Source organism: Odocoileus virginianus, chromosome 23 (genome assembly GCF_023699985.2).
Source record: "Odocoileus virginianus isolate 20LAN1187 ecotype Illinois chromosome 23, Ovbor_1.2, whole genome shotgun sequence".
Taxonomy (NCBI): Eukaryota; Metazoa; Chordata; class Mammalia; order Artiodactyla; family Cervidae; genus Odocoileus; species Odocoileus virginianus.
In genome coordinates this window covers 2,389,540-2,461,428 of record NC_069696.1, presented here as the reverse complement: position 1 = coordinate 2,461,428, position 71,889 = coordinate 2,389,540, and the positions used below count along the sequence as shown (strand labels likewise).

The following is a 71,889-nucleotide window of genomic DNA, read 5'->3' as shown; positions in this document are numbered from 1 at the left end:
GCCCAGGGCTTCCCAGGGTCCGACCTTCCCACTTTACCTCTGATCCCCTCCCCAACCGTATACTCTTCTGTAGAGGACACTATCAAGGTTCAAAATGCAAAAGACCACTGTCTTTTGTAGTAGCTATCCATCTCTGAGTGTTAAATTAGCTAATCAGTTAAAGCCTGGACTTACTGTTCACGGTTCACCACAGATGAGCACAATAACCAGACTTTCAGCACTTAGTTGTTTTGGGTTTCATTTCAGGTCAATGAGGCTTCTTTCTTCTCCCTCTATTGCTTATCTCTTTCCTTCCAGTAGCTCCTCTATTTCTGTCCTTGAAAGAAAACTCAAAAAAAAAAAAAAAAAAAAAACTCAGCTTTTCCATTTTTCTCAACTTGGTTGAGTAAGTTGAGTTACACTAAGTCCCAGTAAGTTCCACTAAGATCCTCTCTCTCTCTCTGATTTGGCTACTTGTCTGCCTGGAACAATCACACTCATGTCTCCAGCACACACATATTATCTCCTCATCTAAAACAATTCGTCAGAAGTCTCACTGTTAGAAGGCATAGCTAGGGACTTTGGGAAGGTCGTATACACACTGCTGTATTTAAAATGGAGAACTAACAAAGACCTATTGTAAAGCAAAGGGAACTCTGCTCAATGTTGCGTGGCAGCTTACTTGGGCGAGGAGTTTTGGGGAGAATGGATCCACGTATATGTATGGCTCCGTCCCTTCACTGTTCACCTGGAACCATCACAACATTGTTAATCGGCTGTACCCCAATTCAAAATGTTTTTGGTGTTTAAAAAAAAGTCCTACCACTAAAGAATTTCATCCACTCAATTAGTAACTTAAAAGTTAAGGGAAGATACAGCCCTGAGTCAGCGAGCCTGGATTCAGCCCTGGCTTCAGCATGCCTCAGCTGTGTGAACTTGACCTTGATTTAACCCTCGGGTGATCACAAGTTGTGGAGAAGGAAATGGCAACTCACTCCAGTATTCTTGTCTGGAGAATCCCATGAACAGAGGAGACTGGTGGGGTATTATCCATGCAGTTGCAAAGAGTTGGACATACCTTAGTGACTGAGCGCACACATATTCCTTGTTATCTATATAACGTCACTTCTGAACTTTCTTAGCTATTTTAAAGTTATTATTAAATTTATAAATAATAAATTAATAATAATAAATGATAATAAATAATATATGTTTCTCCTAAGTCTTACAACTGTCTGAATAATATATTAATGCAAAGACTTCCCATATATTTAAACAATTCTAGTAAAGTTAATAATCACATAAATATTAATTTCCAAGTCGGGTAATCATAACACTACTTACAAACTTAGCAAAATTCTATCCCTTTCAACTAAAAAATCTAAGTTTAAATTAATCAAGTACACATCTGAAACTGGAATCTTTTTTCTTTCATAAATGATGGCTTTTATTTATTCTTCCAATCAGAGTCATGTCTTTGAAAGAGAGATAAATTATGAAGTTCAGTTCAGTCACTCAGTCATGTCCAACTCAGGCCTCCCTGACCATCATCAACTCCCGGAGTCCACCCAAACCCACGTCCATTGAGTCGGTGATGCCATCCAACCATCTCATCCTCTGTCATCCTCTCCTCCTCCTGCCCTCAATCTTTCCCAGCATCAGGGTCTTTTCAAATGAGTCAGCTCTTTGCATCAGGTGACCAAAGTATTGGAGTTTTAGCTTCAACATAAGTCCTTCCAATGAACACCCAGGACTGGTTGGATCACCTTGCAGTCCAAGGGACTCTCAAGAGTCTCTCCAACACCACAGTTCAAAAGAATCAATTCTTCGGCACTCAGCTTTCTTTATAGTCCAACTCTCACATCCATATGCGACCACTGGAAAAATTATAGTCTTCACTAGATGGACCTTTGTTGGCAAAGTAATGTCTCTGCTTTTTAATATGCTGTCTAGGTTGGTCATAGCTTTTCTTCCAAGGAGCAAGCATCTTGTAATTCCCTGGCTGCAGTCACCATCTGCAGTGATTTTGGAGCCCAAGAAAATAAAGTCTGTCACTGTTTCCACTGTTTCCCCATCTATTTGCCATGAAGTGATGGGACTGGATGCCATCATCTTAGTTTTTCAACAAATCAGTTGAGTTTTAAGCCAACTTTCTCACTCTCCTCTTTCACTTTCATCAAGAGGCTCTTTAGTTCCTCTTCGCTTTCTGTCATAAGGGTGGTGTCATCTGCATATCTGAGGTTATTGATATTTCTCCCAGCAATCTTGATTCCAGCTTGTGTTTTCTCCAGTCCAGCGTTTCTCATGATGTACTCTGCATATAAGTTAAATAAGCAGGGTGACAATATACAGCCTTGACATACTCCTTTTCCTATTTGGAACCAGTCTGTTATTCCATGTCCAGTTCTAACTTTGTTTCCTGAACTGCATACAAGTTTCTCAAGATGCAGGTCAGGTGGTCTGGTATTCCCACCTCTTTCAGAATTTTCCACAGTTTATTGTGAGAACACACATTAAGGCATAAAGAAAATTATTTTTCTTCATTATAATTTATGTTGCCAGATTAACAGATGCTTTGTAAATGACAAAGTGCATTCCATAAAAACCCAAAGAAAGTGTTTAATAAAAAAATATAGCCCCAATCCTAAACTTTTAGACTAGAATTAATAGTAAAACAGTAAATATCCCAGATAAAATTAAACTTGAGCAATCTAGATGTCAAAATCACCTGAAAAGACCAAAAGTGACATTACTTAGAAAACAAGGAATGAAATTGGAATCTTAAGATGGATTTTTTAGACTCCAAAATGCTAAATTTTTTAAAGTTACAGATAGTTTCAATCCCAAATATACACAGTTTATCCCCAAATTTAACATAAACATGAATCGAGCTTTGAATTCATTCCATGTATTTAAAAGACTTTTACCAACTTAGGAAACAATTGTTCCATCCCAAGCTTTTTTTAGAAGTTTCTTTATTTTTTTTAAAAAAAATCTTTTTGGCTGTGCTGCGCTCATTGGTGCACTCAGGCTTTCTCTAGTTGTGGCAAGTGGGGGCTATTCACTAGCTGCGGTGTGAAGGCTTCTTATTGCAGTGGCTTCTCTTTGTTTCGTAGCACAGCCTCAGTAGTTGCGGTTTCCAGACTCTAGAGCACAGGCTGAATAGTTGTGGCATATGGGTTTAGCTACAGAGGGCTTAGTTGCTCCGCGGCATGTGAGATCTTTCCAGATCAGGTATCTAACCCGAGTCTCTGGTATTGGCAGGCAGATTCTTTACCACTGAGCCACCAGGGAAACCCAGGAATTCACTAAGAAGTGCATGGAGATTGCATGCAACCAGGGATGTGCCCTGGGTACAAGATCTCGACCCTCAAGTCTGGGGTGATTCTTTTCATGGCAAAGAAGAATGAGCTAAGTGTACATCCGTAGGGGCTCTTCCTAAAGGGACTTGGAATCCTGCTCTCTGAGGGGTGCTCTTGTAGCCCACATTCTCTGGTTTCAAGCTGCATGTGATTTAACCATCAAAGCTGATTTCAGCCACCCCATTTACCATTTACCTGCATGAATCATTATCTGTGTCATTTACACTTTACCTGCATGAATCATTGTACCTTTGATGCAACAAATCTACTTACCCTGTGACCTTCTTCTAAGTTCCTACACCACACTCTAAAGTCCTGTCTTCCCGGGCCTCCTGCATATCTCCTTTGGCTTTGCTTGGCTCTTCGAACTTATCCTAAGGACAGTTACCAAGTCCTAGAGTGGAAGGGACTGTGGCAAAGGTGTGAAGAGTGGGGAGAAGAGACTTGCAGACAGGGTTCGGGAACACTACCAGAAGTGGATCTGTAAAGCTGTCTCCAGGATAACTAGGGGGCAGGTACGAGCTTGTGTGAGGAGGGAGCAGCCACTGGGAGTGAAGAGAACCGTGTGAGCAATGCCCTGGGTCTCAGAGATGCCCTGGGGTGTGGGAGCATAGGTGGTTACAGTGGTGGGCAGGGTTAGGGAGCAGGGGAGGGGAGGAGGGAGGAATTTAACCCTTATCTTGGGAGTGATGCCCGGTGATTTAGTAAGCTCTGTGCAAATCTCCACTCCCTAGCTGTGAGATTTGGATAAATTCCCAACCTCTCTTTCTCAACCTCAATATCCTTGTCTGTAAAGTGAAAATAATGATACTAATAGCTACAGACACTACATCAGAGGATTGTGGTGAGGAATTAAATGAGATAATAGGTCTAAAATGCTGAGCCTGGCCCACAGTAAACTCTAAGTGAGTGCGAGCTCTAATCCTTTCAGTAGCAATGCCGTGACTGAATTCACACATTCATTTCCTGAACAGCGTCCTTTCTTGTGGGAGGGAGTGTCCCTATTTTTGAAATGATGGAAAGAGCAGCTTAATGACAGTACCTTATACAATTAGCAAGTAGTTGAGCTGGTTCTGACCTTCCAGGAAAATCTTAGGGATTCTCGGGAGAAACACAGGCCCAGATTTACATTCTAGAAGGCTGTGGGGGTGAGTGGGAGGTGGAGGGGACAGAAGGGAAAGTTGAAGACAGGTCAAGGCACCTACTTGAGCATGCTCATATGTTCTCAGTTGCTCAGTTGTGTCTGACTCTTTGCGACTGCAGGGACTGTAGCCCACTAGGCTCCTCTCCAGGCAAGAATACTGGAGTGGGTTGCCATTTCCTTCTCCAGGGGATCTTCCAGACCCAGGGATCAAACCCAAGTCTCCTGCATGGCAGGCAGATTCTTTAGCGTCTGAGCCACCAGGAAAGTCAGAAGATAAGTATCATATTAATGAAACGTCACCCATTAATGCCTTAGCACTAATGAAGGCAGCTCCTGCTCACTGATAAGAAAGTGAATAAGGATGAGTAATTTATGCAGGTAATGTGTGTTGGAGGGTGTTGGGTGGAAGCTGCGCTAAGAAATTTGAATTAAAGAGTTGTAAAATAATTTAGAGATTATCTAGTCCAATCTTTTCATTCTATCACTGAAGAAATTGAGTAAAAACAAGAGAAATGACAGCTCTAGAGGATCTGGGTGGACAAACACTTCTGGGACCGGGCAGGCCAAACAGGACCAGGGGAGGCAGAAGGGTGTGGGGAATTCTGTGCTTCTGTGGAAAGCTGCATTTTCTGGACTTTAGACTGGATGAGCACACACAGGTCCAGTTTAGCTGATTCTAACTCCAGGCAGCTGCTTTGCAACTCTGTAAGCTGTAGATAACCAACAGCAATGCTGTCGATGAAAAACACACACATGCGTGCTCAGTCACGTCCGACTCTTTGTGACTCTATGGGCTGTAGCCGCCAGGCTCCTCGGTCCATGGAATTTTCCAGGCAAGGATACTGGAGTGGGTTGCCATTTCCTCCTCCATAAAAACATATATTCACAACCTAAAGTTGAGAGTGATGTTTTATTCGGCCAGAATATTTAGGACTTCAAGTCTGGGAAACAGCATCTCGAGTGACCTTGAGAGAACCGCTCCAAGGAGGCAAGGGGAGAGCTAGGATATACAGGAGTTTTGCAGCAAAGGGCAGGCAGTCGGAAGGATTACTGTTAATAAGAGAAAACTAGATATCTCAAGGAATTTCGTGCTTTTCTCTGTATGGGAAAATGCAAGAGTCTGGGGTCTCTGAAATCATTCCTTTTGCATGCACCTCAACTAGCCTGGGTCAGTCTCCTGTGTTTTCACATCCGGCTCTCCTCAGGGTTCACTGTGGGGAGTGGAAGCAATCTGATGGCTGCCGTTGTTCAGTCACTCAATCTTGTCAGACTCTTAGTGGCCCCATGGACGGCAGCACGCCAGGCTTCCCTGTCCTTCACTATGTCCTGGAGTTTGCTCAAACTCATGTCCGTTGACTCGATGATGCCATCCAACCCTCTACTACTTCGCAGCTATTCTTTTCTTCTTTAGTTTCCTCAGAGCTCACCAGTTTACCATCTGCTATGACTGCAATCATGAAAAGTGATATCCCTTTTTTTCACTGACATGGCAGGCAATATTCCATTTATTAATGCAAAATAATGTAACCGAGCATGACCCTGTGGGTACTTCTGTCAAATTTATAATTAACCTCATTATCTGAATTCCTTTCCTTGTTCAAAACTTGTTCTTCTCAAAATTGAGGTCTTTGGGATCCCATGGCAGAACCTGCCAGAAACCTCTGTCTATGGAATTCGTCAGGCCAGAATACTGGAGTGGGTAGCCCTTCCCTTCTCCAGGGGATCTTCCCAACCCAGGGATTGAACCCAGGTCTCCCTAATTGCAGGGGTATTTACCATTTGAGCCACCAGGGAAGCCCCAAGAATGAGGAGTATCAGAGAAAAGGGGGGAACTGTAGCTGAGCAGGACCCATGGGGCTTTGAGGGGGGCAAAGGCCTCCCTACATCCTCTGCTCTAGCTCCTCTCTGAAGTACCTCAGTTCAGTTCAGTTCAGTCGCTCAGTCATATCCAACTCTTTGTGACCCCATGGACTGCAGCACGCCAGGCTTCCCTGTCCATCACCAACTCCTGAAGTCTGTTCAAACTCACGTCCAGTGAGTTGGTGATGCCATCCAACCATCTCATCCTCTGTTGTCCCCTTCTCTCCGGCCTTCAGTCCTTCCCAGCATCAGGGTCTTTTCAAATGAGTCAGCTCTTCTCATCAGCTGGCCAAAGTATTGGAGCTTCAGCTTCAGCATCAGTCCTTGTGAGTCCATCAGTCCAGTGAGTGAGTATTCAGGACTGATTTCCTTTAGGATTGACTGGTTGATCTCCTTGCTGTCCAAGGGACTCACAAGAGTCTTCTCTAACACCACAGTTCAAAAGCATCCATTCTTCAGCACTCAGCTTTCTTTAAGGTCCAACCCTCACATCCATATATGACTACTAGAAAAATCATAGCTTTGACTAGTCAGACCTTTGTTGGCAAAGTAATGGGCAATGGTGAGTCAGCAGGTGGTGTCACAGGGGTAAGCATTATTAGTCCTTAGGCTCCAGGAGGCCTGGGGCTGTGTGCTGGTGGTCATCAGGTAGTTAATACCAAACCTCCCCAGCTCCAACACGTAGAAGGTGTTAACACACACATGTGCACACACACACATTCATTTGACTTCTTAGTCTATGAAAAAGGGCAATATAATTAGTAAACAAAGAAGTACAAGTGTAAATGACAATAATATATTTCCTGCATATCATGTCAGTAAATAATAATAAGCATTATTATGATTATACAAATTTTCACAGAGCAGTGATATGGGTACTTCTCTATACTGCTGGAAGAGTGGGGTGATGGTACACAAAATGAAATGAAGAGTGGTTTGGGAATATGTACAAAAATCACACTGCAAAGAATTTACGTTGGGGAAATAATCTTGGATGTAGGCAAAAAATTAAATTGTGCTTCAAAGACATTTATTGTTGCATTGTTCATAGTTGTAGAAAATTGGAAATAACTGCCAACTATCAAGGCTTGAATGAATGGCTACGGTAAAATCGCATTCTGCTATTCAAAATAAGGTTTCTGAAGAGTACTAAATCGAAAGATACGCAAATATATCATTAAATTGAAAAAGAAAAGCAAGTTAAAACTTCACACGATCCCATTTTTATTGTTAAATGACTGCAAGGGTGTAATCAAAATGTCCTCACTGGTTCTCACCAGGTGTTGGGATTATAGGTGTCTTGAATTCTTTCTTTTTGATTTAGCTTCTCTCTATTTTATAAGATTTCTTCAATGAGCATATCTGATTTTTATAATAACAAAACTAATAAATAATAGCAAATAAATTAATTATAAAAAGCAGTCTTAGTTATTTTTAAAGAGCATTGCCAGGGCATGATGATATTTAAATACTGTTGCCAGTGTGGGTCGGGTAAACTGGAAATGGAAGGACCAGCCTGAAGCACGAGGACAAGGTTTGTCATTTGACTGATACTGGTTTGCTCTGGTTTTGACCACTCTGTGGGACTTTCAGGATTTTAGTTCCCCTACCAGGGATTGAGACAAAGCCCCAGCAGTGAAAACTGGGGTTAGGAGTCCTAACCACTGGACCACCAGGGAAATCCCTTGATTGAAATGATAAACAATTTTTTGCTTTTATATATATATACGTTTGTGTATTTTCTACAAGGAAGCTTTAATCAAAAGTTCTTCCTCAGATAAGGATCAAATATTTATGCCCAAGAGTTAGTGCATGCTAAGTCAGTTCGATCATGTCTGACTCTGCAACTCTTGGTCTGTAGCTCATCAGGCTCCTCTGTCCATGGGATTTCCCAAGTAAGAATACTGGAGTGGGTTGCCATTTTCTCCTCCAGAGGATCTTCCTAAGTAAGAATAAATAAGTAAATATTCTTTAAACAAGTAGAGAAACAATATGGTTGGAGAAATAAGCAGAGGTTTCTGGAAATATGATTTTCATCACGATTATTCTAGGAAGTGGAGAAGGCAATGGCACCCCACTCCAGTACTCTTGCCTGGAAAATCCCATGAACGGAGGAGCCTGGTAGGCTGCAGTCCATGGGGTCGCGAAGAGTCGGACATGACTGAGCGACTTCACTTTCACTTTTCACTTTTATGCATTGGAGAAGGAAATGGCAACCCACTCCAGTGTTCTTGCCTGGAGAATCCTAGGGATGGAGTCACACAGAGTTGGACATGACTGAAGTGACTTAGCAGCAGCAGCAGCATCCTAGGAAGACCATCTTCCAACATTAGAATGTTATTGGTTTCAATATCTCCTTTTGGAGAACTGTAACACTTTCTTCAATAGAAATCTTCCTTCTCTGGCTGCTAATATATGAAACGGGTAAAAGCAAGATGCTTCCTTGGTGGCTAAGCAGTAAAGAAACTGCCTGCCAATGCAGGAGATGGTTCAATCCCTGGGTCAGGAAGATCCCCTGGAGAAAGAAATGGCAACCCTCTCCAGTATTCTTATTGGGAAAAATCCCATGGACAGAGGAGCCTGGCGGGCTGCAGCACATGGGGTCACAAAAGAGTGGGACTCGACTTAGTGACTAAACAACAACTAAAAGCAGAACATACTTTATGAAGGCAGGAAGCGTTGAAGGGGACAGGGCCTCTGCTAACCTGCTGTCCCGCTTCTGGTCTTACAATCAGCCCTGAATGCATCTATATGGGGTCTTCTCAGAGGATAGTGGGAAAAACCCTTTAGAGCTATAGGGTTAAAAAATCCATGCTCCCGGAAAGGTAGAACTAGACTGAGTAGCTGGGAGGAGAGTGCGCTGATGGCAAACTGCCCAGACCAGGCAGAGCAGGCCGGGAGGACATCACAGCAGAGGGGAGAGAGAACAGACACATAGGGAGGGGAATCAAGTGGTTTCCTAGGGCCCACCTCTGCCCTGAAGCTCGGAGCCTCTCAAAGAGCCACTCGACCAGTTTGAAATGCATGCCATTACTTGCAGAAGATATCAGCCAGATTTAGAATCTGCACTAGATCAGCCGAGATGACAGTCATTGGCACACAGACAACTGAGATACATGCACCCTGTCTTCTATTTTGGGTCACGCTGCCTTCCTCAAAAGGCGTGAGAAAGAAACAAAAAAAGGTTTTTAAAGGAGAGTTGCTGCTTTTAAAAAAGTATTTCTTTATTTATTTTTGGCTGTGTTGGATCTTCACTGCCACGGACTTTCTCTAGTAGTCGCGAGTGGGGAGCTACTCTCTATTGTGGTGCTCCGGCTTCTCAATGCGGTGGCTTCGCTTGCTGCAGAGCGTGGACTCTAGGGCTCGTCTGTAGTCATGTAGTCATGGCTTGTGGGCTCAAAAGCACAGGCTCAGTAGTTGTGGTGCATGGGCTTAGTTGCCCCGAACCATGTGGAATCTCCCCAGACCAGGAATAGAACCTGTGTCCCCTGCATTGGCAGACTGATTCTTAACCACTGGACCACCAGAGAAATCTAGGTATGAGAAAATTTCTATTTTGTAACTCCTGAGAGATGGAGGGAGAGTCTATTCCTAAAGAACTAGAAATAGGACAAAATCCCTAATAAAATTTTTTCAAACATTGCCGTTCTCCCCCACCCCCGCCCCCTCCTACCAAGAATAATCCCATTGTGGTAACATTAAAGATGGCTTAGAGAAATCACAGCAATAGTTAATGATCCTTAGCAATAGCTGTCCCAGAAGCACTCTACAGCCAGGCTGCCTCCCACCAGTGGTGGAAACAGTGTTACCAAACCTGGTTTGGGGTCTCCTCCCTCGCAAAGCAGTAAAGCAATCTATTGACACCGGGTTGGGGTGAAAGAAAAAACAGTGTTTACTGTAGGGCACCAAGCAAGCAGAATGGGCAACTCATGCTCAAAAGACCCAAAGTCCCTGATGGCTTTCAGATGGGTTTCTTTTAATCAATTAATTTGTTGGTCACACCGAGAGGCATGTGGGATCTTAGTTCCCCGACCAGGGATCAAACTTGTGCCCCCTGCCTTGGGAGCTCACAGTCTTAACCACTGGACCACCAGGGAAGTCCTCAGTGGAGGGTTTTAAAGGCAATATTTTGGGTGAGCCTTGCAGCTTGCAGTCTTTCTTCTGATTGGTTGCTGGAGAGTTGACAAGGTGACGTTTGGAGAATCTTAATCATCAGACGTCTGGTCCCAACCCATCTGGGGTCACTGTGCTGGTGGTCCGCATGTAGTTAGCATCTTCCACCTGGGTGGGGGGCAGCAGTCTCAGGTTTGGTAAGACAACTCAAAGATAGGTGTCAAGTGGCTATGTACATCCCTTGGGAAGGCATAGGGCTCTCTTTTATCCTTGAACTATTGTTTAGGCTCTCATTACTTTTCTTGCTTAACTGCTTTCTCTTTGTTTCTGTGTCCCCTCACTTCCCTAATCTGTAACTGCTTGAGACTGCTCTCTGGAACTCAGAGAAGGCTTAGGAGACTAAAGCCTTTTCCCACAAACAAGAAATGGGACCCAGAGGGGCTATGGTCCTGCGGAAGGCACCGGCGGGTCCTGCCTGGTTTCAATAACAATGTCCCCTCATTCCGTCACACAGGAGGTCACGCACACCACCACCACCACAAACCTATGGAATCCTTCTGAAGGAGGAAACAGACAGAACAGGTTCCATCTTGAAAGCAGGACTCCATCCTTGGCTGGACTGTGGACTTTGAGCTACGTGCTCAGTATTTATGAAAACAACATACCAACTGGAAAACCAGACCCCCCGCCACCAACTATGGAAGAGTCCCAGGGCTTGTACCTAGACTGTCCGTCACCTAAAAAAACACCCTAATTATCTGTGTGACTGCATAGAATCATAAATTCTATTATGCTTATTGGGGTATGACCATAGGCCTATTGATAATCGTCCACTGTTAACTATCTAGGCTTAAGGCATACAAATCACAGCTTAACTTTGTATCTTTCTTTTCCTTTGTCCAGACTAGTTTCAGAGAATTTGGGGAGATGGGTTTGAGCATGTACACTTAGGGTATATAAGGTTTTCACAAAAACCGGTCGGGGCCCTTGGCTAAGAGGAGACTCTGCCTTGGGCCCGCCGGTGTAATAAACTGCACTCCACTATCTGCATTGTCCTTCTAAGTGAGTTTGTTTCCCGGAATGCTTGACTACAACATTTGGTGCTTGGGCCAGGAAACTCCTCACTTTGAGGAGACGAGTCCCATTTGGGACTCTGAGGCCTTGCAGCTTGAATCTTCTAGAGGTGGGGAGGCTGCCCGCCCTTCTGGAAGGATTCTGCTTCTCAACGGCCAGACCTTTCACCTTAGCAGGTAGTGGACGGCAGCAGGGGAACTGAGTGCTCAGGCGAGGAGGAACCCACCCACCCGGCAGTGTGGAAGAGGGGCCCTGATCAGCCCCCTGGGAGGGACTAGAAGGGGCTCGGACCCACAGGAACCTGGAATAAGCAGGTGGCAGCGATTGCTTGGTACACAGGTTGACGAACTTGTTAGGGCTTAGGAAGGGGATTTGTGAATGTCATTCAGGAAATGGTGTCCACGCCGTCTTGGGGAAAATTATTACCAAGTAATCGCCAGGGGTTTTTTAGGAGAAGAAACTTGGTCCTTATGTCCTTGCAGTCTTCCCTTGTCAAGGAAGTGTCCCATCTGCTGTGAAATTCTTGACCCCCTCGGAATTGTCAGGCTGGAAGGAGGAGGATATGTAAGTGAGTACGAATTGGCTTTTCCGGAGACGGCCTGGGACAGGGGATAGTTAACCCATCTGTGTTTTCATCTGTACCTGATCAACCCCACCAAGGCAGAACGGGCTTTATAAGTTAAGGGAGAAACCGTCTTGGACCACGTGGTGTTCTGGTTTGGCTGTGCTGACCGGCAGGTGAAGACATGCCGATCCCCCTTCTCCCTCTGGGATCTGGCAGGTAAGGCTCTTCTCACCCCGGCTAGGAAGGAGGCGGAATGGCAATTTAAGTGTTTCATTGAGTGGGAATATCAGAAGTACATAGGGTACTGAGAACTTCGTAGACAGAACGAAAAGGAAAAGTAGAAGAAGGTCTGAGAAGGTAAACAAGATACGGGGAAGTGAGTCTAAGGCAACTGTATTGGAGTGCATGATTAAAAATTTAAAGATGGGATTTGGAGGAGACTATGGGGTGAAGGTGATGCCTAACTGCTTCCACCTACACTGTGAGGTCGAATGGCCCCCTATGGGAGTAGGATGGCCACCAGAGAACACCATGAACTTAAAAATAGTGAAAGCAGTCTATACAGTAGTCACAGGAGAGCCGGGACACCCGGATCAATATCCATATATTGACTTATAGCTCAAGACCCTCCTACTTGGATAAGGTTCTATATCCAGAAGGGAAAGGGAAAAATATTAATGGCACAAAAATTGACTGATGATAAAAAAGGAAATTCTACAGGATTTGGATGGGGATGACCCGGCCCCTCCCCCATACGGGGTAATGACGCGCCTGCCTCCCAGGGCTCCACCAGGCCCGGAGGCCACTTTAATGCCCGATCCAGGGCTGGGTGAAGTTCCTGCGGCAGCCGCTGCTCCTCCACCCGCTCTCCTGGAGGTTGTAGAGCCACGGTTTCTGCAGGCTCCGATCCCGGCGATGGAGACTTCTGATCAGTGCCCCCAGGATTCCACCTCAGCCGGACCTCCTAGATTGTATCCTCCTCTCCTGGTGAGTACTGATGGGAAGAGGGAAGAAAACACAGGAATTAGACAGAGGCTGTGCTCTGCCAAGGAACAGGGGCAAGAACCCCACTACAGATGCCCCTCAGAGAGCTACAACAGCCTCCGGTTCAGGACGTGTGTGGGCACTACCATCAGCCCCCCTGTAGCCTATTATTACCAGCCATTTTCCTCTACGGATGTATTAAACAGGCCGAGACACACTCCACCATACTCGGGGGAGCCACAAGCCATGATTAGCCTAAGGGAGACTACTTTTCGAACCCACTGCCCTACATGGGATGACGTAATCCAACTACTAGTTTCCCTTTTCAGCCCTGAGGAAAGACAGAGGATCCTAATTGAGGCCAGAAAATGGTTAAGAGAAATGGCACCTGAGGGTACTGCAAACCTGAGCGGTGGGCAGAACTAGCCATCCCCGATGAGAGGCCCAACTGGGACTGTAACACAGAGGAAGGGAGGGGCCCCCTGGAGAGACATCAGGAGGCTGTTTTACAAGGGCTCAAGAGCGGGGCCTGAAAAACCTATAAGTGGGGCAAAGCCCTCCAAAGTGATTCAAAGGGAAAGCGAATCACCCTCTGAGTTCCACGAAAGACTGTGTGAGGCCTGTAGGCTTTATACACCAATAGAGCCAGAGGCTGCTGGGTTATAAATGCAGCCTTTGTGCCTCAAGCCTACCCCAAAAATGTCAGATGAGGGGACACCAAGTGACTCATGAATTTTTATACATCCCTGAATGCCCAGTACCTTTGTTGGGAAGAGACTTGCTGTCTAAATTGGGGGCACAAGTGACCTTTCCCCCAACGAAAGACCCTCTTTTCGAATGGGCTCAACCACCTATTTACTCTTACTCTTGGTAACCCCTCAAGATGAATGGAGGTTGCCCGATCTCCCAGAAGGGAAACCGGACAGGCTAAACAGTCGAGAGAGTTAACTCAACAATTCCCTGAGGTCTGGGTGAAAGACAACACCCCCAGGCTTGCAAAACAAGTCTCAATGCTAATAGAACTCAAACCCAGTACAATGACGTCAGCACTCGCCTTGGGCCTGCCAGACCTTGCTAAGCTGTTTATTCTTTAAACAGAAAAGGACTGTTTAAAAAGTGTTTAAGTCACTGTTTAAAAAGTGACTGAAAAGGACATGGTGGCTATGGGAGTGCTGTCCCAGACTATGGGGACATGGGACAGACCCATGGCCTATCTCCCGGAATGGCTGGGCAGTGTTGCCCCTGGGTATCCGGGATGCTTACAGGTAGTTGCTGCAGTTGCCTTACTGGTCCAGGAGGCAACCAAGCTGACTTTGGGCCAAGATTTGATCGTAAAAGTCCCGCATGAGGTCAACACTCTCCTGCGAGGGCACCCCCATAAATGGCTGTCAACATCCCGGATTACTCAATACCAGGGACTATTATGTGAAAACCCCTATGTTACTAATGAACCTTGTCAGGCCCTGAATCCGGCCACTCTCCTACCTGTGGGAGAAGGTGGGCCCTTACATGCTTGCAAGGAAATATGCCAGCAGGCCAGACTTGAGAGACCAGACAATCCCAGACCCAGATTTGGTCCTGTACACCAATGGCACCAGCCTGGTGAAACGAGGACAAGGACTGTGGGGATATGCAGTAGGCATGGAAGAAACCATCGTTGAGGCTAGCTCTCTGCCATCACACTGGTCCGCTCAACAGGCTGAACTATATGCTCTAATCCAGGCCCTCCAACTGCCAGAAGGTAAGAAGACAAACATTTACACAGACTGCCACACTACACATACATGGGGCTCCGTACAAGGAGAGAGGGCTTTTGACAGCTAGTGAAAAATAAGGAAGAAATTAAGACCTCATTAGATGCTGCCTGGGAACCAGAAAGGGTTGCAGTCATACACTGCCAAGGACATCAAAAAGAGGATATCCCCCGGGCTCGGGGAAACAGACTGGCAGATAAGACCACTAAACAAGTAGCTGAGGGCTTGGGGGTGACAAGTGAAGCCCCTATTAAAGCTCTCATATTGGTGGAGCTGCCTGAGCTAACACTAGACTCTCAAAAATACACTGAAGCCCAAAACCAACTAGCCAAAGTCAAGACTAAAAAGGGATGGCGAGAATTGCCAAGTGGCAAATTATTGGTACCGGAGGAGCTGGCACCCAGTCTGGTAAGCCAAACACACCAAGCGACCCACCTAGGCCATGATAAACTGGAGGAGCTAATTGGAAAATATTTCTTGGTTCCCCACCTCTCTTCCCTATGCAGGACAGAATCTCAGAACTGCACTGCCTGCTCACAGGTCAATGCTGCCTCTGGCATAGACAGAAACCTCCGGGGATTCAGCGAAAAGGCATGCTGCCCTTTGAACACCTGGAAGTGGACTTCACTGAAATGAAACCTCACCGACACTACCATTACCTGCTGGTCATGGTATTTACATTCTCAGGATGGGTAGAAGCCTTTCCTACCCAGACTGAAAAAGCGTCAGAAGTAGCTAGGTGCCTGCTTAGGGAGATAGTTCCATTTGGATCTCCTACCAGCATTGGATTGGACAATGGCCTGGCTTTCATAGCTGATTTAGTACAACAAGTAAGCAAAGCTTTAAACATCAAGTGGAAATTACATACAGCATATAGGCCCAGAGTTCTGGGATGGTGGAAGGAACCAACCGGACACTTAAATAGACACCCTCCAAGTGGATCACAGAGACTGACTGTGGGGGGGACTTGTTTCCGACGGCTCTGCTCAGACTCAGGATGACCCCACGGTCCCATGGCTATTCTCTGTATGAAACTGTGTATGGGAGGCCCCCTCCCATAATAAAACAGGTGTCAACAAATTTGCCTCAGGTAAGGGGAGATGAGATTTCGCAGCAGATGGAACAACTGGGTAAGGTAATAAATCAAGTAATTAACTTTGTACAAGAAAGGGTGCCGTTCCCACTTGGGGAACAGATCCATGAATTTGTGCCGGGGATCAGGTGTGGGTTGAGGAGTGGAAACATGACTCCTTGGCCCCACATCGGAAGGGTCCATATACTGTTGTTCTAACCAGCCCTATGGCAGTTAAAGTTGCACGTGTCACTCCCTGGATCCACATGAGGATGAAGAGAGCATACCACGCAGACCCAGGAAACACTGAGTGGACTAAACAAAGGACCCCACTGACCCTCGAGAGACTAAGATCATCCTTAAGAAGAAGAAGGAAAAGAAGATCCTGGACGAGCCCCTTCAGGATGAAGCCACATAATCCACCCCTGCTGCTTGGCCTCATCAATGTGGTTTTGAATTTAACTTCCGTTTCAACTGAGGACAGTGTTTTCATCTCATGGGCATATTCCTATGCGGACTTCCACAACACCTCCAACTACTGGGAATGTGGGGCTATGCCTCTGTCTGTGATGGATGGACTTCCTTGGTGGGTGTCACTGCTCCGCCAAGGAGATTTTAAACCACTCTGCTCTTTTCTGGAATGACAAAAAGAGACTTTCCTTTCTCTCATCAGTCATAATCTCTCCCTGCTCTCTTGGTGTAAGACAGACCTACAGTCAACAGACTAGAGTCACGGGGTTACATTTGATGTAAACACCAGTTTCATAGAAGTAACAAAAGCCTATCAGTTCAGTTCAGTCGCTCAGTCGTGTCCGACTCCCTGCGATCCCATGAATCGCAGCACGCCAGGCCTCCCTGTCCATCACCAATTCCCGGAGTTTATTCATTGAGTTGGTGATGCCATCCAACCATCTCATTCTCTGGCGTCCCCTTCTCCTCCTGCCCCCAATTCCTCCCAGCATCAGGGTCTTTTCCAATGAGTAGCATATTGGGCACCTACCTCATATTTAAAGAACAAAAAGGAAAAGAACACCCTGACTGGCAAGGGAGGATAGGTTTCTAGGTATGTTGAACAATTATACCAAGTCTGGGATGAATATTTCTGGATGACCCCAGAGAAGGGTCAAGTAATTACTCCCACCGCTATATGCTGGGAACAAAAAGAACAAACGGTGGGGTTTGGTGACTGTCCATTAGACCCAAAAGAGCTAAAATATATGGGGTACCTATCTCCCAAACAATGTAAATGAACATTTGAGGTCACATACCACCCCAACCAGTCCATCCATTGGCCAGGCTCTGATTGGAAATATAACCCTGGAATCCGCTGGGTGGCACCCAATGGAACCCAATGGCTTTGTGGGCCTAACCTTTGGCCTTGGTTACCAATCGGCGGGGTAGGCCGTGGCACACTGGGATTCACTTTTGCCCATGGCACCATAAAACCTAACCCACAACAAGTCCTGGTAAATCTACCTTATTTACATGCTAGGTGGATAAGGTCTGTGTTTTAACGGTATGAGTATATTGCTGCCTTATTCATACCTTCTTTAGTTGGCACATTGAGTCGGTGATGCCATCCAACCATCTCATCCTCTGTCATCCTCTCCTCCTCTTGCCCTCAATCTTTCCCAGCATCAGGGTCTTTTCAAATGAGTCAGCTCTTTGCATCGGGTGGCCAAATTATTGGAGTTTTAGCTTCAACATTAGTCCTTCCAATGAACACCCAGGGCTAATCTCCTTTAGGACGGACTGGTTGGAAGAGTCTTCTCCAACACCACAGTTTAAAAGCATCAATTCTTCGGCACTCAGCTTTCTTTATAGTCCAACTCTCACATCCATACATGGCTACTGGAAAAACCATAGCCTTGACTAGACAAATCTTTGTTGACAAAGTAATGTCTCTGCTTTTTAATATGCTGTCTAGGTTGGTCGTAACTTGCCTTCCAAGGAGCAAGTGTCTTTTAATTTCATGGCTGCAATCACCATCTGCAATGCTTTTGGAGCCCAGAAAAAGAAAGTCAGCCACTGTTTTCACTGTTTTCCCCTCTATTTGCCATGAAGTGATGGGATTAGAGTGTCCTTTATCCTTGGGCATGGTTCTTACATGTAAGCAGTGGTTTTCCTACTGTCTTAGCAGAATACTTAGGGTGTTTTTACTAAGATGTCTTCTTTGTGATTCAGCCAGAATTCCTGTATCTACCAAGACTGTGTGATCTCTAGTATCTTTGTTATGCCTCAGGCCTGTAGCAGTTTGCTAACTAGACCTTGTGGAGTTTCTCCCTGGCTCATTCCCTTGTCTGGGAATCTGGAGGGACTCCTCAGAAATCTTCCTCTTTCTATGTAGCTCCTTTAACTTTTTGGTTCCCTGCCCTGAAATTTACAGATGCTTTAGCAACTGCCAAACTCTGCTCTCTGATTCTGCTTGGGGCTTACTATCTTATGCCATGGTTGCAAAATGGTCTCCAGATTGAGAGATGGGGGTAAATGTAGGGTTCATCTCATGTTTCCGTTCTCTTAAGGATCACAGTTAATTGTTGCCTACTGCCTGAAAACCAGTGTCTCATATATTTTGTTCAGTTTTATAGTCTTATCAAGAGGGACAATCTGATTCCAAATACTCTGTCATAGCTGGAAACAGACATTGATTCCAGAATTTTTTTTTTAAAGCATTGTGGTGTTTTCTTATATGTTTTCAACTGCATGTGTGTGCTCAGTTGGGTCTGACTCTTTGCGACCTTATGGACTGCAGCCCATCAAACGCCTCTATCCATGGAATTTTCCAGGCAAGAATACTGGAGTGGGTTGTCATTTCCTATTCCAGGGGATCTTCCTGACCCAGGGATCAAACCCACATGTCTTTGTCTCCCGCATTGGCAGGTGGATGCATTACCACTGAACCACCTGGGAAGCCCTTGTTTTCAGCTGAATCTTCAGTAAATTCAACGTAAGGTAGAGATACCACTTTCTCAAACCCAACAAACTAACCAGCACTTGTCTGAAATTCCTGAATATCTTTTCCTAAGTGCTTCTTCATATATTTTTTTTTTCAAAGGGATAGTTTCACCTTGAATTATTTAAAGTCTCACTGGAATGCCTAAATGAAACAGAAGCTGAGCTGTTGCTGGCAGGTGGCAGCTGGTAACTATGATCATGCTTCAAATATCATCCATCAGATAACATTTGAAGAACTGAGTTTAAAGGTTTATGTAAGTGAATTACATGGACAAGTCTGGGCATGGACAATTACATAAAACTTACATCTACTCTAGTTCTGATGATAATGGCCAAGACTTTCTGGCTAGGTCTCTGATGAAACTCACAACCAGATGTGATAAAAAAAAACAAAGAAAAAAGCCAGACATGCTTTGGTTTTGAGTCCAGATCCTCTCTTCTTATGTTGCTTTGTTCTGCCATCTATATTGGTCCATTTTTCAGGCTATTTTTTTCCTTGGCCCAACTCTATTCTTTGATAAGTACTCAGAACGGATGAACTAATTGCAAGGAATCCTGTTGCTCTACTATTTCTCAAAGTTAAATGTTTATCAGTTGTATTGATTACACCATTGGCTCTTCCTAATTATGTACAAATGTGTTAGATTTTACAGTGCTAATTTTGCAGTGTGATTCTCTTTCCTCTGTTGTTCTGGTGGAAAAACTTGTCTAAGCCTCTTGATTATCAATGGGAAAGGCCATCTTTAAAGTGAATTTCTTACTCAACAATTTTGCTCACCTTATGATTTTGGGGGTGGTAAGGGGAGGCATCTTACGATCTTATAGTCCCACTCCTGGCTAAGCAGTTGAAGTGAAAAACTGTTGCCTTGGAACTCTTGTTTCTGCATCATACATACACTTTACCATAATGACAAATATATAGGCAACCAGTCCAGGAGGTCAGGAAGGACATTAGAACATGGATATCTGTGCCAAAGAAAAACTCTGCAGTTTATCTGTACTAATCCCCTGAACTACAGCATAAAAAAGTGAAAGACGCTCAGTCACGTCTGACTCTTTGCAACCCCATGGACTGTAACAGTCCATGGAATTCTCCAGGCCAGAATACTGGAGTGGGTAGCCTTTCCCTTCTCCAGGGGATCTTCCCAACCCAGGGATCGAACCCAGGTCTCCCACATTGCAGGTGGATTCTTTACCAGCTGAGCCACCAGGGAAGCCCCATAGCATAAAAAAGTATGATTAAAAAGCTGAAACAAGTACAACCTAATCCAGAGTGCTTAACCTTCTGATTCTGCTTCCTTATCTGTGATATGGAGTAATAGTCCTCCCATCACAGGGTGGTTATGAAGGCCAGATGAGATCACATGCACCCAGTGCCTACCGCTGGCTGGTCCTACCACTTACAAGAGATTTATTTTCTCTTTCTTTCCAACACGTGCTCACAATCCACAAATAAGCTTTTTCTTAGCCACTGTCATCAACCCTATTCCTTGTCAAATGAATGAATCCTCTGAAATTATGCAGATATTTGTAACTGGTTAAGAAAGGGTACAGTTTAACCTATTGAGGACACACTATCCTTTAGTGATCATAGAATAAGCAGAAATTTTGGTGGTGAAGTATGGAAAGGGGCTGGAATTTCCTTCTAAGAAGTCAGCATGATCGACAAAAGCAACCCGCTCTGAAATGTTTACTGTCTGGCTGGAGGTTGTATGCAAGGGAAAGAAAAGACAGACATTATTAATGATTGAATCACCATTTTTTTCCCCAGGAGGACTTAAGACACTGTAATTGAAGGGAATGACAATCCACTCCAGTATTCTTGCCTGGAGAATTCCATGGACAGAGAAGCCTGGCGGGCTACAGTTCGTGGGGTTGCAAAGAGTTGGACACGACTGAGCGACTAACAGACAGACAGACAGAAACCATTTAAAATTTTTATTTATTTTACTTTCCAGTTAAAAAATTTCCATCTGGTTCTCCTTTATGTCTTCTATTTCTTTCCTGAGATTTTCTACTTCTTTGCTGAGACTATTTTTTTCATTTCTTTCAAGCACGTTTGTTAACTGCTTGTCAAAGTACTTTTCTAATAGCTGCTTTAAAACTCTTATAAAACAGTTTCAACATCTGTGTCCTACTGCTTTTAGTGTCTGTTGATTGCCTTTTCTCATTCAAGTTGAGATTTTCCTGGTTCTTGGTATGGCACATAATTTTTTTTTTTTTATTGTTGCATCCTGGACATTTTGGTATTATATCATGAGATTCTGTGTCTTGTTTAAATTTTCTGTTTTAGCAGGACTTTCTGACACTGCTCTGGTGGGGAAAGGGAGATGCCACTTCGTTACGACAGGGAGGGGTGAAAGTCTAGGCTTCCCACTTGGCCTCCATTGCCACCTGGGGGAGGGAGGCCTCACTATTGTTGTGGACGGAGAGGAAGTTCAGTCTCCCCTTGAGCTCTCTGCTGAGACCACACTGGCCGAGAGAGAGGGACACTTCAGTGCTGTTCTTACTGACATCACAGGGAACAGGGACAAAAGTTACGGCTCTCTGACTCCATCTTGAAGGGGGATGGTGGAAGGCGCCCCTCGTCACAGCTGGAGAAGGGGGGTAGGAGTGCAGGCTTCCCGTGTGGTCTTTGTTAATGACTGGTCCTGACGCAATGGGTTTTCGGGGCTGTTTGGCTGGAGAAGGGCAGTTTTTTTGATTGTTGTTTTTGTTTTTTAAAAAATCTTTGCTTACTTGGCTGCACTGGGTCTTAGTTGCAGCATGTGGGATCTTTAGTTGCACTTCATGTGGGGTCTAGTTCCCTGACCAGGGATTGAACCCGGGCGCCCTGTCCTGGGAGTGCAGTCTTAGCCACTGGACCATCAGAGAAATCCCTGGAGTAGGGCAGTTATTATTTGAAGGTTTTCTGTCTTGCTAGACTGCTCCTTTGTATATAGACAGCAGGCATTTCTCGGTGCTTTTATAGCCTTTGCCTGTTGACATGGACAGGTTGGCAACTTCTCAGTGTTCAATCTAGGACCTCTCAGCTGAAAAGCGAAACCGGAGAACTCACTACTGAGTTTTTCCTCAGGTCTCAAGACCTCTAGCTAGTCTGCTCTATTCTCTCCACCTTTTAGAGTCTGATGTACAGTGGCCAGAGCTTTTGGTTATTCTTAGTGGAGAGGAATAGAGACAAGTGGGTCCATTCTACTTTGCATCAGAAACGGAAGCAATCAGCCATTTAAAATTTCTTTTGACTCTAATTTGCATGTGAATGCAAGGGAAAAACTGATGAAAACAAAAGAACTGATTACTTTTCATTTGGTTCTTTTCCTTTCCACCTGCTTTTCCTAAAATCCTATGTCTTTGCTTTAATCCACACTCGTCTGCATGTGCTGTGTTTGGGGACCTGGGACAGAGTGGATGATATTATGAAGCGATTCAACCCTTAATTAAGAGCTTTGAACTTTGGGGCTCTGGGTAACTATTTTACTATTATTATTTTTAAAATATTTATTTATTTTATTTTTTTCTCTGCTGGGTCTTCACTGTTGCATGCGGGCTTTCTCTAATTATGGCGAGCTGGGGCTTCTCATTCCAGTGGCTTCTCTTGTTGAGGAGCACAGGCTCTAGGGCACTCAGACTCCAGTAGTTGAGGCTCGTGGGCTCTAGAGAGCAGCCTCAGTAGTAGTTGTGGCACACGCACTTAGTTGCTCTGAAGCATGTGGGATCTCCCCTGACTGGGGATTGAATCTTTGTCCCCTGCATTGACAGGTGGATTCTTTTTTTTTTTTCCATTTATTTTTATTAGTTGGAGGCTAATTACTTTACAATATTGTAGTGGGTTTTGTCATACATTGACATGAATCAGCCATGGAGTTACATGTATTCCCCATCCCGATCCCCCTCCCACCTCCCTCTCCACCTGATCCCTCTGGGTCTTCCCAGTGCACCAGGCCCGAGCACTTGTCTCATGCATCCCACCTGGGCTGGTGATCTGTTTCACCATAGATAATATACATGTTTCGATGCTGTTCTCTCAAAACATCCCATGACAGGTGGATTCTTAACCACTGGACCACCAGGGAAGCCCTGGGGAACTATTTTAAATGTTAATCTGTGATGATGATAATCAGGTGATTTGTCCAAAGCATGCAGTGGGTGCAAGGTGTGGGGCAGAAGAGTTACTGGAAGCTGAGGGTGAGGGGAGGCTAGCACCCCAGTGTGCAGAGCTGGGCAGTGACTAGTGAAGCAAGGCTGAGCCCTGGGGCTTACCCCAGTGGGCCCCCTCCAGCTCACTCATCTGCTTCTAGGTAGAACTCGCAGGAAGTTTTCCTGAACTGACTACTGTTGCAGACCTATAATTTTCAAGACCCTATATGCAAGCATGCTCAGGCACTTAGTCGTGTCCAAAGAGTTGTGTCCAAAGAGTTGTGACCCCACAGATATATCCCTCTAGGCTCCTCTGTCCATGTGATTCTCCAGGCAAGAATACTGGAGTGGGTTGCCATTTCCTCCTCCAGGGGATCTTCCTGACCCAGAGATCGAACCTGCATGTCCTGTGTCTCTGGCATTGGCAGAAGGGTTCTTTACCACTGAGCCACCAGCTCATCTCAGACACCATCCTTGCTCTCAAGAAGCACGTGGTCCAGAAACTTTTCACTCAGTGGGCTCTTCCCTTCTACTGTTTCCTCTCTGCTACACTCACAGGTCCAGACCTCACAGGCCCTTTCGGTGAGTCTCCTACCAGAGAGAAGAAACATTCAGAACCAAAAGGAAATCAAACAGAACCGAGAGATGAGCCTCCGCTGGCTCCAGGAGCAAGCAGCAACTTGACTTCCGCACAAGGTGTGCCCAGGTGACTTGCCCATCCTTGGGCGGCTGCCATGACACATTCCGCACGCCTGACGCCGCCCGGGGAGAACCAGGCAGCCCGGTGCAGCTTTCCTACGCAGAGCATCTGGCTCAGCGGGCAGGGTATCCTCTATGCAGCCAGCACAGTCAGGGCCCAGCTCATTGTGATCCTCAGCCTGCCCGGGCAGTGACACTCCCCTCGGCCCCCAGGAAGCAGCAGAACCAGGGACAGAATAACATGCTCAGGAGAAATGTCCTCAGAGTCCTCAGCATCGGGCTGCCGCTGGTCTTCGCTCTCAACCTCCTCCTGATATTTTACACCAAGAGGATTGTACAGGAGTTGATCCTGGGGGATCATCAGAAGAAGCTGCATTTCGCTCCGTCTGAACAGAATGGGACAGTGATGGACAGACTCTCTCGACTGGAGGAGGATTTGCAGCATCTGAGTAAGTCGGCAGCACTGACTCAAAGGGGACGGTGTGTGTGCCTGTCTGTGCCTGTGAGTGTGTGTTTAGGGGCACAGAATAAAGGGGTGTGGAGGGAAAAGGAGGGAGAATTAGTGGGACTCAGAGCCAGCAGCTGATGGAGGGGAACAGGCTGTGTGTGTGTGTGTGTGCGTGTGTGTGTGTGCACCTCAGGGGGGGGGGGCACACACACCCTGGTGAAGTCTGTGCAGAAAGAGCCCCCTGGCTGATGTGTCCTACATGTCAACCTCTTTTAAAAATTGAGTTATAGTTGGCATATGCTGCAGCTGCTTAGTTGCTCAGTTGTGTCTGACTCTTTGCCACCCCCATGGACTGTGTCCCTCCAGGCTCCCCTGTCCATGGAATTCTCCAGGAGTGGGGTGCCATGCCCTCCTCCAGGGGATCTTCCTGACCCAGGGATAGCACCTGTTTCTTCTGAGTCTCCTGCATTGGCAGGCAGATTCTTTACCACTAGTGCCACCTGGGAAGCCCAACTGACATATAGTTCAGTTCAGTCCAGTCACTCAGTCGTGTCCGACTCTTTGCGACCCCATGGACTGCAGCACACCAGGCCTCCCTGTCCATCACCAGCTCCCAGAGTTTACTCAAACTCATGTCCATTGAGTCAGTGATGCCATTCAACCATCTCATTCTTGGTCGTCCCCTTCTCCTCCCGCCTTCAATCTTTCCCAACATCAGGGTCTTTTCAAATAAGTCATAGGATTACATTAATTTCATGTGTAGGACATAAGGATTCAATATTTGTATATTTCACGAAATGGTCACAATAAATCTGATTAACATTTGCTGTCTCACATAGTTCTACATTTTTTCCTGGGGATGAGGACTTTGAGATTTACTCTGTCCCCAGCTTTTAAACATACAATACAGCATTATTGACTATAGTTGCCACACTGTACATTATATCTCCAGGACTTATTTATTTTATAACTGGGAGTGTGTAGCTTTTGACCTTCTTTACACACTTTGCTCACCTCCACCCTGCCTCTAGCAACCACTAATCTGTTCCCTGTATCTTTAAAATATATATATATATTTGACTGTGCCACATATGAGATCTTTGAGAATCTTTCTTTAGTTGCAGCATGCAGATCTCTCAGTTGCAGCATGTGAGATCTAGTTCCCTGACTAAGGATCAAACCAGGGCCCCGTGCCTGTGAGTGCGGAGTCTTCGCCACCAGACTGCCAGGGCAGTCCCTGTTCTTTGCATTTATGAACTCATTTCCCCCCATTCTTTTTAGATTCCACACATCAATGAGACCCAATAATATTTGTCTTTGGCTTTTTTCACTTAAGATGATGCCCTCAGGGTCTAGCACATTTTAACCTCTTCCCAGGAATTCTGGGGTTTGTTTTTAAAACTCACCATGAAACTCTACCCCCTGTGAATTTCATGTATCTTGGCATCTGCTTCCAGTGAAGGCAGGAGTCATGGGCTTCCCGCATGATAAGAATCTCATGCTCATGCCCTGGAGGAGAGGGGCCTGGAATGTGAGAGGAGAGAATCGAGTGCGCAGATGTGTGGCTGTGTGCCCGTGGAGCCTGGGTGGTGGGGAGTGTCTTTTTTTTTCTGTTTAATTAAAAGAAAAATGATTATTTAATTATTTGGCTGCACTACGTCCCAGTTGCGGTGTGTAGAATCTCTGATCTACATCGCAGCATGCAGGACCTTTAGTTATGCCATGTGATACCTTTTAGTCATGGCATGTGGAATCTAGTTTCCAGACCAGGGATCAAACCCAGGCCTCCTGTATTGGGAGTGCAGAGTCTTAGCCACTGGACCACCAGGAAATTTCCTCTTTTTGTTTAATTTTTTCAATTTTAAAAATTTTTATAGAATTTCAAAGGTTATTTTAAATTTACATTTATTATAAAATATTGGCTATATTCCCCATGTTGTACAGTACATGCATGAGCCTATGTTACATCCAGTAACAATCTGCGCCTCCCCTTGCCCTACTCCTGTGTTGCCTGCAAACATTGATAACCACTAGTGTGTTCTCTATATCTGAGTCTATTTCTCTTTTCTCTTTTGTTATATTCACTAGCCTGTTGTATTTTTTTTTAGATTCCACATATAAGTGATATCATATAATTCTTGTCTTTTTCTGTCTGACTTATTTCACTTAGCATAATAGCCTTGGGGAGTGTCTTTAAAAAAATAATTATGTTTATTTATTTATTTTAGTTATTTTGGCTGTGGTGGGTGTTTGTTGTCGCAGTCAGTCTTTCTCTAGTTGCGGAGGGTAGGGGCTACACTCTAGTTGCAGTGAACAGGCTTTTCATTGCAGTGGCTTCTCTTCTTGCCGAGCACGGGGTCTAGGACACCCAGGCTCAGTAGTTTCAGCCCATGGGCTCTGTAGCTGCAGTTCCTGGGCTCTAGCGCACAGGCTCAGCAGTTGTGTGCATGCATCGGCTTAGTTGCTCCACTGCATGTGGAATCTTCCTGGACCAGGGATCGAACCTATGTCCCCCTGCATTGGCAGGCAGATTCTTAGCCACTGGACCACCAGGGAAGCCTAGGGAGTGTCTTTCAAAAAAAACAAGAACTGAGCCTTGTCAGGGTTCAGGGTGAGGCAGAGGGATAGATGGAAGGTCAGACAGGAAGAGGAAAGAAAGGGAAGAAATTAGAGAAGGGGAGATATGGAGAGGGGACAAGAGAGGAGCACAGAAATGGAGCCCAGAGTGAAAATGTCCAGGGTGGAGGGTGGAAGAATTGATAGGGAGGAAAAAAGGGAAAATAGATGAGGGGAGAGAGAAGGAGGCATGAAGCATGGTTTCCATCCCCCATCACAAGACTCTTATGTTATTGTGGTTCAGATTTCTGGAAGGCAGTTTTCACAAAGTGAAAGTGTTAGTCACTCAGTCATGTCAGACCCCATAGACTGTGTAGCCCACCAGGCTCCTCTGTCCATGGAATTCTCCAGGCAAGAATACTGGAGTGGATTGCTATTTCCTTCTCCAAGGGATCTTCCCAACTCAGGGATCGAACCTGGGTCTCCTGCATTGCAGGCAGATTCTTTACCGTCTGAGCCACCAGGGAAGGTTTCTTAGGGGACGGTTCAGTTGATGAGTGTCTTGTGATGTGCTTTACCACTCTATGCCCTGGGCCTGGCACAGAGAAATTAAATAGATGAGTGAGTGACTGAATGTAGGAAGGAGAGAACAGAGGACAGGCAGCCAGGGATGAAGAGAAGGGTGATCCAGGGGAAAGAATTAGGGAAAACAGAGAAGATTGTCAGCTCCCGAGGCCCTGGCTTTGACAGCCCTTGGCTGGTTTGCACGTTGACTATGCAAACATTCCCCGTGCAGTTTCACCAGAGGATGTCTGTGTACCTTGGCCATCACTGTCACTCCTTGGCTGAGCACGCAGACCACACCAGCTCTCTGGCTCACCCACCCTGTGTCAGCCTCCTCAGGTCTTAAAATAGCAGGATTTCTGCCAAGAGCCTGGCTAGTCTTTCCTCTGGCTGGGACATGATGTGCCCTGAGAAGCCATCCAGAGCTGTTTATTTCCATCTCTTTCTTTGCACAACCAGTTCCTCCTTTGCTTGTGGTTCTCTATGCTCCACACATTCTATTCACTTAGAAATGACGTGGTGTCAGGGACTACCTATCTGCTGAGATGAATTTCAAAATGTTTTCTGGACCCCATTTCCAGATCACAAATGCTTTTCTTTCCAGAAGGGCTTGCTGAAATGGAAAGCTGGTTCAATGACCCCTCCTTCTGGTTGCTCCTTATCTCCAAGAAGACTGAAGAAAATCATGACAGTAAGGACACCTGAGCAAATTATGAAGTCTGTGAAGAGCCAAAGCAAACACATAATGATAATCATATCCCTATTGTGGAAGGGCTTGATAACTCTAAACCAGTTTTCTGGAACTTTCCTGGGGGTTCTTAAAAGGCCCCATCAGAGTGACGCACTTGGGTGTGTCCCCTTTGGGCCTTGGAGGTGGTCTAGTAACACAGTCTTCATCCCGCCGGGTTCTGCGCTTCCATCTTCAACAATTTCCCACTGACAGCAGTGAATGAGAGTGGTAGATCAGATAACCCCCAGAGCGGAGTGTGAAAAGTGAAACTGTTGTTCGCTCAGTCGTGTGCGACACTTTGCCACCCCATGGGCTATAGCTTGCCAAGCTCCTCTGTCCACCAGATCCTCCAGGCAAGAATATTAGAGTGGGTTGCCATTTCCCTCTCCAGGAGATCTTCTCGACCCAGGGACTGAACCCAGGTGTCCTGCATTGCAGGCAGACTCTGTACCATCTAAGCCACCAGGGAATCTCCAAAGAGGAGTATAAGGGAATTTAAAGGCCCCAAAATCCAAGGCCATTCTGTGATCCCCGTGCTTAGCACAGAAGAGTTTGAATCAAAATATGATTTGATTTGGAATAGTGTGAAAATCCCGCTCCCATTTTTATTTTCTGCCTGAGCAAATATGAGAACTAGTCCCCAGGAGCCTTCTCTGAAAGATCCTCCATTTATTTTTCTTTCCAGGTTTTCTTTGACCGTCCTCTTTCCGTCTCATAGGCACTTCTGTGGTTGACTCTTCTCGTTCACGGGCCAGATTTAGGTCACCTTCCAAAAATAACCTCCTCCCACTTGTAAGGTTTCCCTGCATTCCTCTTAGGGGCTAGGCATGTAGCTGAAATTCTGCCCACGTTTTGCACACCAAATCGCGTGCTGTGGTGTGGAGCTGCCTCTGTCCAGAGGGGTTCACACAGTGGGACCGTCCTCTCCTGAAGCTGGTACCCCAGGGCTGCAGTCATCCGAAAAAGGAATTCTCTTCTAACTTGCAGGTTGGTACTACATGAGCTAGAGGTGATCCCATCAATTTGGTTGGAGTTTATTGTGTGTCTAAGGAAGGACTGGGACTCCCCTGGTGACTCAGTGATAAAGAATTGCCAGTCAGTGCATGAGATGCAGGTTCAATCCCTGGCCGGAGAAGATCCCCTGGAGGAGGAAATGGCAATGCACTCCAGTACTTTTGCCTGGGAAATCTCATGGACAGAGGAGACTGGTGGGCTACCGTCCATGGGGCTGAAAAGAGTCAGACACAACTGAAGTGACTGAAAAACAGCATAGCGGGGATTGGTGGGACCTTAAGCGAGTCCCTCTGGTGGAGTGCCTTTGAACCGAAACCACTAGGCGGGTATTTTGGGGGCCTTTGAAGAGCTCTGGTGCTTTACGTCTTAAAGCAGAAAAAATTCCATGTGAGAGGCAAAGTGATAGGTAAGGAATTTATTAGAATAGGAATTGAGAGTCCCTTAATAGAATAGAATTGAAAGTCACTGCAAGGAGATTAAGCCAGTCATTCCTAAAGGAAATCAACCCTGAATATTCATTGGAAGGACTGATGCTGATGAAGCTCCAATACTTTGACCACCTGATGTGAAGAACTGACTCATTGGAAAAGACTCTGATGCTGGGAAAGATTGAGGGCAGGAGGAGAAGAGGGTGACAGAGGATGAGATGGTTGGATAGCATCATTGACTTAATCTACACGACTTTGAGGAAGCTCCGGGAAGCCTGGCGTGCTACAGTCCATGGGGTCACAAAGAGTTGGACACGACAGAGGGAATGAAATGAACTGAGCTGAACTGATTAGAATAGGATGCTTGAGAGGCTTAAAGTGGGTAGGCCAGAGGGTGCTTCCGGAAGAACTTAGCAGGCTACAGTTTTATAATCAAAGGAAAAGTGGGGAGGGGGAGAAAACCTTCTTCCTCATTCTTGGGTAGATGTCATGCTTCCATCATCAGCCCCTTCTCCAGGTTGGGTGGTGGTGGGGGGGTTTCTTGTCCCTACATGGTCAAGCCAGGACTATCATGGCACTATGGGAAAATTATTCCAGGTCTCGGTACAATGAGTGCCTTTCACTTTGAAATGTCATCTTTCCATAACTATTGTTTTGATGCGTAGAGAGAGTGCACCCTAAGGATCATTAAATTGTTGAACTCACTGGGCAGGATGTGGGGCTCATGCCACCATTGTTTTATTGTTTGGGGGCATGTCTCTGTGTTTCTGTTGCATGGTTTTGTGGCTAAGGAAGCCTGCTTGCTTCTGTGGTTAAGCAAACCTGCTTTCTTAAAGTGACGGTTAACTTACAGAGGTCTCCCATATTTTTTTCTACTTACACCTTGCTAGTGGGATTAACTATTTAATCACCTACTTGGTCCCTTTACTCTGTTGCTATCACCATGGTTACCATTTTGGGGTTGAATGCTGAGGAGTGTCATAGTCAATGTTGGACTTGGAAAATACTAATCAGTCAACTCCAGCTTTCGTTCAATTGAAAGTTCCCAAGTATGGTTCCTGCCAGTGTCTCTGTCCCCAGAGTGACAGCATCCCAACCCCCACCCCCAGGAAACTCTCTAAGACCGACAGGTAGGTAGGTCTGCCCAGGCTTCTATTAAATGACTGCTTTTGTTCTGGGTCCTGGTGTGCCTGAGATTTTGTGTGTGTGCCCTTTAAAAGTGAAATCTCTATTTCTCCCAGCCCCTTGGGACTTCAAAATTAAGCCTTTCTGGTCTTCAAAGTCGAGTGTTGTGGGGGCTCATTTTCCTGGTGCAGGATCCCCAGGCTGGGGACTCCTACATGCAGCTCAGAACACTCACTCCTGGAGGAGAACCTCTGCAATATAATCATTCTCCAGTTTAGGGGTCTCCAATTTTTCTTTGGCTGTATTGGGTCTTAGTTGCAGCACATGGGATCTAGTTTCCTGACCACAGATCAAACCCAGGCCCCCTGGCCCACCAGGGAGGTCCCTCCAGTTTCTTGATGCCTTTAGATGTGGAAGATCTTTTCTGGCCTTTGTCACCCATGGTTGCTCTGTGGATGGTATTGATGTTGGTGTGCTTGAGAGAGAGAGGGTGATCTCGGGCTCTTTGAATTCCACCATCTCGGGTGATCCCAAATATCCTTTTGCTTCCACTGAAGGAAGGAGTCAGAAGACTATTGTAACAGCCCATTACTTATCACGAAAGCCTGACTGTCCTCTTTCCTCAGCCGACACTTTCCTGCCAATCTCGACACACTCTCTCCCTCCTTACAGGCCACACCACGGCCATCCATTCACAGTCTTCATCTCTGCCCCGAGTCCTGCTGTCACCCGGGTCCCTGTAGCGTCCTGTGATTAACTGATCCAATCGCTCGGCTACCCCTCTGTAAAGGCTCCTGCCTCACTCTTTCACAGTGTACTCTGGGCTTTGTCATCCCCCCGAACTGCTCCCCTCGAAAATGACAAACACATACTATCTAGCCCTGACCACAACCTCAGGACCCTGGAGCAAGCTCATTCAACCTCTCCATAGCAATACCATCTCTCCAGGTCTTTTTTTCCAATATCTACAACTCCTTGCACACTTGTTCTGTTGCACCCTGCTAAAAGTCTGGGGAGAAAAACATTTCAAGGAAATGTGGATGAGAAAGTAATGCCCCGGTAGCTAACAACTGGCTGAGATGTTTTCTCCCCTGCCCTTCGTTTGCAGAACAAACTATGAAGCTGGCTACGAAACAATCAGAAGATGGGGTTGGCAGGCTGGCAACGGTGAAAGATGAAAGGCATCCTTTTCCAGATACAGCTCATGCCAAGGAGGGTGGCTTCTTCAAGGAAAATCCCCACAAGGTTCTCTTCCCAGACTCAAAACTTTTCAGGAAGTGGGGTAGGGACCTTTCTGAGGCTCAGCAGAAAGAGGCTGAGGACCTCTTCCAGAAGTTTGGCTATAACGTGTACCTCAGTGACCGGTTGCCCCTGGATCGTACCCTCCCAGACACTCGAGATGCCAGGTAAGACAGACCAAGGCAGGCTTTCTAGGGACCTCAGTGTCATCTGAAGACAAGCTTTGGGAGGTGGCTTAGATGGTAAAGAATCTGCCTGCGATGCAGGAGACCCAGGTTCGATCCATGGGTTGGGAAGATCCCCTGGTAAAGGGGATGGCTATCCACTCCAGTATTCTTGTCTGGAGAATTCCATGGACAGAGGAGCCTGGCGGGTTACTGTCCATGGGGTTGCAAAGAGTTGGATACAACTGAATGGCTAACATTTTGAGAGTAGCAGAAATCAAGGGTTGAAAAGAAGTGTGGGAGAGTGAGAAATTCGTGAGGAAGTGGGTCAGGGTGTAGAAAGTTCCGGAAGACTGACAGAGCAGAATTCTCGACTTTAGTCCATTTTATAATGGCAGCTCTGAGAAGATAACTGATGGATTTAAGTGTTTACAGCCCCTCAGACCTGAGCAGAGGTATCAGAGAAACACAGATCCTTGAGAATTCTGATAGGATGGGTCAAACTCATAATTTTACAGATGAGGAAACTGAGGCTGAGAGAGAGAAACAACTTGGGCAAGTTGAAGGAAGTTAACAGTGCTACTGTTCGCCTTGATGTTTCTCTCAAATTCTCTGCTTGGACCCTTCTTTATTTTAAAAAATATTTATTTATTTGGCTCAGGTGAGTTTCTTTGTGGCATTCAGGATCTTTAGTTGCAACATGTGGGAACTAGTTCCCTGACCAGGGATTGAACCCAGGGCCCCTGCATTAGATGCAGAGTCTTAGCCACTGGACCACCAGGGTCTTATTAATTTTAACTTAAAGAAACTTTCCTTTCTCCTTCTGTTTTCCCTTTCTATTTTTTTTCTCATTCTGTCTCTCCTTAGTAAGTTTTTTCTGCCTCCTTAATAAATTTTAAAAATAACAGTTTTTGGAGATAAATTCATATACCATACAATTTACTAAAGTGTATGATTTAATGATTTTTAGTTCACCATTATCAATTATAAAACATTTTCACCTCTTTCAAAAGAAAACCTACACCTCCTCACGGGCTGTTCCTGTCTGCCTACAGCTTCCCCATCCTTAGGCAACCACTGATCCACTTTTTGTCCCCATGGACTTGCCTCTTCTGGACATTTTGTATAAATGGAATCGTATAACATGGAGTCTTCTGTATGTAGCATAATATTTTCAAGTGTCATTCATGTTATAGCTTATAGCATTCATCACTACTTCGTTTGTCACTATCATTCCTTTTATGGTAAAATAAGATTTCGTTGTCCAGTTGTATACCACCTCTTTGTTATCTGTTTACCAGTTGATGGACATTTAGATTATTTCCGCTTTTTGACTACTATGAATAATGCTGGTTTGAACATTTATGTACAAGTTCTTGTGTGGACATGTCTTCATTTTTCTTGGTTATACCCTAGTAGAATTGCTGGACCATATGATGACTCTATATTTAAACTTCCAAGGAACTGCCAGACTGTTTTCCAAAGTGGCTGCATCATTTTATATTCCCTCTAGAGGCATATGAGAGTTTTGATTTTTTTTTTAACATACTTATCAAGATTCGTGTTTGTTTTTTGATCATAGCCATCCTAGTGAGTGTGAAAGTGCAAAGTGCAAGTCGCTCAGTCGTGTCTGACTCTTTGCGACCCCGTGGACTTTATAGTCCATGGAATTCTCTAGGCCAGAATACTGGAGTGGGTAGCCTTGCCCTTTTTCAGGGGATTTTCCCAATCCAGGGATCAAACCCAGGTCTCCTGCATTACAGGCGGATTCTTTACCACCTGAGTCACTGGGGAAGCCCAACTGGTATAAAACTGTGGTTTTGATTTAAATTTCCCTGTTGTCTAATTATGCTGAACATTTTTCATGTGTTTGTGGGCCATTTGTTTATTTTCTATGGAGAAATGTCCATTTAGACTTACTTTTAAGAAGGTATTTTTCTTTTCATTATTGAGTTGCAAGTGTTTTTTAATAGGAATTTATCCTGTTTTTAAGTTTGTTGGTGGATAGTTGTTTATAGTATTCCCTATTTTCTAATTTTCCTTGTAATCTTTTTCTTTGGCCCAACGGTAATTTAAGAATGTGTTTTTTGATTTCCACCTATTTGTGAATTTCTAATATCTTTCTGTTTTCATCTCTCATGCCACTTCACTGTGATCAGAGAATCATACTTCATATGAATTTAGTCTTTTAAAATTTATTGAGGCTTATTATATGCTCTAGCACATAGCCTCTCGTGAAGAATATTGCATGTACAGTTAAAAGCAATCTGCTTTTGTTGTGTAGCCTGTTCTTATGGATGCCACTAGATCTCATCAGTCTGAAGTGTTGTTTCAGTTCAGTTCAGTCGCTCAGTCATGTCCGACTCTGCGATCCCATGAATCGCAGCATGCCAGGCCTCCCTGTCCATTACCCACTCCCGGAGTTTACTCAAACTCATGCCCATCGAGTCGGTGATGCCATCCAGCCATCTCATCCTCTGTCGTTCCCTTCTCCTCCTGCCCCCAATCCCTCCCAGCATCAGGGTCTTTTCCAATAAGTCAATTCTTCTCGTGAGGTGGCCAAAGTACTGGAGTTTCAGCTTCAGCATCAGTCCTTCCAATGAACACCCAGGACTGATCTCCTTTAGGATGGACTGGTTGGATCTCCTTGCAGTCCAAGGGACTCTCAAGAGTCTTCTCCAGCTCCACACTTCAAAAGCATCAATTTTTCAGCGCTCAGCTTTCTTTGCAGTCCAACTCTCACATCCATACATGACCACTGGAAAAACTATAGCCTTGACCAGATGGACCTTTGTTGGCAAAGTAATGTCTCTGCTTTTTAACATGCTATCTAAGTTGGTCATAACTTTCCTTCCAAGGAGTAAGCGTCTTTTGATTTCATGGCTGCAGTCACCATCTGCAGTGATTTTGGAGCCCAAACAAATAAAGTCGGACACTGTTTCTACTGTCTCTCCATCTATTTCCCATGAGGTGATGGGACCAGATGCCATGATCTTAGTTTTCTGAATGTTAAGCTTTAAGCCAACTTTTTCGTTCTCCTCTTTCACTTTCATCAAGAAGCTTTTTAGTTCCTCTTCACTCTCCGCCATAAGGGTGGTGTCATCTGCATATCTGAGGTTATTGATATTTCTCCCGGCCAGCTTGATTTCAGCTTGTGCTTCTTCCAGCCCAGCATTTCTCATGATGTATTCTGCATATAAGTTAAATAAGCAGGGTGACAATATACAGCCTTGACGTACTCCTTTTCTTATTTGGAACCAGTCTGTTGTTTCATGTCCAGTTCTAACTGTTGCTTCCTGACCTGCATACAGGTTTCTCAAGAGGCAGGTCAGGTGGTCTGGTATTCCCATCTCTTTCAGAATTTTCCATAGTTTATTGTGATCCACACAGTCAAAGGCTTTAGCGTAGTCAATAAAGCAGAAGTAGATGTTTTTCTGGAACTCTCTTGCTTTTTCTATGATCAAATGGATATTGGCAATTTGATCTCTGGTTCCTCTGCCTTTTCTAAAACCAGCTTGAACATCTGGAAGTTCATGGTCTATGTGTTGCTGAAGCCAGGCTTGGAGAATTTTGAGCATTACTTTACTAGCGTGTGAGATGAGTGCAGTTGTGCAGTAGTTTGAGCATTCTTTCGGATTGCCTTTCTTAGGGATTGGAATGAAAACTGACCTTTTCCAGTCCTGTGGCCACTGCTGACTTTTCCAAATTTGCTGGCATATTGAGTGCAGCACTTTCACAGCATCATCTTTCAGGATTTGAAATAGCTCAACTGGAATTCCATCACATCCACTAGCTTTGTTCGTAGTGATGCTTTCTAAGGCCCACTTGACTTCACAGTCCAGGTCTGGCTCTAGGTGAGTGATCACACTGTTGTGATTATCTGGGTCGTGAAGATCTTTTTTGTACAGTTCTGTGTATTCTTGCCACCTCTTCTTAATATCTTCTGCTTCTGTTAGGTCCATACCATTTCTGTCCTTTATTGAACCCATCTTTGCCTGAAATGTTCCCTTGGTATCTCTAATTTTCTTGAAGAGATCTCTAGTCTTTCCCATTCTCTCTATTTCTTTGTATTGATCACTGAGGAAGGCTTTCTTATCTTTCCTGGCTATTCTTTGGAACTCTGCATTCAAATGGGAATATCTTTCCTTTTCTCCTTCTCCAGGCCAGAATACTGGAGTGGGTAGCCTTTCCCTTCTCCAGGGGATCTTCCCAACCCGGGGTTTGAACACAGGTCCCCGCATTGCAGGCCAATTCTTTACCAGCTGAGCCACAAGGGAAGCCCGCAGTGTTGTTTAAGTCTTGCCTAGTTGTGGCACATAAGCAAAGGCTCCGAGGCATGTGAGCTTGTTCAATCCGGAACAGGGATTGAATTGGTGACCCTTGCACTGCAAGGTATATTCTTAACCACTGGACTGCCAGGAAAGCCTTCCTTGTTTATCTCGTGTTTAGTTGTTGTACGGGGCTTCTCTTGTGGCTCAGACAGTAAAGATTCTGCCTGCAAAGGGGGAGACCTGGGTTCGATCACTGGGTAGGGAAGATCCCCTGGGGAAGCAAGTGGCAACCCACTACAGTATTCTTGCCTGGAGAATCTCACGGACAGAGGAGCCTGGCAGGCTACAGTTAATGGACTTGAAAAAAGTTGGGCAGGACTGAGCGACTAACACTTTCCTTCCCACTTTCTTTGAAAGTAGGGTATTGAAAGAGCCGGAGATTATTGTCGAATTGTCTGTTATTCCCTTCAGTCTGTCAGGGTTTGCTTCATGTATTTTGGTACTCTGATGCTAGGAATAAATGTTTAAAACTGGTATATCTTCCTGATGGTTAGATCCTTTTATGGTTACAAAGTCTCTCCTTTTATAACTAGCAACATTTTAATTTTACCATCTATTTTGTCTGAATTTAGAATAACCTCTCTAACTTTTTATGGTTGCTGTCTGCCTATATATCCTTTACTTTCAACCTACTTGTATCTTTTGATCTAAAATGTTTCCTAAAGACAACATATAGTTGGACCTTTTTTAAAAAAATGCAATTGGACAATGTTTACCTTTTGATTGGATTGCTTAATTCACCCACAATCATTGTTTTTATTGACATAATTGGGTTTATCTCTGCCATTCTATTTTTGTTTTCTAATGCCTCTCATTTTTTAAGTCTGTTCCTCCATTATTGCTTGTCTTTTACATTAAGTGGCTATTTTCAAATGTAACAGTATAATTGTTTAATTTTTCAGTATATTTTTATACTTGTTTTCTTAATGGTTGTTCTAGGGCTTGTCACATGCATCTTAACTTATCAGAGTCTGTTTAGACTTATTTCAGTGAGATATAGGAAGATTATATTTATAGCTCTATTCCCTCTTCCTCCTTTTTTCTATTATTTTTATACATATTTCAAATTGTATGGTACAAACTCCAAAATATACTATTATAATTACATTGCATAATTTTACGTCTATTAAAGAAGATGAGAAAAAAGGAGAGGAAGTATAAATTTACAGTGTGTTATATTTATCTTATTTACCACGTCTGATCCTCTGCACTTATTCCTGTAGATTTAATTTACCATCTGGTGTGATTTCCTTACTTCAATTCAGTTTTGCTCCCATCCATCTCTTTTGTGCTGTTTTGTCAAGTATATCAAATTGCTGTATATTATATAGTCCCAATAATACAATTACATCCACTTTAAAAAATACAATTGCTTTTAAAATTAGTTAAGAAAAGAAATACACTGTCTTTTATAATTACACAGTTACGTTTACTGGTGCTCTTTGTTTTTGCCTGTTTGTGTATGTGTGTGTATTTGCTTTATGGCCCAAGATCACTTGCTTTTAGCCTAAAACGACTCACAGACTTAGAGAATGAACTTAGGGTTACCAGATGGGAAGGAAAGAAGAAGAGATAGTTAGGAAGTTTGGGCTAAACATGTATACGCTACTATATTTAACATAGGTAACCAGCAAGGACCTACTGTATAGCTCAGGGAATTCTGCTCAATATTATGTAACAACTTAAATGGGAAAATAATTTGAAAAATAAGAGATAACTGAATCACTTTACTGTATACCTGAAGTTATCACAACATTGTTAATCAACTATACTCCAATATAAAATAAAAAGTTAAAAATGTTAAAATAATAAAAAAACAAGTATAAAAAAAGAAATTCGTATTTCTTTTAAGGTAGTCTGCTACCAACAAATTCTCTCAATGTTTACTTGCCTTTATTTCCTCTTCACATTTGAAAGATGTAAGATGCTTTGTTGATAGTCTTTTTACTTTGGACAGTTTCAGTATGTTGTCCCTATTTGATGAGATGTCAACTCTTAATATTGTTGAGGATCTCCTTGTATGTGGTGAGTCATTTCTCTCTGACTACTTTCAATACTTTATCTTTGGCTTTTGGTATTTGGACTAAGGTGTGTCTGGGTGTGCATCTCTGCATTTCTCCTACTTTCCTTGGAACCTGCCTCAATTTCATCATTTAAGTCTTTAGGTGTGTGAATAATATGCTGAGATCAGTGGGTAACTGATGCATTTTGGATCATTAAGGTTGAATTCTATAGAGATTAAGTCATGAAACGGCTTATTAGAAAGTATTAGTGTGGATGCAAACTATGTCTGATTCAAATACCCTTCTATACTTGAGTAACATGAGTCATGTCTGCTGCTTACAAACCAAATGAGTGCTCTTCCATCCTGCTGACCATAAAAAAAAAAAAAAAATCCATGTGGCTCTGGTGGATAGATTCCAGAACTAAGGCATCCTGGAAACCACCACGCTTTGAGGACTATAGGAAGACCACTCCCTGGACCTTTTAAATTTTATTTTCTTTATTATTTATTTTGACTGTGCTGGGTGCTCACTGCTGTGTGAGGGCTTTCTCTAGTTGCGGCAAGCTGGGACTAGTCTTTGCTGCGGTGCGTGGGCTTCTTGGATGGCTTGTCGCGGAGCACAGGCTCTAGAGCACCGGCTCAGTAGCGGTGGCACATGGGCTTAGTTGCTCTGCGGCACATAGAATATTCCCACATCAGGGATCAAACCTGTGTGCCCTGCATTGGCAGATGGATTTCTATCCACTGGACCACCAGGAAAGTCCTCCTTGGACTTTCTCTGAGAAAGAAGTAATTTAGTGATTCAGAGCTGTCACATAAATTAGAAGATAACATGAGGATAGACCTTCTATGTCTGCTACTGCTGTTGCTGCTAAGTCACTTCAGTCGTGTCTGACTCTGTGTGACCCCATAGAAGGCAGCCTACCTGCAAGATGCAAAGTGGTGGTCATCACTGCTGGTTTCCCCAGTTTTCTGGATGGTTGTCTGATACTAGAAGCATGCCAGCCCTGGCAGTCTCCAAATGGTCACACCCTCCCTTTAATTTTCAGAGACCAGAGAAAGGCCATTTGGGGGAATCAATAAACTTTATTGAGTTTTAAGTAGATCCTGCATGCTCAGGTGCTTCTTTTGTGTCCAACTCTTTTCAAGTCCATGGACTGTAGCCCCCCAAGCTCCTCTGCCCATAGGATTCTCCAGGAAAGAATACTCGAGTGGGTTGCCATTTCCTCTTCTAGGGGATCTTCCTGACCTAGGATCAAACCCATATCTCCTGTGTCTCAGGCATTGGCAGGCAGATTCTATACCACTGAGCTGCCTGGGAAGCCCGAAGGAGATATTAAGTTCCAACAAACAATTAAACACATGGAAAGGAGAGTTCAGAAAAATGCCATGACCAGATTAGTTACAAAACTTGCAGGGCCCAGTGCAAAATTAAAATGTGGGGCTTGTTATTTAAAAATTACTAAAAAATATTTCAAGATGGTGATAGCAAATGATTAAATCGAGTTAATTCACAAGTATCGGAACCTGTGTGATTGCACAAGCCAGACACCCAGGAAGCTAGTCTTGCTTCCCTCCTAACTTGCCTCAGGAAACCCCAATGTATCATTAAGAAGATGTTTGGCAATTGTTGCATGTGTGCATATCAGTTTTTTTTTGCTTTTCACAACAGCAGTTTCTGGCAACATTGTCATTTGCATACAACTTATCTTTCTAGTTCTAACATCTGGGATCTGGCTGTGGTGCTAGTGGTAAAGAACCTGCCTGCCAGTGCAGGAGACATAAGAGACATGGGTTCAATCCCTGGGTCAGGAAGATCCCCTGGAGAAGGGCATGGCAACCCACTCCGGTATTCTTTCCTGGAGAATCTCATAGACAGAGGAGCCTGGCGGGCTACAGTTCATAGGGTCGCAAAGAGTCAGACATGACTTAAGTGACTTCGCACACACTTCTAGCTCTAACATCTAGAAATTACTCACCTTATATATTTCTCCCTTTGTACCCTCCTGTTGCTAAGGGTGAGTGAGTGCATGTGGGTGTGCAGAGTTGTGTCTGCCTCTCTGTGACCCCGTGGACTGCAGCCTGCCAGACTCCTCTGTCCATGGGATTCTCCAGGCAAGAATACTGGAGTAGGTTGTCATTTCCTCCTCCAGGGGATCTTTCTGACCCAGGGATTAAACCCACATCCGCTGCCTCTCCTGCTTGACTGGTGGATTCTTTACCACTGAGCCAACTGTGAAGCCCACTAAGGGTGAGGGAGCAATTGTAATTCTATACTGGATGTATTTGCTAAAGATTAATTCCTCCAGCTGTTAACCAATCAATAAATACTTTTTAGTATATTTTACTGCACTATCCAATATGGTAGCATCAGTCACATATAGCTATTTAAATTAATTAAAATTGGATTAAATTAAAAAGCAGTTTTTGTCTTTTTTAATTTTTAGTTTACATAGCCTTGTTATAATGCTTACTAGCCACATGTGGCTAGTGTACATCACAATGGACAGCATATACAGAACATCTGTATCACTGTAGGAAATTCTACTGGACAGAGCTGGTCCACACATGCCAGTCAGGTGCTGGGAAACAAGGAGAAAGGAGAGATCCTTCTTGTAGACTTCTGTATGGCTTTTCAGTGTTACTTGAAATTCCCTGCATGGCCTTTTGGAGTCCCTTGATGTGTCTCCAGAGTCAGTCTCGATTACTCTGCATTTCATCAATGTTGGAGTGGCAAGTAAAAAGAGGGACTGATTTGGGGAGAAAAGCTTAGCTGTGCAATTCCTAGTTTTAATTTTTTTTTCCAACTTGTGTTTATTTATGTTTTACTTTTATGTCCTGTTTCCTGATTTCTCAAAGCCTCATAATATTCCTTTTTGCCTTCCGAGAATTTGTTTATTTGATAGTTCTGTAATCAGAGGAAATGTGTTCTGATTCTTTAAAAATTTTTTTTTTATTGGAGTACACTTGCTTTACAATGTTGTGTTAGCTTCTGCTCTAGGCAAAGTGCATCAGTCATGAAGTGAAAACTGAAAGTGCTAGTCACTGAGTCATGTCTAAGTTCACCCCATTAGTTATGTTCACACCGTTGGTTATTAGGGAAATGGAAATCAAAGCAATGGTAAGACAATACTTCATACTCCTGGAAGGCTCTCATCCCAATGACAGATAATGCAAATATTGTCCAGAACATGGAGAAAAATTAAAGCCATCATTTATTATTGGTGGGAATGTAAAATGGTGCAGCCACTTTAGAAAACAGTATAGCAGTTCATCACATTGTTGAATATAGAGTTACCACATGACTTAACAATTTCACTCTTCAGTTTAGTTCAGTTCAGTCACTCAGTCTTGTCCGACTCTTTACGACCCCATAGACTGCAGCTCGCCAGGCTTCCCTGTCCTTCACTGACTCCTGGAGCTTGCTCAAATTTGTCCATTGAGTCAGTGATGCCATCCAACCATCTCATCCTCTGTTGTCCCCTTCTTCTTCTGCCTTCAGTCTTTCCCAGCATCATCAGGGTCTTCTCTAATGAGTCAGCTCTTCATATCAGGTGGCCAAAGTATTGGGAGCTTCAGCTTCAGCATCAGTCCTTCCAATGAACATTAAGGGTTAATTTCCTTTAGGATTGACTTATTGATCTCCTTGCAGTCCAAGGGACTCTCAAGGGGATCCTTCTCCAAGAATCTTCACCTAGGATGAGATGTGTGTATAAGTAAAATGAAAACATGCCAACATACTCATTCAATAATTTTCATAGTGGCATTTATAACAGCCAAAAAGTAGAAGCATCCTAAATGTCCAATATTGGAACAACAGATAAATATGTGACATATCCATGCAATGTAATCTTATTTGGCAATAGAAAGAAATGAAGTGCTGACATATGGTACAACATTGATGAACTTTGAAAACATCATGCTGTGTGAACACAAAAGACCACATATTGTATGTTTCCATTTATACAGAAAGTCCAGAATGGGCAATTCTATAGAGATAAAAAGTAGGTTAATAATTGCCTATAGCTGAGGGGGAATGGGATTGGGGAGAAATGAAGAAATACTGCTAATGGGTATGGGGTTTCTTTCTAGTGTGATGAAACTGTCCTAAAATTAGATGGTGGTGATGGTTGCCCAACTCTGTGAATATTATTAAAAACAATGAAATGTGCAGTTTTAAATGGGTGACTTTTATTGTGTGTAAAATATATCTTGATGAGGATGTTAAAAAAAAAAAAAAGAGTAAGCCAGTGCCTCGCATATGGTAAGCATTTACTAAATGTAAGCTGTGACATTTAAAACATGTGTCAAGCACACTTCTTTGGACAGTTTGCCACCTCTCTATAGTCGTGAAGTTGAGGGATGTGTCCAAATGATGGAAGGTCTGAGAACATGGGGGAAGGGAGGCAGAAAGAGGACTTCTGGCAAAGAAGCTACTTTGGGGCAGGGGAAGGAATGGGAATTCTTTGTGGGGCAGGTTGACTGTTCAAGGGGAAATGTCTACTGATGATTAATCAAAAAGAAATGAAGTTTATCCCTACAACAGGAGAACTTTGGACAAACAAATGAAAATCTTTCTACTGTGATAAGCAAACTGACAGTTTCCCTTCCTAATGAGTTTGAGAGTTGGTGAACTGATTGAATTATTATAACATCCTGTGTAGTGAAGGGGGACTTTAGAGAACAATGTTTAAGTAATTAAAAGAGTGATATGGTTATTATAAAAGGTCTCTTACAGGTGTCGTTGGAAGCAGTACCCTTCACAGCTCCCATCTCTCAGCGTCATCCTCATATTCATGGATGAAGCTCTGTCTGTCATCCAGCGAGCCATCACCAGCGTTATCCAGCGGACCCCCCCTCAACTGTTAAAAGAGATCATCTTAGTGGATGATTTTAGCTCAAATGGTGAGCAACTTGATCAAGGAATAGTATAAAAATGACTGTATATGGATTGTGCTAGGATAAAGGGGTTTTAGCTTAGCTTCCCAGGTGGCACTGTGGTAAAGAATCTGCCTGCCAATGCAGGAGATGCAGGTTCGATCCCTGAGTCAGGAAGTTCCCCTGGAGGAGGGCATGGTACCCACTCCAGTATTCTTGCCTGGAGAACCCCTTGGACAGAGGAGCGTGGGGGACAACAGTCCAGAGGGTTGCAAAGAGTCAGACACTGCTGAGCATGCACACACGTACACACACACACGCATGAAGACAGGAAGTTGGGTTTCTCATGGAGGGAAAAGAAAGGGACTGTTTATTGACTGTGCAGGGCACATTAATCTTCCCATAGTTGAGATAGGGGGTGAGGATGATCCTCTTGGTCCCACAGAAGAAGAAACGAAGACAGAGAGGTCACACAATGTGCTCCAATCATGTGGTCGATCTGCAGTCAGTCAGGCCCATGCACCATGAGGGAGATGGCAGGGAGAGAGGCGGGTCCAAAGGAAAACCCCAGATACCAGGGAGAGATTCAGAATCATCCCCTAGCAGGAAACCCCAATCTTCCTGGGTATTTAAGCCTGGAGAGAAGGGAGCTCTGGGTGCTGAGACTCTCCACAGTGGCTGGGTCTCTTGCTCAGGCCCTGCCCTCTCCCCCAACCTGGTCCAGTCCTCACTGAGATGACACCGGAGAAGTGGAAGGCAGTGCACTTGAGTCTTCACTTTACAGACTCTCAGTTCCACCCTTACAAGCTCTGTGCCTTGAGTGACTTACTTCTCCACTAGCTTCCTCATCTGCAAAGCACGGATGTTGAGAATAATCATGATTTCATGGACTAGAGTGAGAATTACAGAGGTAGTGATAGCAGTTAACACTATTCATTCTAAATACCTTATGTTCGTTAACTATTTGAAGCCAAAGAAAGTTCTAGGCTGTTCCAGACCCTATGTATAACACATCCTGCTCACTTGGGTCAGGAACCCGTTTGTGTCTTCCACGGAGATAGCAGTTAACACTATTCATTCTAAATACCTTATGTTCGTTAACTATTTGAAGCCAAAGAAAGTTCTAGGCTGTTCCAGACCCTATGTATAACACATCCTGCTCACTTGGGTCAGGAACCCGTTTGTGTCTTGCACGGAGATAATTTGTTTGGGAGGGCATGGCAGAGGGAACTGTTGGTCATTCTTTGACTCGTGTCATTGGGGCAGCAATCACCTTCTCTCTCAGTAACCATGAAAACAGCAGCCAGTTTGAGCCTGCACTGAATTATGTATTGTATTAAAACCTTTTTTGTGTGTGTTAAATTGAAGAAAATGATCAGATGTCTCTACCATGTCAGCCACAGGAGAAGCTTACTACTCATGTGACTTTAGGTGGTGGCGAGTCTCTCAGTTACTTCATGTCTCCAGTGTCGCCATCTGTAAAATAATAGTGCTTCCTCACAGGGCTGTTTGGGAATTAACACATGTAGAGTCCTTGTCCCTAATAAATGTTAGCTAGCGTAATTCTCCTTGTCTTCACCATCAATGGTAGTAAGATTGAAATGCTACACATTGACATGAGAGGTGTACCCACTTCCTTTGTCCCCTCTAGATATGAAGCTTCATTTGCATCAAGTCAAATATTTCAAAGGTCAACAAGGGGTCCAACAACTTGGATTTAATCCAAGTTTTTAAAAATTGATAGGAATGCATAGACATATTCTTTTAAAACAGAGGAGAGAGAGAAGAAGAAACTGTGAACAATGTGGAATAGTGAATCTTGTTTGCATTATTTTGGAGATTGTTGTTCAATCATTCAGGTGTGTTTGACTCTTTGTGATACCATGGACTCAGCACGCCAGGCTTCCCTGTCCATCACAATTTCCTGGAGCTTGCTCAACCTCAAGTCCATTGAGTTGGTGATGCCATCCAACCATCTCATCCTCTGTCATCCCCTTCTCTTCCTGTGTTCAATCTTTCCCAGCATCAGAGTCTTTTCCAATTAGTTAGTTCTTTGCATCAGGTGGCCAAAATATTGGAGCTTCAGCTTCAGCATCAGTCTTTCTAATGAATATTCAGGGTTGACCTCCCTTAGGGTTGACTGGTTTGATCTCCTTGCAGTCTAAGGGACTCTCAAGAGTCTTCTCCACCATCACAGTTCAAAAGCATTAATTCTTTGGCACTCAGCCTTCTTTATTTTGGGGATAAACTTATTAGATAGAAGCTGAAAAGCAGATTTCATCTGGGCATTCCATCCCAGTTGAGCCTGAGAATGTCAAGTAGGAATATCTAAAAGAAAATGAAACAATTTCCATTGTTTATGTGCTCTCCAGAAAATCTTGAGAGGTTAGCTGTGGAGATGATATTCCAAGCTGTATCTGCAATGTCTGTCCATCAGCAACCCTACCTTAGTTAGGTCAGGCATGTCCCACTCATTTTTTAAAAACTTTTATTGGCGTATACAATGTTGTATTGGTTCCTACTGTACAGGAAAGTAAATGAGCTATATCTCCTCTTTTTTGGATTTTTTTCCCATTTAGATCACCGCAGAGCTCTGAATTCCCTGACCCAGGGATTGAGCTCATGTCTCCTGCATTGTAGGCAAATTCCTTACTGTCTGAGCCACCAGGGAAACCCCAGGTTCTCATTAGTTATCTATTTTATACATAGTGTCATGGTGTACATATGTCAATCCCAGTCTCCCAGTTCATCTCACCCGCACTGTCTCTCCTTGGTGTCCATGTTTCTTCTCTATATCTGTGTCTCTACTTCTATTTTGTAAGTAAGATCATCTATATCATTTTTCTAGATTCCACATTATGTGTTAATATGATATTTATTTTTCTATTTCTGACTTACTTCAATCTGTGTAACAGTCTCTAGATCCTGCAAATAACACAACTTCATTCTTTTTTATGACTGAGTAATATTCCATTGTATATATGTACCACATTTCTTTATCCATTCCTGTTGATGGACGTTTAGGTCACTTCCAAGTCCTGGCTATTGTAAATAGTGCTACAATGAACATTGGAGTGCATGTGTCTTTTCAAATTATGGTTTTCTCTGGTCCCACTGATTCTTATAATAATTTCTCAATACACTTAAAGTACCTATAACAGTGCCTGACACAGCAGTTTTATTACGCTAAGATAGTTTAACCTCAAGAAAAAGATTGGGAATGGGAACATAAATTCTGAGGATGGAAGGCAGAGGAGAAGCCAGTATAGGGGAAAGACTATTTTCTCAGTCAAGGCTGTAGAATTGCCCACCCTATGCAGGAGGTAGTCCAACCATTACAATATCCCAGTATAAAAGTTCTGCACTGTGCTGATTATTGCACTCAGAATTTCTATAGGTGTGCCTTTGGTTGGCAGGAGAATTAAAGGCAGACTTGGATGAGAAGATTAAGCTTTACAACCAGAAGTCTCCAGGACTCCTGAAGATAATACGGCATACCAAGAGAAGAGGTCTGGCTGCAGCTCGCAACACCGGCAGGGAGGTGGCCACAGCCGATGTGGTTGCCATCTTGGATGCTCACATTGAAGTGAATGTTGGGTGGTAAGGCTCCAGGGGCTCATTGTGGGGAAGGGGAGAGAGGAGAAATTGTACATACAATGAGTAGAGACGGGATATTGTGGAAGTAGGGAAAGTCAATACCAGAACTTAAGAAAAGGGAAGCTCCAAAAACTGTATATTTTCATTCAAGGACTGTGGTTGGCTACAGGAAGTAGTCTAGAGAAAAAAAGATAGGCTTGGAGTATTGACAACTGGATACCAACCCTGACTATGACAGATATTTTGTGACTTTGAATGAGTCACAACTTAGGGCTTTCCTGGTGGCTCAGCAGTAAAGAATCCACCTGCCAATACTTGAGATGCTGGTTCAACCCCTGGGCTGGAGTAGGAAATGGAAACATGCTCTAGTATTCTCCCCTGAGTCCCCAAGGACAGAGAAGCCTGGAGGGTTACAGTCCATGGGGTTGAAAAAGAGTTGGACGTGACTTAGCAGCTAAACAAACAGATTACTTTATCTGTGAAATGAAGAGACTCAGTTCAGTTCACTCAGTCATGTCCAACTCTTTGTGACCCCATGGACTGCAGCATGCCAAGCTTTCTTGTCCATCACCAATGCCCAGAGCTTGCTCAAACTCATGTCCATTGAGTCGGTGATGCCATCCAACCATCTCATCCTCTGTTGTCCCCTTCTCCTCCTGCCTTCAATCTTTCCCAGCAACAGGGTCTTTTCCAATGAGTCAGTTCTTCACATCAGGTGGCCAAAGTATTGGAGCTTCAGCATCAGTCTTTCCAATGAGTATTCAGAATTGATTTCCTTTAGGATTGACTGGTTTGATCTCCTTGCAGTCCAAGGGACTCTCAAGAGTCTTCTCCAGCACCACAGTTCAAAAGCACCAATTCTTCAGCACTCAGCTTTCTTTATGGTCCAACTCTCACATCCATACATGAAGAGACTACCTTTTGGTAATTCTTAAGGTTTTCCCACGAAGTTACATGATACGAAGAGCTGTGTTATTCAAAGAATGTGGGGAATCAGATAGTAAAGAGGTGTCATTTTAGAAGCAGGGAGAACCAAGAAATAAAGCAAATTCAGGTAGATACTGATAGCACTGCTCACAGTGGCTTAGGGTTGGTACTTGGGTACCCCAGTTTCAAATGTGCTCTTGTCTGGAATCAGCTGCCAGCAGCCCCAGCTATTCCTCAAACCTGCAGATTCTCTGGACTCTGGAGAGTTCTGCCCACTAGCCAGCGTGGCCTGAGTGAAGAAGGTGCTCAGGGTCAGGACAAGGGGATGGGATGGAGCAGCTTTGTCTGCTCGCTTTGGCTGTTATCCTCAAATCCCACCTGAGTCTGTTGCACACCCTTCTTGCAGGGCAGAGCCCATCTTGGCTCGGATTCAGGAAGACCGCACTGTGATTGTGTCTCCCGTGTTTGACAACATTCTTTTTGACACCTTTGAACTGATTCAGTATGCATTGGCGGTTGACGGGTTTGACTGGGAACTCTGGTGCCGCTATGATGCACTGCCGAAAGCCTGGGTTGATCTCCATGATGTTACTGCTCCTGTGAGGTCAGTCTGCATGAGCTCGGGAAACTTGATTAGTCCGGGGGAAGTCAGGGATGGACAGTCTGGGCTTTGTTTGTCTTTGGTGGTAGTCTAAGAAGTGGGGTGAGAGGAGTAGAGGAGTTGGGGTGAAGGACAGGGGATAGAGAGAAAGAGCAGATCTCATAACCGACAAGGACCTCGTGTAGAGCACATGGAACTCTGCTCCATGTTATGTGGCAGCCTGGATGGGAGGGGAGTTTGGGGGACAATGGATACATGTCTATGTATGGCTGAGTCCCTTCACTGGTCACGGGAAGCTATCACAACGTTATTAATTGACCATACCCCAATACAAAATTAAAAGTTAAACAAAGAAAGATTGAAGGCGAGAGGAGAAGGGGACGACAGAGGATGAGATGGTTGGATGGCATCACTGACTCAATGGACATGAGTTTGAGTAAATTCCGGGAGCTGGTGATGGACAGGGAGGCCTGTTGTGCTGCAGTCCATGGGGTCGCAAAGAGTCAGACACAACTGAGTGACTGAAATGAACCGAACTGTGGTTTCATATGAATTTTAGGAGTGATCATTCTACTTCCGTTAAAACAAAACTGACATTGGCATATTGGTACGAATTGCATTATCGATGGTTTTGGTTGTATTATTAACATTTTAACATCTGAATTTATAGATGGCTTTTGGCAGTATTATTAACATTTTAATTCTTCTTTTATTCTTCCAAACCACCACCACCACAACACAATATACCATTCCACTTACTAGTGTCTTCTTTGCTTTCTTTGTAGTTTTCAGAGTAAAGATCTTTTACTTCCTTGGTTAAATTTATTCATAAATATTTAATTATTTTTAATGCTATTATAAATGGGATCAATTTCTTTTTCAGAAAATTTTCTGTTAGTATATATAAACACACTTATTACTGTATATTAATTTTGTATTCTGCAACTTTACTAAATGTATTGATTATATCTCAAAAAAAAAAAGAGCTGATCCCAGAAAGGAAATATCAGATACTTTGGCTATTTAAGGAATTTTAAGCAAAATAAAGCAAAGTGTATAATGTCTTAGAAAACACTTCAGCCCCTTTAAGCATTTATCAGGCTATGAAGTAGGGATACCAAGATGGATTTCAATGTAATCTGAGATGGGAAGGCTCCATGCTCTTAGTTCAGCCTGAAGGTTTAGGGAAAGCCTTCAGGATAAGAAGAAGCTTGGGTAGAGAGAGTTTCAAAGGCTACATCATCACTGAACTTCCTACCCATCACCTTCATCCTGACATTCCGCATCCAGGGTAAGTGACTCTCTTGCCATGTGCTCCACAGAAGTCCTTCCATCATGGGCATCCTGGCTGCCAACAGGCTCTTCTTGGAAGAAATTGGCTCTCTGGATGGTGGGATGCTGACCTATGGAGGAGAGAATGTGGAACTTAGCCTGAGGGTAGGTACGTTTCCATTCTCGTTATGGGACAGAGCAGAAGGGTAAGGTAGAGGATCTCTGGAACATTGGAACAAGGATGGATGCCACTGGCTCATGAGGTGAACAAATTCTCATGTTTCCAGGTCGCTAGGGAGAGGCTGTGGAACTTCTAGAGTGGAGCTTCTTGGTATAGGTCTGTATAGTCTGGGAGATATTGCTGGGAAGATGGTGTCCCTATTTCCCTGAGGACTTCAGGCATTTTCCAAGCATCTCCTGAGATACACCAACTTTGGGGCGGGTGGTTCTCTGCAAGACCAGTCAGACAGAAACTGCAATGGGCAGAGGGACCCGCTGATAAAGATGTGTGGGCTGCCAATCTGTCCCCCTATGGACAGCCAATCTGTCCCCCTATGGACAGCCAAAGCAGCTGAGAGGATGACATGAGTTCATGTCCATTTTCTTCCATGATCTGTTGCCCAGCTTTGTTGTTGTTTAGTTCCTAAGTTGTGTCCAACTCTTTTGCGATTCCATGGACTGTAGCAACTGAACACTCGAGTGGACTGTAGCCCTTCTGGATCTTCTGTCCATGGAATTTTCCCAGGCAAGAATCCTGGGATGTGTTGCCATTTTCTTCTTCAGGAGATCTTCCTGACCCAGGGATCGAACCCTCATCTCCTCCACTGCAGGCAATTCTTTACCCTTGAGTCACCAGGGAAGCCCCAGTTTATTTCCCTCCTAAGGATGACAGTGCAGTTCAAACGTGATAAATAACTTGAAATGATTTATAAACGTTTGAGAATTAGAATCCTTGTTTGATTTCTGTGACAGAGGCCAAAATAACAGAGGTTTAAATGAGATAGAAATTAATTCCTGTAATAGTTTGAACATGAGCAGTTCAGGACTCAGACGACAGTTCCAGTCTTCCCTGGTGACTCAGCGGTGAAGGATCTACCTACAACCCAGGAGACCGCCTGCAATGCAGGAGACGTGGGTTTGATCCCTGGGTTGGGAAGATCCCCTGGAGTAGGAAGTGGCAACCTGCTCCAGTATTCTTGCCTGGAAAATCCTATGGACAGAGGAGCCTGGCTGGCTACAGTCCATGGGGTCACATGAGTTGGACATGACTTAGTGACTAAATTACCACCAGCAGGGTGTTGGGAACCAAGCCTCTTCCATCTCATTGTTCTGATACACCCAACACCACATCTGTATTCTCATCGGTATGAAGAGAACAGCTTTTCAGGTGGCTCAGTGATAAAGAACCCGCCTGCCGAAGCAGGAGATGTAAGAGATGCGGATTTAATCCCCAGGTCAGGACGATTCCCTGGAGGAGGGCATGGCAACCCACTCCACTCATTCCAAGCTCCTTTGTCCATGGACTTCTCCAGGCAAAAATACTAGAGTGAGTTGCCGTACCCTCTGAAGGGTCATTCTTCCCTTTTCTTGATAAAACAGTTTACCGGTATCCAGCTTCTGTGGTTTGCACACGTGGCCATTTGTCCTTTCAAACCTCTAAGCATTTGCTAGGATGAACATTTCTCTAGGAACAGACCTTGGAGAACATCAGAGTTGCATGTGATGTTTTATTCTGACACCTAGAGGCCACGGCACTGATGGTGCACCTGGATGTGTATAAATACAGATGGAGTTTTGGTCTGATGGGAGAGAAAGTACTCCCACCCTGGTTCAGCACCTTGTGTATCTCTGGCGCTGTGCCAGAGCATCACAGAATCCTTCTGTCATTTCTTAGCTGGTAAGGATGGGTCTGTTACCTTAATGGGAATAATCATGATACCTACATGGTGAAGGCTAACTTCCTGAAAAAAGTCAGGATGGTTTGTGATGCAAAATAAGCCATTGCTACTATAATCAGAAACTTCCTGTTTCTTTTCGTGTGTTTCAGAGAAAGAGGGAGGGAATGGAGGATGGGTGGGTGGGGGGACATCTGGCAAGTGGGAATAAGTTGAGAGAGAAAAATCTGAAAGCTGTTGGTCTAAGATAACCCATCCCAAGGTATTTAACTGAGCCACTGGACCTGAGATGGTCAGGAATTTGCAGACATGAGTGTGGTAAGTTGCTAATCACTGTTGGAAGGGCTTCCGTGCTGGATCAGATGGTAAAGAATCCTCCTGCAATGCGGGAGACCTGTGTACAATCCTTGGATCGGGAAGATCCCCTGGAGGAGGGCATGGCAACCCACTCCAGTATTCTTGCCTGAATCCCCATGGACAGAGGTGCCTGGCAGTCTGCAGTCCATGGAGTCGCAAAGAGTTGGACATGACTGAGCATAACAGCTGGACAGGCTAGTATTTCCCAGAAAATGCAACTCGCTTGGAAGAGAACACACTGGAGCCATTCTATCAATTTAACATCACTAGATGTAGCTTCTACAGGGATGAAGTGGTAGATCTACTTGCTACTACTTCTATCATCTACTGGGACAAAGACCAAATTTTTAAATATTTTAAGCCACATGTTAGAATGACAAGTATGTGTGTATCCATCAGGATAGCAAGGAAGAATGTTTATGAATGTTTATGACTAGACCATGATCAAGTCGGGGTGTCTCTTGGCCAAGAATTACCTGTGGTAAGTAAGTAAGTAAGTAAGTAAGTAAGTGAAGTTGCTCAGTCGTGTCCGACTCTTTGCGACCCCATGGACTGTAGCCCACCAGGCTCCTCTGTCCATGGTAATCTCCAGGCAAGAATACTGGAGTGGGTTGCCATTGCCTTCTCCAGGGGATCTTCCTGACCCAGGGATTGAACCCAGGTCTCCTGCATTGCAGGCAGAGGCTTTAACCTCTGAGCCAAGTAGTAGCTATCAATTGTAGTGTAACAAAATTATCACAAACTTAGTGGCTCAAAGCAAAATCCAGTGATTATCTCACAGTTCCTGTGGGTCGGAGCCCATGCCTGGTGGGATTTCTGGAGCTCCTGAGCGACGGGAGAAGCAGTTTGTTTTCAATGAATAGGTTGGGAGGCTCATAGAGACAGGTAGAAAGACTGAATCTACACTCTATTAAAAAAAAAATTTTTTTTTAACTTGGACCAGTTTTAGTCTTTATTGAACTTTTTACAATATTGCTCTGGTTTATGGTCTGGTTTTTTGGTCACCAGGCATGTGGGATCTTAGTTCCCCGACCAGGGATCAAACCCTCACCCCCTGCAGTGGAAGCGCGGAGGCTTAACCACTGGACTGCCGGGGAGGTCCCTACACTCTTTAAAAAGTGATTCCGAAGAGTGGTGTCCCTGTCAACAGGCTGTGCTCTTCACGGCGGTGTCCAGCTTGCCCGGGTGATTCTGTTTTTCCTCCCCTTGCAGGTGTGGCAGTGTGGAGGCAGCATTGAGGTCTTGCCCTGCTCCCGAGTTGCCCACCTGGAGAGACACCACAAGCCCTACTCCTTGGATCTGAGAATCCCTTTGAAGCGGAACGCCCTGAGAGTGGCTGAAATCTGGATGGACGAGTACAAAGACATGGTCTACATGGCCTGGAACATCCCGCTGCAGGTTCGTCCTGGATGGGGCAGAAGCTGAGAAGGATGGAGGAGGAGGAAGAGGTGGTGGTCCCGGCGGGAATGGGAAGGGACAAGAGTCCAAGCTTGGTCTGCTTGCTGCACCGCGAGCCAATGAATCCAAGAGATGAGGTGTTGAGGCAAAGAATATGACTGTTCGCCAGAAGATGGCAAAGGAATGTCTCAAAATAGCCATCTTATGGGGTCTGGATGTCCTGTTCTTTTATAGATCAGAGATGGAGGGGAGAACGGTGAAGAAACAAAGTAAAAAGGCCATTAATCTTGCAAACATCTCCTAGGAGGCGAGCATTAGGCAAGGGGGTGTGTTAATTTCTTCCTTCCTGCCATCCACAGGTGGACAGGGTTCTGAACAAAGGTACTTTAAGAGTCAGGCAGAGGGGCAGGATTCTCTGAGGCAGCCCATTAGGTATGATTATAATGAAAGCAACAGAAAGCAAGTCAAAGAAGCAGTTTCAGCCTGGAGTCAGAATTGGCTTCTCTCTGCAACAGGGCCACCCCAGCCCTAAAGACCTGAAGTCATGTCCTCACAGTGTGAGGACAATGGAATTAGCATTTGTGTCCCAGGACTAAGTTTCCGGCACACAAGACTCATCACCATGTAGCTCTGGCATAAGGTTGATTTTTTATTATTCTAAGTTTACCAATTTAGAAGAAACAGACACACAGAGAAGGGAAGGGGAAAAGCTGTTTAAGGTAATAATGTCCTAAGAGCAGAGGTAGGACTCAAACCAAGGAAACTTCTAGATTCTGTGCCCTTCATCCGTCATCTATACCGGGGGATTCCTTGTGGGGCAGGAGTGGGCAAGGATTCACTGTCTTAAGAGGACTTGAATACAGGGAGTGGGGTGAGGGATGGTGGTAGCAGGCACTGTATTTCTACTGGACGCATGTGAGCAAGGATAACCTCCTTGGCTAAGGTCACATCGATGGCCTTAGTTCCTGAGGCTGATATGACATGCTGTCTTTGTCCCTGAGCTGCGGCTCTGGGTTCAAGCATCCTTCCACTTTGATTCCCCACAGATACCACTTCTAGGACGTCTCCTTTAACCTCCCAGGCTTGCTGCCAGAATGCTCCTTTTGGAAGCCTTTCCTGGCCATGATGAGAACCATTTTGTGCCTGGTTGACGTGAATATCATCTCAAACAGGAGCAGTCTGCATCAGCTTGCTACTGATGAGACATAAACCTGGATATGCAGGCCTCAAAAGTGCCTCTGAGACCAGCAGAAATTCCTAGGAGTCAAGCTTCTTCCAATTTCCCTGGAAAACTATACATGATAAAGGTTATCTTACAGGGAATCAGGAAAATATTTGCTTCCATCCTGCACTGTCTGTTTCCCTGATGCCTCAGTTGTAAAGAACTTGCCAGCCAATGCAGGAGACACAGGTTCGATTCCTGGGTCAGGAAGATCCCCTGGAGGAGGAAATGGCAACCCACTCCAGTATTCTTGCCTGGAGAATCCCACGGACAGAGGAGCCTGGCGGGCTACAGTCCATGGGGTTGCACAGAGTCAGACACATCTGAGCACGCTCCTGTGGTGGAGTCCAGGGTGTTACAGGGTACAGCCATGTTCCATGTTTTCTTTGCAGAACTCCGGAATCGATTTTGGAGACATTTCTTCCAGAATGGCACTCCGGAAGAAACTGAAATGCAAAACTTTTGACTGGTATCTGAAAAATGTTTATCCTCTTCTGAAACCAGTCCGCAGCGTTGTGGCCTATGGAAGAGTATGTTTTATGAAACTTCATTGCAGGTTTTAAACATTTGCCTGTAAAAGATGAAGAGATCTCAGTCTCAGGACTTTCCAGACAAGGGTTTTCAAAACCCACTCCCCCCGCCCCCATTCTCTTCCTTCCCCCAACTCTCTCCTCCAACCTCTTGGTTTTCTTTCCTCTCTGTCCCCAGCCTCCATCTTTTCCTTCTCTCTGCCTCTGGTTCCTTACTTTGCAAACATCAGCCCTTGCTCGGACCCTCACGGTTCTTCGGCCCACCGGGGTGTGTGGCCTCACCCCCCTGAATGTGGGTGTAGGAGTCCTTCCTTTGCCTGTGCTATAATGGTCTGAGGAGTGGGTGTTCCTGTTGTAGCCACGTGTTCTGGGAAACAAACTCACCCAGGACAATGCAGATAGTGGAGTGCAGTTTATTACACCAGCGGGCCCAAGGCAGAGTCTCCTCTTAGCCAAGGACCCCGATCAGTTTTTGTGAAAACCTTATATACCCTAAGTGTAGGTGCTCAAACCCCCCTCCCCAAATTCTCTGAAACTAGTCTGAACAAAGGGAAAAAAAGATACAATCAAATTTAACCTGTGTTCATATGCCTTAAGCCTAGGTAGTTAACAGTGGACAATTATCAATAGGCCTGTGGTCATATCCCAATAAGCATAATAGAATTTATGATTCTATTTGGTTACACAGATAATTAGGGTATTCTTTTAGGCAATGGGGAGTCTAGGTACAAGCCCTCGGGCTCCTCCATCTGGTGGGGGGGGGTCTGGTTTTCCAGTTGGTATGTTGTTTCCATAGATACTGGAAATACTGGCATATAGCTCATATATATACTGGGCATATAGCTCAAAGTCCACAGTCCAGCCCAAGATGTAGTCCTGCTTTCAGGATGGAGCCTGTTTTGTCTCTTTCCTCCTTCATTCCCAGGAAGCGCACCACAGCAGAGTTTCGCTTCGGCATTTGTCTAGTGCTTAGAAAGTGGCTGCCAGGATCTCAAACCCTTGCCCCTTTTGGGTACCCTTGGAGTACTGGCAAAGATGCAGGGACCTGGGAGAGTCGGGGAACCTCCTTCTCTGCCTCTTTCCAACTGTGTTGCCACGTGTTTTGCTCCCTCAGATGAAAAACACGTTGGATGAACGCGTCTGCCTGGACCAGGGAGCTGTTCCAGGCAACACTCCCATCATGCATCACTGCCATCAATACAGTTCCCAGGTATCGTCCTGCTCCGGCCCCCCGGTCAGTCTGTTGTGGCTCAGCCCCTGGCAGGTTTGGACTTGGTGTTAGGTGATGGGGAGACAGGAGCTGAGCAGCCTGGGTAATGGGTCAAGGAGAAGCCCAAACTTGTGCTTGTAACTCAGCCCTTCTGAGCTCACCTGAGAGGTCATTCCATGTCAGGTTCAGGAAGGGTGGGTAGAAAGGCTGCACTCTCTATGGTAATACCTTCATTGAAAACGACCCCCAATCCCTTCCTTTCCTCCTCCTCCCCCGCCCCTTCCATCCTCGCACTGCCACCTTGTATGCCTTGGAAGGTGGACAGGCGATGCTCCCTGTGGCTTCTTGCAGAGAGAAGGGAACAGGGGGCTAGGGAAGAGAGAAGCTGAATGGAAGCCCCTCCACGGGGTAGGAGCGATCAGGGACCACGTGGAGGGTGCCCCCAGGGGGCTTTTTCCAGCTGTCGTGTGACTTTGCATGTTGCCCTCATGGGGAATCTTTTGAGGTCTGCAGGGTAGACAGCATTAAAAAAAAAAAAAAAAAGCGAAGACACGAAAACAACCAATTTGTCCAAGTTCACAGAGCAAGCCAGGGAGTGAGTGAGCGTTTGAAAGGTTTTCTGACAAGTCCTTAACTGGGGTTTCTAATGACAGCTTCTGAAGTTGAGTTGTATTGTTTCTGTTTTCCAAGATAAGCTCCCTTGCCCAGTAGGAAATGATTCTATTGGAGCCCTCGTGTGGAAGGAAGCAGGCTAGTGTCTTTTTGTCATGCCTGGTCTTCTTTCTCGAATCAGCTGGGGATGGGGAAGGGAGCAGAGGAGACTCTTTGTTACCCAGGAATGCTCAAGGATTCCTCCATGGTGACTGGATGTCTAAGGGACCCAAGAGCAGTCCTTATGTCCTCTGTGAGGTCAAGGGCATCCCTGACTGAGGGTCCATGGCAGATCCCTTTGTTCTCTTGTAGAACGCCTACTATCACCTAACTGGGGAACTCTATGTAGGACCACTGATTGCACAGAGAGACGCTGATGATCGCTGCCTGACAGACCCCGGCAAAGGGGAGAAGCCGACGTTAGAGCCATGTTCCAAGGCGGTCAAAGATAGACTGAACATACACTGGGATTTTAAACAGGTGAGTCACATGCTTCTGTTTCTTTTTAAGATAGATATATTAATGTATAGCCTGAGAGTTGGACCATAAAGAAGGCTGAGCGCTGAAGAATATATACTTTCGAATTGTGGTGCTGGAGAAGACTCCTGAGAGTCCCTTGGATTGCAAGGAGATCAAACCAGTCAACTCTAAAGGAAATCAACCCTGAATATTCATTGGAAGAACTGATGCTGAAGCTGAAACTCCAATACTTTGGCCACCTGATGCAAAGAGCTGACTCATTGGAAAAGACCCTGATGCTGGGAAAGATTGAGGTTAAGAGGAGAAGAAGGCAGCAGAGGATGAGATGGTTAGGTGGCATCACTGACTCAATGGACATAAATTTGAGCAAACTCTGGGAGATAGTGGAGGACAGAGGAGCCTGACATGTTTCAGTCCGTAGAGTTGCAACAAAAACAACAAGGATGAAAAACAAAATAGTCTGAGGAGTTCAGATTTGATCTGGTAGTGTTTTTGAAAGATTAATTTTGAGGCAGTGTGTAGGGAAAAGCCTAGAAATTTTTCTAGTCTGAGCATGAAACCTGGGGCATAAAATACTGAGTGTGTTGACCCAAGTTGGGTGGCCAAGGTAAAAAATATTGGAATCTGTTTTAACTTAATTCAGAGTTTGCCTTCTAATCCCAGTTCGGTCTTCTTTAGCTATTCTCTTTATCCTTTTTTTGAGACTCAGTTTTTTCATCTTGATGAAACCTGTGGAGATGACTTAATGAGATAACGTGTATAAAGCAATTATCATGGTGCATGGCTCATAGAAAGTGTTCAACAATATTAGCTTTTGTGGTTATCGGAGAGTCTGGCACATTGGGCTGCAAATCACAGGAGCTGATGTAAAAGTGTTGATTTAACATCATCAGTTGACTAAGAACAGGGTAGAGGGAATCTTGCAGAAGTCACGTGACACTGGCACGAGTGATGTGGCTGACCACAGTCCGCATGTGAATTTACTATGTGATAAGGCTATGTTCTTAAGCCACATTGGCAGGAATGAGATGTCCTGAGGGAGAAGGGTAGGTGATGCTTTGTGAGAATATCTTTGAGCATCTTGGTGCTGTGTTAGGTTGGGTTCATATTTTAAGAGACATGGACTTATCTAACAATAAATCTTAAAGCTAATAACCCCTTGAGGAATGCTATGGACTGTCTCCAGGAAAACATACATATGTACCTAAAGCAGACATTACTTTCCTGACAAAGGTCCATCTAGTCAAAGCTACAGTTTTTCAGTAGTCATGTATGGATGTGCACCAAAGAATTGATGCTTTTGGATTGTGGTGTTGGGGAAGACTCTTGAGAGTCCCTTGGACTGCAAGGAGATCAAACCAGTCAATCCTAAAGGAAATCAGTCCTGAATATTCATTGGAAGGACTGATGCTGAAGCTGAAGCTCCAATACTTTGGCCAACTGATGTGAAGAGCTGACTCATTGGAAAAGATCCTAATGCTAGGCAAGATTGAAGGCAGGAGAAAAGGGGATGACAGAGGATGAGATGGATGGATGGCATCATTGATTTGATGGACATGAGTTTGAGCAAGCTCTGGAAGTTGGTGATGGACAAGGAAGCCTGCGTGCTGCAGTCCATGGGGTCACAAAGAGTCGAACATGGCTGAGCAACTGAACTGAACTGAAGGTGCACAGTTTTTTGAGTATTTTGTTGAAGACTTTTTTTTGTCTGAGCTCATTAGGGATAATGGTCTGTATCAGGGTGATTTTTGTTGTTGTTTGGTCACCAAGTCATGTCCAACTCTTTTGAGACCCCATGGACTGTAGCCCGCCAGGCTCCTCTGTCCTTGGGATTTCCCAGGCAATAACACCGGAGTGGGTTGCCATTTCCTTCTCTAAGGGATCTTCCCAATCCAGGGTTCAGATCCACACCTCTTGCATTGGCAGATGGTTTCTTACACACTGAGCCTCCAGGGAAGCCTGTAAATTGTAATAACCAAGATTTAATGTGTATATGTTTAAGTACTAAGCATTGGAATAAACGCTACCTAATTTAATCCTTACCCAAATCTTATAAGAGATGTACTACCATTAGCTCAACTTTTCTGTGAAGTTACTAAAGCACAAAGAAGTCAAACAACATCCCCCAGGTCACACAGCATATTTAGGATTCAAACACAGAATCATATCCATTGTTTTTGCCTCACTGCTTGGTAAGTTTCATTCTTTTTTTTTTTTTTTTATAAGTTTGATTCTTAAAGGGAACAAAATACTGAATGTTGGTTGAAAAAGATGGTTGAGTTAGGAGATTTTTTTCCCTTCTCGAATAATAGAACATTTGGATATATTTAAAGTCAGTAGGAAAGGAATCTGCCAAGAGGGAGAAATAAGAGAAGGATGTTAGACAGGAAGGGTGTTTCTTCAGCGTCAGGGATGGCTGGGCTCAGAGCGTGGGGTCGCTGACGGCAGAGGCAGAGACAGAGCAGCTCCCCTGAGACCATCCCTGAGATTGCTCATGACACTTGGGAGGGGGCTAGATTGGCTGGAAACAAGGTCTTTTGACAAAGGAACAAATGAAGGCATTTAGTGAAGGTGGTCGAGGGGTAAAAGCGTGCTGAGGAGGCCTGGACGAGGAGCCCGCAGGAGTCAGCCAAGTTCTGAGGCCAGACTGCTCCAGGCACTTCTGGGACCAGGCTACTCGGTTAACACACCCTCTCCAGGAGCACTCTGCAGTCCAGGAATGGGGCCCAGAGAATGTGGCAGTGGGAGTGATGGGGGCAGTTGAAGAACGGGAGGGCAGCCCTGAATGACTGATGCTGGAGGGATGCACCCAGGGAGGTGTGGAGGTGGCTGGCAGAGGGAGACCCAGGTGGCAAGGGAGGAATCAGGTGAGACTGGGGGAGCAGGGTCATTGCAGGCAGTCTGTGGTTGGAAGAGATGAGAGGCAGGGATGCGGGGGTCAGAGAGAGAGCAGAGATTTGGACGTTCAGTTCAGTTCAGTCGCTCAGTCGTGTTCGACTCTTTGCAATCCCATGAACTGCAGCACGCCAGGCCTCCCTGTCCATTACCAACTCCTAGAGTCCACCCAAACCCATGTCCATTGAGTCGGGGATGCCATCCAACCATCTTATCCTCTATCGTCCTTTTCTCCTCCTGCTGTCAATCTTTCCCAGCATCAGGGTCTTTTCCAATGAGTCAGCTCTTCGCATCATAGAGAGCAACCCACTCCAGTATTCTTGCCTGGAGGATCCTATGGACAGAGGAGCCTAGTGGGCTATAGTCCATAGGGTTGCAAAGAGTCAGCCACGACTGAGCCACCAAACAGAAGCAGCTCTGCTTGGTGTCAAGGAAACACGTGGGGAGGGGTAGGTCATGGAGGGGGAGCAGTGAGCTCTGGGCTTGTCACCAGACGTCCGCCTGGATGCTGTGAACTCTGAGGATATAGGGAACTGCTTCACAGCACTGAAGCAGATTCCTGCAAAGTGGTGGAGAGTAGGATGGGGAGTGGAAAAACTAGGAGAAGGGGACAGGGCCAGGACAGATGTCATGGCCCTCGGTGTCAAGGTGAGCAGGTAAGGAGCAAAGAGGTGATGTCGGGGGTGATGGAGGTGGCACAAGGGGGCACAGAGTAGGAAGCTGTCCCCCCCCACCCCCAGCCCTGTGAGGATGCGGAAAGGCAGAGATGAGCTAAGATCTGGGGCATGTCTTGCATGTCAGGCACAGAGCTTGGTCAGGATTAACCCTGATATGGTCATCTGCCCACATCTCTCTCTCCATTAACCGAGCAAGCTTTCAACCCACACTCTTTGGCTTTAAAGCCCTCAGTGTTTCCAGCAGTAAACCTTGGTGAAGCCCCCACAACAGGGGGGCAGGAACTACCCCTCAGAGAAAGCAGGTGGAGAAAACAGGCTGAGATTCTTGAATGGGGCTTTTGCTCCTGTCTCACCAGAGAGCCTTGCTAGTGGGAGGGAGGGTCTGGATGGGTTTTATGAGCTCAGTGGCGAAGATGTAGAAAGGAGACCAAGTAGAAGACCATGGTTCTCCAGGCTGCAGACTGACTTGCCAGCCATGCTGACCTGATGCTTCCAGCTCAGGAGGGGCGGAGGGGAACAGAGGAGCCGGCCCAGCACTGCTCACTCCTGGGTCTGGGGTTAGCACGCCGTGGGGGGAGGAGAGAAGGTTCTGGGTGATCTAACTCTGCGCTCGGCTTCCTGTCTCCTCTGGATGACTTGCCGAGGACTGAGGGAGTCCTCGGACTTGTATCAGAGCATGGCAGGCAGACTGGGAGCAGGCAAAGGGATGTTCTCCCCGGGTGTGTTGTAATTTCGCTCTTTCTCCTTCCATCCAGGGAAGAGCCGTTATTAACAGAGCCACCAAACGTTGTCTGGAGATGACGAAGAACATTTGGGGTGGCTACACGCTTGTTCTCCAGGCCTGCACCGCCCAAGTGTGGACAATCCAGTACACTGTCCGAAACTGGGGGTCAGACTAAGGTCCAGGGATGCTCGGAGAACCTGGGTTCTTGCCACAGCTCCCAATGCTGCTCAAAACAGAAGGGGGAGAGAAAGTGCGTGTGCATGTGTGTGTGTTTACTGTAACTACAACTAGTACTATCCTGAAAGGTGCAAATCAACCAGTAATCTTAAAAAAAAAAAGCCCTCCATCCAGCCAGCCCTCACCCCACAGCAGGTTTCTTTGGAAATCCCATCTCTCCCACAGGGTAGGGGGGACACACCTAACTAGCCAGTCCCACTCTGCCCAGTGCATGAAAACGGTGGAAAAAAACCCAAGCCCTTAATGGTCTTTCTCTAAGGAGCTTATCGAATTTAATAGGCTTGACTACTTGTTTCCTGCTACTATACTTGAAAATTATGGAGAAAATGAGGCTTGAAATAGAGGGGCATCACTTTATTGGGACACAAAGAAGGGATTGTAGGCAAATAACTAAGACCAGGGGCTCCTTACTGCTGTCCATTGGATAAATCCTTTCCTATAGTGGTGAGTGAGGCGGATATGTCAGGGGTGTCAGCTTCCATGAGGTCTTAGAGGCTGGTGGGAGTGGGTGTCGGGGTGGGAGAAGTAGAATGCTCTGTGTGTGCTATGTTGCTGGGCTTGCTTTTCAAGGACATCCTTTCATCTTTTCATGTCAGGGTTACCTGGGTGTGATTCTGGGAATCATCGGGCTTCCTTTAAGCATCAGGCAGACAAGACACTGATAATTTAGCACAGAATTAAATCAGCCCAGAGTTTTTCAAGTAACTTTTTATAAATGTACAAGTCATACATGTACAGCTTGATAAAATGTTTGCAGTGACCATATCAATATCAAGGACTAAAATGTTACCACCATCAGAGATTTTATGATGAAAAAACTGAAGAGGATAAATGTGAAGCAAATGTATAACTTCTAGCTTCTGCCTAGCACTTTGAAAGGAAAATTCAATTCATAGCCAAGTTTTTTTTCTTTAAAGCATGTGCCTAATATAAAAATGGGCAAAAGTCACAATATTCTTAAAAGAAAAAATGTTTAACCTCACTCATAGAGCAATGCAAGTTAAAACTGTACTGAAATCATTTTTCACTTAATGGTGAAAATTTTAAAGTATAATGGCACATTCTGGTCAACAGGACTGGGGAAGTAGGCAATCTTATGTTTCGATGGTAGGGACGAAAACTGGTACAATGCTTTTGGGGGGATGTTTGGTATTATCTAAAAATATTATATGTGTACTTTCTATTTGTGCCACTAATTGCACCTCTAGAAATTCATAACTCCAAAAATGAGAAAATAGTTACGTACAAAATAATTCCTTGCAGTGTTGATTGCAATCGTAAAATGTTGGAAACAAACCATATACTGAAACATCAGAGAGTGGTTCACCTAGTGGGGTGCAGCTATAAGAAAGAATGAGGGTCATTTTTTTTAAAGGATATGGAGTGATTTCCAGTGTGAAAGAGGAAAAGCAACCTCTAAAGTTATGTGCCTTTTAGGCCAGGCTTCCCAAACTCCTGGAGTTTGCACAACTCATGCGCATCGAGTCAGTGGTGCCATCCAAACATCTCATTCTCTGTTGCCCCTTCTCCTTCTGCCCTAGTCTTTCGCAGCATCAGGGGCTTGGTCTTTTTCCCAAAATACAGAGCCTGATTCTATAATCTTCAGGGAATATCACTTAAACCCAAGCCGAGGGACATTCTTCAAAATAAATGGTCTTTATATTTCGTGACGTCAGTCATAAAGAACAAAGACCAACTGAGGAGCTGCCCCAGAGTAAAGGAGATTAAAGCGACAGGACAGGCCTCTCTTGTTTGCACCTCCTGCTGCTCCTGAATTCTGGCACTTTTCCAAAGAAAGATGGGCCTGAGAGTGTGGTCAGGTGTCCGGGCCTGGTGGTCCCTTTTCTCCAGGCCCCAGCTGTCATCCACAGCAGCCTTGAGCATCCCAGTGCTCTTTAGGACAAGCATCTTCCTCATCTGTGCAAAACCTGAGATAAAGGGCCAAGGTCTGGAACATAACAAGCTGAGATTCTACCAACTCCAAAGCTAATCTCCTCAATAGTCACTTTATTTTCCTTGCAATCCATTTTTACAATAGGAAATGTGCTTTTAGCTAATTTCCTAATTTTAAGGAAATTTGTAAAGTCCTTTTTAAAAAAAATAAATTTATCTTCGGTGTGGGGGTCCTCCTGTGGCTTGTGGGCTTTCTCTCGTTGCGGAAGCAGGGGATACTCTCTAATTGCTGTGTGTAGGCTTCTCATTGCAGTGGCTTCTCTCGTTGCGGTTCATGGTCTCCAGAGGGCAGGCTCAGTAGCTGTGGCATACAGGCTTCACTGCCCTGTGACATGTGGGATCTTCCCAGACTCAGGGATTGAACCAGTGTTCCCTGCATTGCAAGGCAGATTCTTAACCACTGGACTACTGGGGAAGCCCCATAAAGTCCTTTTATAAAGATTAAGTGGAATAGAGTTAGGCCAGTAACGTCCTGGCAAAGATTGAAGGCAGGAGGAGAAGGGGACGACAGAGGATGAGATGGTTGGGTGGCATCACCAACTCACTGGACATGAGTTCGAGTAAGCTCCGGGAGTTGGTGATGGACAGGGAGGCCTGGCGTGCTGCATTGTCCATGGGGTTGCAAAGAGTCGGACATGACTGAGTGACTGAACTGAACTGAGTAATATCCTGGTAAAAAATTATCACTAGAACTGGTAAATAAATCAGCTTCTCATGACTTTAAGTTGTTATAATTTTAAAAAACATGGCTTGTTCCCCTGCCACAAACACTTTGACAAGTATAGTTCAAAGAGCAGAACTGTGTCAGGATTTCAAGTCTACTGTCCTTGAAACTATAAAAATCAAATCTCTCAATATTACCAGAAAGTTGTTCGGCTTTCCTAACAAAGAGCTTTAGGCAGAAACTCAACTTTATGACAAAGAAGAAATAGGTGTAGTTTTCATTTTATTTGATATAAACCGTTGTGTCAGTATTTCCCTAATATTTTCCTTCTTTCTTTGACAAGTCATCACAGTTAAGTCAGTACTTGTCTTTTCCAAGTACCTTGTCAGTCTTCTTCTTTCTTTAAATTTTCTTCACTAGCTACTAAATGAAGTGGGGGGGCTGCTGTTTCTATGTTTTCCATTGTTGTTTAGTCGCGAAGTCATGTCTGACTCTATGTGACCCCATGGACTATAGCCCACCAGGCCCCTCTGTCCATGGGATTCTCCAGGCAAGAATACTGGAGTGGGTTGCCATTTGCTTCTCAGGGGATCTTCCTGACCCAGGGATTGAACCTGGGTTTCCTGCACTGGCAGGCAGAGTCTTTAGCACTGAGCCACCAGGAAAGCCAATATGTTTTCTAGCCAAGGCTAAATTGAAGAAGACAGGCTTATGGGTTCCTGTTTTCACAGGTGATTTGTCCTGAGGCTGGACTGCAGCCCCAAGTCCCAGTTCCTCCCCTTCCCCATCAAGCTACCTACTTGGCTTCCAGGGGCCCTGCTCATGGCCCATCCCCACCAGACCTGCAGCTCATACTTGGAAGAATTGCTTGGGAAATTTCTGTGTTTTTCCAAATTTCAAATTTCGAGGAAAACCAGGGGAGAAGTTAGGAAAACAAGAAAAAATTATTATTCTCCTTTGAGAATGAAAACTTTGCAAGTAACACAGAGATGTTACTGCTCTGAAGGAATCCACTGACGTGCGATGGAACATGAGTGCAGGAGATGCTGACACAGAGTCCAAGGTTAAGGGTGATAGTTTTGGAAACTGGGACAGGAACACCCGGAAGAAAAGCAGTGATGATTAACCAGCTGGTCTTCCAAGCTATAGCTACAGCCATGTTAGAAGTGTGTGTCTGTGACCTGCCTGTCTCTAATGGTGAGTGACTGTTGCAAATAAAATAATAACTAATACATTTTATTAATTTATTAATACATTTTGTGCATTGTATGCTTTCCAGGAATCTTATGAATAGTGTTCCAAGAAATAATAAATTTTGGAAGCAAAACACATTTTAAAAAGAGTGATTTCAATGTATGATTCTCACTAGTGCTGTTAACTATTAATGTCTCACTGGGAGATCTGAATGTTACATTATAATGCACCATGATGTTTCCTGGTATTTATTTTAAAGATTTTTTTTATTGGACCATTCTTAAAGTCTTCATTGAATTTGTTGCAATATTGCTTCTGTTTTATGCATTTTGGCCAGAGGCATGTGGGCTCTTAGCTCCCCAATCAGGGATCAAACCTGAATCCCCTGCATTGGAAGGAGAAGTTCCACCCACCAGGGCATCCTGCTGGTGTTTTCTAGTGTTTGAATATTTGCTATAGACTCTAGTGTTCATAAATGCAACTACAATTAATATTTTTTTTGTATATAATTGTTAGATATCCATAAGTAAAGAAAATAATTAATTTTAGAAATAATTAAAGAATAACTTGGGCTTCCCTGGTGGCTCAGATGGTAAAGAATCTGCCTGCAGTACAGAAGACCCAGGGATAAAACCTGGGTCAGGAAGACCCCCCAGAGAAAAGCATGGCAATCCAAGTATTCTTGCCTGGAGAATTCCATGGACAGAGGAGCCTGGTGGGCTGCAGTCCATGGGGTCGCAAAGAGCAACTAACGTGACTGAGGCACTAACACACAATAACTCATGATTTGGGGTGTTACTGAAAACTCCCCCAAATTCTAATTTTTGTTCCTGAACCCTAAAGATAGTACCTGTTGATAAACTGTTGGGGATAATACCTTAACAGCGCTGGAAACTGCCAGGTGGTTTCCCCTAATTTACTGCCCAGGGTTTTCATTAAATAGTCAGTCAAACTGGGTTTCTCAGGATTTCCTCTTAAAAAAACTGTTCTTTTTCACCAAATTTTTTTGGCCATATTTTTTAAAATCCACTTCATTGAGGAGTGACTGATATGTACACATTTAATGCACACAGTTTAATGAGTCTGGGGACAAGTGTCACCCGGGAACCCATCCCTCCTATCAAGAGCACAGATAACCATCACCTCCTAAAGTTTCCTTTGGCCATTACTATATTATTAGCACATGCACCATAAGTGTTATCCTCTTAGGAAAATTTTTAAGTGTAAAATATAGGATTATTGCTGCACCAAGAGGTCCAGCAATTAGGACTGGGTTTAATCCCTTGGGGAGGAACTAAGATCCCACATGCCCCCCAAAATTTCTAAAAATGCAGAATGATTAGCCATAGACACTAGACTATAGAGGAGATCCCAGAGCTCACTCATCTTGCATCTTTATACCCATTGACCATCCTCTCCCCATGTCCCCCTTCCCTGACCCATGGCATCCACCATTCTACTCTCTACCTCTACAAATTTAGTTAGTTTTAGAAAACTAACCTATGACATCTAAAACTAACTAACCTTCTATGACAGAGGATGAAGTGGTTGGATGGCATCACCGACTTGATGGACATGAGTTTGAACAAGCTCCGGGAGTTGGTGATGGACAGGGAAGCCTGGCATGCTGCCATCCATGGGGTCGCAGAGAGTCAGACACAACTGATGACCTAACAGCAGCAGCAGATTCTACATATAAATGAGGTGATACAGTATTTGTCTTTCTGAGTCTGGCTTATCTCATTTAGCATCATGTCCTCTAGGTCTAGCCATATTGCCACACATTTGCCAAACTTTTCAAAATGCCTTTGACAAAGCTACTTTCCCAGAAGCCGTTTCTTCTCATGTCCATGTGTCCCTTGCGGTGGGTGGCCAGGGGAGTTGTGGCCCCATGGGGAGCAGCCTGGATATGGTGTCTGGTGGCTTCCCAGGGGTTCACAGTGGTTCTCACGATTGTAATCATCTTCAGCAATTGGTTCCCTGTGACTTTTTAATCTTCCAAGGCTTCTCTCCAGGGTAGAAGAGTTTTGCTGAAGACTGAATAAAGTCAAATGTATTTATACTTCCCCAGTTTCCTCTGATCCATGCAGGAAAGGGTAAAATCTAGAAATATGGGTTACAAGGACAGTGGCAAAAAAGGGGACTCTGCATAAAGCTCTGGTATCATAATTTGGGGAACCCCTTTCTTCCAAAAGTGCCAGCCCCAGCCTTATGGAGGGATGCCTTCAATGCCTGCTGGAGTCTTTTGTTACTGACTGGTAGAAGGTGCAGGGAAGGTGTTATGGATTCTGTGAAGATGCCTCAGGATGGATGCTCTGCACTCTAAGCCATAAGTGTTAGTCACTCAGTCACGTCCAACTCTTTGAGATCCCATGGACTGTAGCCCACCAGGCTCCTCTGTCCATGGCATTCTCCAGTCAAGAATACTGGAGTGGGTAGCCATCCCCTTCTCCAGGGGATCTTCCCAACCCAGAGATCGAACCCAAGTTTCCTGTATTGCAGGTGGATTCTTTACCATCTTAGCCACCAAGGAAGCCCACTCTAAGCATGGGTCCTGCCATCCTGATGATGGCTTATCTTCCACAACTGTAACCAGTTGCTGGGTCCTGGCAGGGCTGCTGCTCTGGCGACTGGCTAGCTGCTGAGCCTGCCTTGCTCTGCTGGACTGGAACACTGCATCACTGGGAATTGTCCAGCTTGGCTTAGGGAACAGGGGGGATGGACTGAGGGAGCAGAAAAGAATTGACTTGGGGGCAAAAGGTGTGGCCACTGCAAAGTCAGTTTGGGTGAAGGAGAACCTGTGGGATGGGTGTGGCTGTGTGGATACCAACAGTACCTGCACATCCTAGGGCAGCGGATCCTGCAGGGTGATGGAAGGTGCAGGGTGGGCAAAGGCTAGTTTTGCCTCTAGTAGCTGCTACAGGCACCCCCATGGTACTGAACAGCCCCCAGGGAGCTCTGGCAGTGGCAGGTAGTGAAACGCTGATAGCTGAGCCTGGGGATTGACCAGGCAGCCACGTGTGAGACAGGAGAAGGGGGCCTCTGTGTGGCTGCCACTCTTCCTAATCCATTCCCCGCAGGACAGCTCTGGCTTTCTCACTGTGCCTGAGGCTTCTCAACCTCCATCCTCAAATCTTAGGACCTTTGCTTCTGGGATGAACTCAGTTCTGGAGGAGCAGGCACTGGCTCAATTCATCAGTGGTGAACCTGCTCTTGTGCAGCTTTCTGTTCAGTCTGGAGGGAGCAAGAGGGGGTCTTTATTCATGGGCACTTTGCCCAACAGACCTCTAATCAGATAGGATGTTTTCCATAGAGGAGTTTTTTGTTTGTTTGTTTTTGCATCCTACCCCAGTCCTTAGGAGACTGAGAAGAGCTCTGCAAAGGGGCAAGACCCTCAGCCATGCGACTCATGACTTTATGGCAAATAGATGGGGAAACAATGGAAGCAGTGACAGATTTTATTTTCTTGGGCTCCAAAATCACTGCAGACGGTGACTGTAGCCATGAAATTAAAAGATGCCTATTCCTTGGAAGGAAAACTATGACATACCTAGATAGCACGGTAAAAAGCAGAGATATCACTTTGCTGACAAAAGTCCCTATAGTCAAAACTATGGTTTTTCCAGTAGTCACATATGGATGTGAGAACTGGTCCATAGAGAAGGCTGAGCACCGAAAAATTGATACTTTCAAAATTATGGTGCTAGAGAAGATTTTTGAAAGTCCCCTGAACTGCAAGGAGAGCAAAGTCCTAAAGGAAATCCTAAAGGAAATTAAGCCAGAATATTCAGTGGAAGGACTGATGCTGAAGTTGAAGCTCTAATACTTTGGCCATCTGATGTGAGGAACTAACTCATTAGAAAAGACCCTGATGCTGGGAAAGATTGAGAAAGTGGCAACAGAGGCTGGGATGGTTGGATGGCATCATCAACTCAATGGACACAAATCTGAGCAAACTTTGGGAGATAGTGGAGGACAGAGGACCTGTGTGCTGCAGTCCATGTTGCAATGAGTTGGACAGGACTTAGTGGGTAAACAACAACAAAATGAGACTTACTTTCTCCCTTGAAATTTTTGGGATTGGGGAAGATTTCTTAAAAGTCTAATAAGAAAAATCCTTAAAAAAGGAAGGCATGTTTTCTCCCTTACCATGTAGGACTCCCTGTAGCCAAGTTCTCTCAGGGAGACAGAGAGAGAGACAGACAGAGAGAGAGGTTCAGGAGTCCTGGGCTCTATCCAAAGCCTTCACAGAAGTAGATCCACTGATATTGATCAGAACTACTTTCCAAGTGGGGACCAATGGCCAACACAGCAGACCCGTAGCCATCTTGAGCTTTTCTAAACATCCCGCTTATGTCTGGAGGGAGGGCAGGGGTGCTGAAAAAATAAAAACAGTCCAGGATCTGTTCTGTCCAGAAGGCAAGGAAGGGAGGTTCTTAAAGAAGCAGCCAAGTTCTCCGTGGGGTGGTGGCTGTGGTCGGGTTGGGCCTCTTTGGGCAAATAGACCAGCTGGCTGGTCACCAGCTGTGTGCGATGTGGTAGAAACAGCAACTGTTCTGAAGTCCAGCTTGCCCTGGCCTGAGGCAGGAGTGGCCTGGCCGGTCCAGCAATGGAGAGACGTCGTCTCAGACATGCTTGGAATGAGTGCACCCAGTCGAGTTCTTTGCCAGGACTCTTGTCTCTCTCCACCCCATCCTTGGATCCTTTTGGCTCCAGAGGTTCCTGCTTTTCTTGGCCGAAGGCCTTAGAGAGAGAGAGAGAGAGAGAGAGAGAGAGAGAGAAAGAAAGAGAGAGAGATGGGGGTTTGTAGGAGTCTTTTTATTATGGGCTCCTGGTTACTGGAATTCAAAAATCTGGCTGTGAATGCTTATTCCTGGCCAACTGTTGGCACCAATGTTATAACAAGGATCAACTTCAACCCTCCACCCGCTTTGAGTCAAATATGGAAAAACTCCATTTGGCAGTGCTTTCCCCTGACATAGCAGCATGAAGAGAGACAAACATCCCAAGTTTAAAAAGGGGAAACTTTGGAGTCGATCAGAGGTTCTCTTGGACTCTTATTTTGATAAGTAAGACTTTCAACTCTGTCATCACTCCTGATATTTGTGATCAAAAATGACTTCTAGACTAGGAATGCAAATCAGGTCTTCAGCCACAGCTGGAATAAAAGAAAACAGCGTACTAAAAGTCCTTTTACAAGGCTTCCCCAGTGGCTCAGTAGTAAAGAACCCACCTGCCAATGCAGGAGATGCAGATTTGATCCCTGGATCGGGAAGATCCCCTGGAGGAGGAAGTGGCAACCCATTCCAGTAAGTCAGAAAGGGAGAGACAAATACCATATGATGACACTTACATGTGAAATCTAAATTAGGACAAAAATAAACCTATCTATGAAACAGAAACAGACTCACAGACATAGAGAACAGACTTGCGTTGCCATGGGGGAGGGGAGCAGGAAGATGGATGGACTGGGAGTTTGTAATTAGCAGATGCAAACTATCACATGTAGGATGAATGAACGACAGGGTCCTCCTGTATAGCACAGGGAACTATATTCCAACCTCCTGGGGTAAGCCATAGTGGAAAAGAATATTAAAAAAAAAAAAGAATGTATATAAAAAAGAAAAAGAAAAGAAACATCCTCCATCCTGCCTTCTTCAGGAATGCACAGAGAAACAAAAGGATAAATAATACCCAGGTCTTATTTTGCATTGTAAATATTTCCAAAACATATAAAGGCAAAAACAAACAAATAAAAAAGCCTACATCATCCAACAACTTTCAGGTAATAATGATAAATTTCTCCTTATTTCCTTCTTGTCTTTTTTTCTTTGAATCTATGTGTCTGAATATAAACATTTTATAAAATTAGGATCATACTTTATACACAGGTGTGCTTGAATTTTTAAATTTACTACTTTAAAGAAATCCAGCCTTTTTCACTAGCTCATTATTTCTGAATATAGAGGAGTCATCTGCTGAAAGACAGAAGTTTCTAGTACAGGCTTTAGAAGATGACTCTGTGGAATGATGGTGTGGGTGAATCTTTCAGGCACAAATTTTAGGCGCAACAGAGCACTTCCTCTGTCAACCAGGCCAGCACCGGGGCTGCTGCTCCAAGAGGAAGAAGGCAGAGGCAGGTGTGTTAGAAAGAAAGAATTCTGTTCTCCTAGGTGTGTGTTCCCCTAGTTCTGTTCTCCAGCGACTATAGACCCACAGGACTCG

At 44.8% G+C, this 71,889-nt stretch overlaps 1 protein-coding gene across 1 annotated transcript; it reads left to right on the top strand.

Annotated features, from left to right (window-relative positions):
• Nucleotides 1-23,852: 23,852 nt before the first annotated feature.
• On the top strand, nucleotides 23,853-65,810 carry GALNT8 (polypeptide N-acetylgalactosaminyltransferase 8). Its single transcript, XM_070453139.1, has 11 exons — nucleotides 23,853-24,147; nucleotides 31,672-31,969; nucleotides 43,041-43,207; nucleotides 46,597-46,780; nucleotides 48,111-48,308; nucleotides 49,628-49,742; nucleotides 53,042-53,227; nucleotides 54,842-54,979; nucleotides 56,094-56,189; nucleotides 57,153-57,320; nucleotides 61,648-65,810. The coding sequence occupies exons 1-11, from the start codon at nucleotides 23,940-23,942 to the stop codon at nucleotides 61,789-61,791; spliced, it is 1,902 nt and encodes a 633-aa protein (XP_070309240.1). The 5' UTR covers nucleotides 23,853-23,939; the 3' UTR covers nucleotides 61,792-65,810.
• Nucleotides 65,811-71,889: the final 6,079 nt, after the last annotated feature.

What these genes read in the sequence shown, in the direction of transcription:
- GALNT8 (XM_070453139.1), top strand. Translation starts at nt 23,940, where the DNA reads ATGCTCAGGAGAAATGTCCTCAGAGTCCTCAGCATCGGGCTGCCGCTG. An exon ending in CCTGGAACATCCCGCTGCAG is followed by an intron (nt 53,228 to 54,841) that starts GTTCGTCCTGGA and finishes TTTTCTTTGCAG; the next exon opens with AACTCCGGAATCGATTTTGG. An exon ending in GCGTTGTGGCCTATGGAAGA is followed by an intron (nt 54,980 to 56,093) that starts GTATGTTTTATG and finishes TTGCTCCCTCAG; the next exon opens with ATGAAAAACACGTTGGATGA.